Raw genomic sequence first — 72,089 nt, 5'->3', positions numbered from 1 at the left:
CTGTTTTTTTTTTTTTTTTTAATTCTAGAATTTCTAGAAAGCTATGGGGCTACAATTAACAAACTTTTTTTAAAAAGGACATGATTTTTAAGTTGACAGTGTCCCCATAATACTGGAGAGAACCAGACAAATATATTAGGACTGAAAACAAGCCTCAACATCTATCACATTTTATTCCATGATTCCTTTTTACTCAGATTCTTTTTAATTATTTTTAATTAATTATTCTCTTTAATTAATTAAAAATTATTTTTAATTATGATTTCTTTTTACTCTGTTTGCCAGAAGCTGGGAATGAGCAACAGGGGATGGATCACTTGATGATTACCTATTCTGTTAATTCCCTCTGGGGCACCTGGCCCTGGCCACTGTCAGAAGACAGGATACTGGGCTAGATGGACCTGTGGAACTCCTTGCCAGAGGATATGGTGAAGGCCAAGACCATAGCAGGGTTAAAAAAAGAACTAGATAAATTCATGGAGGATAGGTCCAATTCCAATGGCTATTAGCCAGGATGGGCAGGAATGGTGTCCCTAGTCTGTTTGCCAGAAGCTGGGAATGAGCGACAGGGGATGGATCACTTGATGGATTACCTGTTCTGTTCATTCCCTCTGGGGCACCTGGCACTGGCCACTATTGGGAAAAAAGGATACTGGGCTTGATGGACCTTTGGTCTGACCCAGTAGGGCCATTCTTATGTTATGTTCTTTTATTTGCTAATCACTGAAGCTGTCCTTTAAACAAGATTTTGTCTTTATTTCCTGTACCAGTTCCAATGCTGATAGCACTCTCACCCAACTGTTTTCAGACCTGGCCAGGATAAGAGGAAGCTGCCTGAAACGAAACCTGAACAAAACAGAGGTGATGCTGATATATTTTGAAGGACTAGCCACCACCAAAGTCTCTCCCAATATTGAGGGAGGCTACCTTCAAATAGTCAGTTTGGTCCTTAGCCTGAAGTTCTTTGGACTCTCTGGTTTCTTGACACTCAGATATGGCTGAAATGCCAGTGAAATGACAATTTCCTTCTGCAACTGTTAAGACAGCTTGGACACACTGCCAGACAATGACCTAGCCAAAGTGATCCAGGCCTTCAAAGACTGGATTACTACAAGTGGTAATGAATACAGCCACCCCTAAAAATCTCAACACACAACTATTTGCCTCTTGAATGACACTAAAATATTATATCCTTCCAATGCTTTGCTCTCTACATTGGCTCCTCACAGAAAGTTCAGTGGATCTATAAAATCCAGAGAACTGAGCAGGGTGAGATCTTTCAGTAGTCTGTGACCTACTAAATCTTCTCTTATTCATAGGTGTACACAGAGACCGTAAATTGGCCCTGGAATCTTTTAGTGCATGCAGGGACTCATCTATTGTCTCAGAGAACAACTTTCAAACATCAAAGCGTCGTCAACAGTGTTCTGGATCCTTTCTTGGGAACCCCAAGAATGAAGCCATGATGCCCTGCACATAACCGCCACAGAGATGGGCCTGGAAGTGGTGTCCATGGCATCCAAGGACACTTGAAGAGAGGTTTGGGCATGATTGACTCCCCAGCGTGATGGATGGAAATTATTCCCTATGTTCCTGTGGAAAACGTTCAATAAAAGCTGTAAATCTATTATAGATTGAAAATTATATCTAGCCATGATCACCTGATCATTTGCAGTCGAAAATTGTAGCGTCACAGACGAGCAAAACTTCCATTCTTTTAATCCTTGTTCTAGGCGGTTGCTTATCCTGCTCATTTATGGCATCCACCACCATGGAATTAGGTGGAGGTGGGAGAACAAAAATTTTGAATAGTTGGGGAGAACAAATTGGTGCAATGGTAGCAGGTGTTTGCCACACAGCCACAGCTGGGTCCAAGAGTGCCTCATTAATGGGTAACACAACCCTGGTGGGTGTTGCTGACAGTTGGATGTCTAGTATTTGAGTTGCAAGTCCTTGACCAATTTGAATGGGTATCTGAAGATCGTCAGCTACCCTCTTTATAAGGTTCTGGAATTGCTAGACATCACTGGCCATGGAAGGCAGTGGAGGCATAACTGCCCCATCTGGAGATGAGTATTAAATAGAGGTGTGAGGGGTGGCCTCTTTATCCACCATAGCCTCCTGCTCCTCAAATGTCTCCTCTTGTTGCGGGGCTGGTTGGGAAGAAGAGAACTGGACAATTCCAGGCTCCCAATATGACAGAGCTGGAGGGGGTCTGGCACACTGCTGCTGATATGCAGCCCATGGATCCCAGCATGGCCAACGGGGAGGGGGAGCATATATGAAAGCAGGTGACATGCAAGGTTGATTCCATCACTCTTGTTGTCGAACATGAGGATCTTCCATGTGAATGTCAAAGAATGGATTCCTATAAAGATACATAGCGTAGCTCTGTACAGAGATAAATGAGACTGACTGGAACTCTCCTTTGTCCTCCTCTTCCAGCAGAAGGGCATCTGCAGAAAAAAATACCAGAAGGTGATGGTAATCTGGAGATTGGGATCTTGGTACGTAGAGATGCTTGGTACCTGTGAGCAGTAGGGACTCTGGTTGATCCATCACAGACAAGTTCTTAGCATACCTGAATTCTGGTGGTACTGAGTAGGGGACTGGTACTGACATGGTAGCTGAAGTAGATCGCCCTGTTGATGGGTAGTGTACTGATGCAGATACTGATGGTGTCTGGCACCGTGGTTTTCCTGGTACCAATGGCAGGGCTGTGCCAGACAATACCAGTCTGGAGTGCTTAGTCTTGCCTCCTTGTCCCTCGTAGACAGTACTGGGGACCTGTTGGAACCATATTTTGCTTTAGAGCTCTGGGACTTGCGGCCATGCCAGTACCTGAGAAGCACTCTTTCATCTCTAGGGTGCTGAGCCGAGAGGTCAAGGCCTCGAAGACGTTGGATCTAGTAGGGGCCTTGAGCCTTTTTGGCTCCTTCTTTTGCTCCTTCTGATGCAAGTCCAAGCTCCAATTCTTCGAATCCTTCCCTGAGGCCTCTGTACCTTTTCCTTTCTTAGAGGAAACCTGTGCCAAGGCTGAAGGGTCACCAGATCGGTCTGGAGACAGAGGTACAGGGGAGGGGAATAGGGGGTCTCCTGGCCTGACTCAGAAGCAGGTAGAAGGGAGATTTTCCATCAGCAGTTTCTGTTTAATCATCCTGTTCTTCCTCAGACTGGATTTGAGGGTCAGGCAGAAGTTGCACTTGGGGTCACATGTGACTCCCCCAAGCAACGGACACACTTGGAGTGGCCATCGCTAACCAGGATAGCTTCTCATCAAGAGAGGCAACGTTTGAAACCTGCCAAGCCAGGCAGGCCCTGCTAGGAGAATAAGGCTCCCCAGAGGAAGGGGAGGGAGAGGAAACAAGTCAATCCTCTCACTACTTATATCTAACAACATGAAACTAATCCTAAACTAAATCTATAGGTAAGCTGCACAAAAAAATAACTAAGGCATACTTAAAATGGACTTGCTAATGCTCTGTCTCTGGCCAAGATGGCAGAGAGGGTGGTTCCCATGCACAGCCCTCCATAGCCTTGGTGTGGGGCACAAGGATACATAGAAAGTATGTCCAGACTTAATGGACATTAATGGAAAAAATCTCAGATCAAGGGCTCAAGAGAGACATGCACACCTAAAGTGGACCACGCATAGGGATACTGCTTGAAGAACACAGGGCCCACATGGGATTGTTTCTGCCTCAGCACGTTTAGACCACATTTTATATGTCATAGTTGGACTGGGATCAAAGGATAGTAGTTATTCCATTGTCACTGATTGCACCTTATCCCAGAAGGCCAGGCACACTGTTTCCACTAGGAGAAGGACCTGTTTTTATGTGCCCCAAGGGCTCTCTCCTGAGGAATTCCATCCTATTACCCTGCTTGGTCAATGTGCATATGGAGCTGCGAGAAAAATCAGTGAGGTTGTAGTACCTTCAGTGCAAATGACACCCATCTCCATCTCATGTGACACAGTCAATGCAGCTGCCTTACCCTGTGCTTTACACAGATGGGGGCACAGATGAAGGCCAGTTGACAGACTGAACTCAGATAAGAATGAGGAGTAACACTTGTAGGTTGGGAGAAACAAGCAAATGAAACAGTGCAAAGTATAGGGCTTGAAACATCAGATGCTTGTTGGATCAACAGCCATTGGGGGATATCTAGGTAACAGCAATTTCAAGAATATTTACCATCTGCGCTTGGCAAGCTGATTGTAACCTTTTCTCTGAACTGTGGAACTTGCCACAGTTCTTCCTCCATTTGCACCATGATACGGGGATTTCTACAATATGCAGAAACCTGCGGCCCACTTCATAAGTACCGTTTCATACAGCGGGCAAGTTACACTAGTGTTTCAGCATCTGCACTGGCTTCCAATAGAGTCTAGGTGAAATATAAGGGATTGGTTTGACCAGGTACCGCTATTTATTATTAAACCCCAGTTTTAAACATGTTTTTTATCTGCAGTGTTGTCACAGCCTACTGGTAGTGCTGAAGGCCCAATTCTGTGGTGCCTACTGTGGGAAAGCTCCCACTAATTTCAATAGGGTTACAGGATCAAACCTGACACCTGCTCCATGGCCATATAAGGAAATTAAATATTCCCCCTCCCCCTCACATTTGAATAAAGAATACCGTAAGCTAACCTCTCCTCACACACAGACACAAGCAATACCACATTTTACTACTCTGGAGGCAGTTGTGCTAATGCACGCATTCCCTGCAGCAGTGGAATACTTCAGCACAGGCTACGCTACAAGCCAGTCTTTGTTAAAGAAATTCGTTTTAAAAATTGATTTCAGTTCATGTGGTTGTGCAGCTGGCAGGTCTGGGGCACAATGCTGCTATAAGCCTTTTCAGTCACATATACTTGTGCATAACAACAAAGAGCTGAATTTTTTCTTAAGTGTTCACGTGGGAGGTAAGTTGCCAGCTGGCATTCATAGCTCTTACAAGAGAAATTTAACAGAGTTCAGTGAGTTTCAGCTTCTCCTCTTATTGTGATTTTACAGTTTTGTTAATAATGACATTACAGGCCTTTTCCTTGGCAACAGATTGGAGCTTGTGAAGTCAGCTTTCTCTGAACAGAAGCTCCTAATGTACTGCTTGAAATTCTGCACAATCAAGCACAACACAAAGATGATTAGTTTTTGCCACTGTAAGCAAGCCCTTTTCAAAGCTATCACAAAACATTGTCAGCGTTAATAAGGTTTGCTGTTTACATTGGAACATTTGTCAGTATAGTTTATATTCTGGATCTGGCTCCACCTACATCTTGCTTTAATATCATCATGGGTCATAGTTCACAAATGACACCAGCTTTGTAAAATTTACTTCAAGAAATTTCTTATCTAACCCAAATCACATAGCTCCATATGCAAATAATTTTTTTAAAAGATATTTTAGCGTCAGTAAGCTTTACATCTAAAGTTCTCATTTTGAAATCTAGATCCATTTACATTGCTATACTATATCAAAAGCATGCCTAAACGCATGACACTGTAGCATATATGGGAAGACTTAAGAAAACACTTCCAAAATTTTAAAATATTGGTGGTTTTTTTCGTCTCTCTGAGTTTCTCTCTGGGCTGAAGAGACTGGGGCAGCTGAAATACTGTGTAAAGTTTGGACCAGATATGAAAATTCGTCGTCCACACCTAGAAGAATTCACTGGGACAGGGAATGTTTAGATAGACGCGGTGAGGTTTATTTATTTTATTTTCTGTAAGGCTCGTGGACTCCTCTGTGCTAACTCCAGATGCTTTTGTTTGCTTGTTACCTTTAAGCTGAACCCCCAAGAAAGCTATTTTGAGTGCTTCATTTTTGGAATTGCTCTTTTAAAATCTAGCAAAAGCCTAAGTTCCAGATGTATTTTCTTTCTTTTTGTTTTTAATAAAATTTACTCTTTTTTAAGAACCTGATTGGTTTTGTGTCTTAAAAAGTCTGTGCATATGTTTTTCAATTAGTTGGTGGCAACAGCTGGGTTTCCATTCTTTGTTTTCTTTCCCAGCTTCCCCGAGGGATGGGTGGAAAAGCCAAGGGGCCTCAGGGAAAACTTCCCAAGTGAGTTTTTCCAGGATTTGCAAGAGGCAGTTTTTCACTTGGGTGGTGATAGCGTTTACCAAGCCAAGGTCAGAGAAAAGCTGTAACCTTGGGAGTTTAATACAAGCCTGGAGTGGCAAGTATTATTTTTTTGAAATTCTTGCGGGGCCCCTCCTTCTGCACTTGGAGTGCCAGAGTGGGGAATCAGCCTTGATAGTTAAACTTGGTAAATTTATCCAATACTTCAAGGCAAAACTTGCCTTCTTCATAGCATAATCAATAGTCTACTCCAGGGGTTCTCAAGCTGGGGGTCAGGACTCCCCCCCGGGGGGGGGGTCGTGAGGTTATTACACGGGATGTTGCAAGCTGTCAGCCTTTACTCCCAAACCCTACTTTGCCTCCAGCATTTATAATAGTATTAAATATAAAAAACAATAAAAAAATTAATTTATAAGGGGGTTTCACTCATAGGCTTGCTGTGTGAAAGGCGTCACCAATACAAAAGTCTGAAACTCACTGGTCTACTCCATTGCCTTAAGGAAGATTAAAAGAGACAGTACTTTCAATTGGAGCAGGAACACAACAGCAGCACTGTGTTCAAGAGAACTACCAAGTAACTTCAGAGTCCAATAGAAACAGAAATGACTCTAGTTTTGCTGCATCAGAACGTTGGACCACAACTGACTTACTTGTTTTGTTCTAGAATAGAGGCAAGTCCAGTCCTAAGTACTATAGGTATCCAAAGCTGTTGAAATATAAGACACTTACTGACAGGTTTCAGAGTAGCAGCCGTGTTAGTCTGTATCCGCAAAAAGAAAAAAAGGACTTGTGACACCTTAGAGACTAACAAATTTGTTTGAGCATAAGCTTTCGTGAGCTACAGATGAAGTGAGCTGTAGCATCTGATGAAGTGAGCTGAAGCTCATGAAAGTTTATGCTCAAATAAATTTTTTAGTCTCTAAGGTGCCACAAGTCCTCCTTTTCTTTTTGAAGACACTTATTGGTTTTCCTTTTTCGTTAAAGTATTGTAGCATTGTTTGGAATTGTAATATTAAATTGAAAATATTCTCTGGAGTTAAAACTTTGTTTATTTTTAAAGTTTTATTTAAAATATGTTTATTAGAATTAACAAAGTGACCACTTTGTTATTTTAGAAGCTATACTTCCAATAGAGACTTCAGTGTAAAAGACAGGATAGTATAATGGTATGTTATAAATGGTATACAGACATAATTTTAAAATAAAATCCCTTTAGAAAAATTAGCCTTTGACGTAGTTAAAAATTCAGCACAGTCAGTCTTTGGATTACAAGAGTCTTGTTTAACATGCACTTACCCAACAAACACAAACAGTTGTGAAAATTTCTTCAGGCTCCATCCCTTTTCTATTTCATAACAAAAATTAAGCTCAAACTACAAATGCAATGAGTTCATTGTTTTTACCTTAATATTCATACAGGAGAAAAGACAAGTCATCGTACAGTCATGGTTCATTAAGATCCAGGATCAAGCAAATCTGAACAGGTTGCCTTTTCTGACCAGATACAAAATTACTGTAGCAATATTATAAAGTTAAGGATTTATAGATTGCCTCATTGCAGGGTATGATGACAATTCTGTATAATCAAAAAGCTATACTTGTTCACAAAATTTACTTTAAAAAATTTGAACTACAATGCCTGTAAACCACTGAGCAAGTGTGCAACAAATACAGCCAGGATTTTCAAAAAGATGACAAATGGAGCTAAGCGTCCAAATATCATTCAACTTCAACAGGAGTTGGGCACCTAATTCCTTGATGCTCTTTTGACCACCACCACTTTTATGGACAACTATCAATTCAGAGAAGGTCTTATTGTACATGAAGAGAGAATTGCCAGTTAGGGGCCCCCTCCAGGGTTTTTCCACTTGCTCAAAGTTCCATACGCCACGGAGCCAAGAGTAATCGGGTGCGAAAGGCCATGTCCCAACCACTTTTAATCATTGGTCCCATGCTAAATCAGTACAGCTGCTGCTGCAGGTCTGGAGCACTTCTAAGATCAGGCATTTTATCCAATCAAAACAAGGGGGTATTCTAATCTATTCAAGTTCTCATACTGCCCTCATCACCATATTATCAGCGGCTTCCAGAAGTGCTGTAAGTGACATGACTTGCACCCGTCACATGTGTGTCCCCTTCTTCCTCCTTTACCCCATTTGCTAAAGCCAGCACATTTTGCAAGTGGATGTAAGAGCTATGTTATAGTACTAGATGGAAGTTTCCACTTTTCCAAATGGCTTAGTACAAGTAAAATATGAAGCAGGATTTCTTTTAAAAAAGAAATAACAAATTGACTCCTTTTTACTTGAAGAGACGTTCCCAGTGAAATTACAAATAAAGTAGAAAAAAAGGAAGTGACTATTTACTATACATTATTTAAAGGTAACAAAAAGCAAAGCAAGAATGAAAGAGGCTGTTAAGAATAAATGATAGATTGCGTGATCTCACAATGACCAGAGCACATACCTAAGCCTCACAGCACTGAGGCAGTGGAGAGCAAGAGACCAGCAAGATTTCAGCAATAAATAAATAAATAAAAATATGTTTAGGGTTCCAAACACCTGACTTTACCAAATATCCCAAAAAATAGACTGTCTGTATAGTGCAGGACTGAAGACATGTAGGAAGGGTTCTGTAAGGCAAGGAGTGAGACCTATAGCTGGTTCATTAGCTTTCGTTTCTTTGTATCATAAAGCAGGATGTCCATGCATTCAGTAGCAGATCCAAGATTTTAAAGAGAGTCCTATGGCATAATGGAAAAGCAAGTGAAGCAAATTGAACAGGACTGACAATGTTATTGCCTACAACTGCTATTGAAAGGAAGAAGACCACTTCTAGGAGCCAATTCCTACCCTGACTGAAAACTTATGGGAGTCCTCTAAAGTCAACAGGGTTGCATGGGGGTGTAAATCAAGTCAGACGTTAGCCCTTTGTATATCAGGATTTGCCACTGCGTGCACTTTAAAAAAAAAAAAAAAGACAGAAAAGGGTGTAAAAGTCTGATTATTCACAGACCAAGATTTGATCAGATGATTGGATTCTGAAGACACTACTGAGACATATGATTCTAGACTAGGTTCCAAGGGTTACCTGCAATGTTCTTTTTCTGTGAATACACTTATATCTGATCTCAAACTTTGTTTTAATTTATTACAGTTTAATCTATTCTTCAATTTACTCAATTTAACACACCTGAGTAAATATCCACAAAACCATAGGCCGTAGGCATCTTGCTCTTGTTTCTCCTGTTACCAATAATCATGTCCAAGATCAGTTAAAGGTTTTGTTATGGCAGATTTATAATTTCAAAATATGGTAAAATGAAATTTTATCAACTGCAAATCTTTGTGGCACAGTTGAAACAGTGAGTGTGGCAGAAGTTTTATGTCATTAGCTATATAAACCAAGCCATACTTTATTTCTTCCATCAAAAGATAACAATATACAAAAGAATAAACCTTTACACACATGCAGAAAATAGGTCCAACAAAAAGGGGATTCACATTGCCTTGATAGGAGAGGTAATAATGCTTTGCACTTTTTGAACATCTTACAATGGATCTCATAACTTCACAGACATTAACCCCACATTGATCACCAGAGCATGTTGGTAATTTAAAAATATCGAATAGGAAAAGGCATCCTACAGAGAGTAGTCGTCCTATTCTTTGATGCTGCTTGGTATGATAGTTATGAGAGAAGGTGGGGAGGGGAGGGGATATTCTGATTTAGTCACCCTCTGCTCAAGTTGCAGGTAATGGAAAAGATTCATTTTCTATTGAAACTATGCAAAAGTACCAAGATAGATCCTCTGATTTTCTCTGACAAGACTATTTGTTCAAAGCATCAATGCACATGTTGAAACCACAGGACATTAGGGAGGAGCCATGGAAAGTTAGACTTATAGTTCTTAGGTGACTATCTGCTTTTTAACTAATCCTGCAGCTACCTTACTCAGTCTGTTAGTCAAATGCACTGACATGCAAAGTCAACAGATAAAGTATGCCAAAGGAGAGAACTCCTCAGGCATAGGTGAGGATATTTAAAAGAGCCTGCACTTCAATTTCAACTTCCAGTACTCTAAATATAGCATTAGATCGTTGAAGCTTCATATGGCTAAACACCTGGAAGAACTGGCAAATCTTAATTATGTCCCACTTATTGCTGCAACAAAAAGAGGACTTACGCAGGGGGAGAACCACCCATCTTTGATGGACGGGCGATATTAGTTGAAGGTATTAGTTGAAGTTGAGCATCCACTCCGGAGCAGCTGGCCAATTTCGTACATAATATGCTATATTACATAAAATGTAACCATCTGTAGTATGGCTGTCACTGCACAGCTAGGATCAGGATCCAGAAATATTATTTAGATGGTTGTTCATGAGACCAAATTTTTGTTGACAAAGGGGCCCATTCCTGAGATGGGTGGGTGCAGAGAGAAGCGGGTTTCTAACAGACATAGATGCTGCATCTGGACAGGGACTTTTCTATTCAACCTATTTTTGCTACTTTGCCAACTCTGGTCTGAGAAATCTTGATTTAAAAGTTCCCTTTATCTGTCCAGACAGAATACACTTTACTGTAGTGTTTCCTCAAACTGTGGTCTGAAGAGCTCTTGCCTGGTGTGAGGAGAGCTAGCTGGTCTCATCATGCTGACTCGCCTATGGTAGTGTCTAGTAGCTTCTACCGATGTCTTTCACTGAGAAGAAAGCATGGATGCCTTTTAAAGCACCTCAAAATGAGGAGCCACCAACCTAACTGCTTCTACTGGGCACACTGCTCATACAGGATGATGAAGTGAGGGAAACAAGATCTGGAGCTGCCAGAGACCAGTAAAATTAATATTTTGGGGAGAAGAGAATGAACTAACTGGGAATTAAATCCAAGTGAGATGTAACCAAGCAGCAGGGAAACATGCAGGAGAATGGGAGGATGGCACAGTTTAGGCAGGAGAGAGAGCAATAAAACAAAGGTTTCAGAGTAACAGCCGTGTTAGTCTGTATTCGCAAAAAGAAAAGGAGTACTTGTGGCACCTTAGAGACTAACCAATTTATTTGAGCATAAGCTTTCGTGAGCTACAGCTCACTTCATCGGATGCAAACTGTATCACGAAAGCTTATGCTCAAATAAATTGGTTAGTCTCTAAGGTGCCACAAAGTACTCCTTTTCTTTTTTCAATAAAACAAAGTTACAGATGTAATGAAAATTTGAAGTACAGAAAGTCACTAACATTGTAGAAGGGCAAATACACCTTATTACACTGAAGACAGTTACCAGTACATGTTCTCCTAAAACTAGCTTTCCACGCCATGATTGCTAGTTATTTTAGTGAATTATAGCTGTAAACTGCAAGGGGTCATTTCTAACGATTGCTGGGAACTTCAAAAGCAACAAAAATATCTGAAATACATAGAAAAATTAAATGTAAAACTTTAACTGTACAAAAGAGAGGAGCTCAGAATGTGTGCTGCACTTGCCTATGATTCATTCATGGCTTTCTGCCAAAAAGCTAAATACATCCAAGACCAATGGCTCAAGGGGAAAGGTAGGACACTTTTAAAAGCACAAAGATAAATGATTTACAGAGCAGAACCCATTGAAAGAAAAGCTTTCTGCCTACACCAACCAAAAGAGAAGTTTTTCAAGTCTCTCTTACAAGATTTACTACACAGACTGGAATATTTGTAATGTATCAACAGATGGAGTAAACTAGGCATGCTCAAACTGGGATTTTTAATCCTCTCCTTGGAGAATAAGAAATGGCCCATTCTGTTGCTGTGCACAAAGAAAGTTCACCACTATGCAGTGCATATCTTAGCTTAGCTTACTTCAGTTATGTAAGACAAATAAAACCAACTCAAGTTACAGGCAAGCTCTATAATAAAGTAACACCTGTAATGTGAAAGAGACTGAGTCACTGGAAGGAGCCTACATTTTAAAGCTTTGGAGGGTTTGGCTCTATACAAAACATCTGTTGCACATAAAAATGTTTACTTAGCTGTTGAGCAGAGAGCAATACATCCCCCCCAGAGAACATTACTTATTAAACATATGCCCTTGCTCAGCTAAGTAGGCTCACAATGAAGACAGCTCTGCTCTATAGCAGAAACCGGGGTCAAACCTCACTCTCACAGATCAGATCAAGTTATTTCTAAAGTTCTGAACCATTTTTCATGAGTGGGCACCTCTCAAAACAGCAATCCCACATTAAAACATTATTAGATTTCTGGTTTGTTTAGAAACTGTACTCTCACCCTCTCCTCCACAGCTCAAACTCATCTCTAATGCATTTCCTCACTCACTTTAAACATAACCAGTTGCTTATCCCAAGATCTTGTGTCAGTGAGGACTCTGACGAAAAGAATATGTGAAATATGAGCATGTTACAATATAAAACATCCTAATGGGATTCTTTTAGTGAAGGGTCTATTCATACTTCCCTATTTGCCTTATTAAAAAACAAAACAAACAAACCAAAAAAACAAAGAAACAACTGAAAGTAACCAAAGGATGGAAATTTAGTTAGAATCAAATCTTCAATGTCCAGTTATATTGAAACATAAAGCCCTTACGTGAATAGGGCTTGAGTTAAGCATGTGCCTAAGAGCTTTGCTAATCGTGCTCTCAGCCAGGTATTAGCTCAGGGGTATCAAAATATTTTAACTGCCTCAGCACCAGCACATAGGAAATCTCTGAGACAGTCGTTGAAGCAACGGGAGCCAAAGCATTTAAGATTTTACTGATCAAAATCTGATATTGCTGACAAGGCACTGGATTGGGAATTAGGAGAGTTGGATTCAGTTCTCAGCTCTTCAACAGACATCTTTTTTTACCTTGGACATGTCACTTAATCCTTCTTCACTTCATAATGAATTAGGGGATACAGATATTCCTTTTGTCCACCCTTTGTTTTGTCTGTTTAGAATGTACGCTCTTCATATTTGTAAAACGTTTGCGTGTTTGTATGACACCTAGCACAGTGGAACCCTGATCTTTGTTGAGGCCTCTAGATGTAATAGAATTATAAACACACTCAGGTAAGAAAAACTGGTACATTCTATATGAAATATGAAGAGCATTCAACAAATGGGTTAATTTGCTGGAGCAATTTTTTAGTTCTCTACTTGAATTATCTGGTAATATACATTTGGTTTGTACATTCTTGTGACTGTGATTCTTCCAGTCTTCACTCCCATGTTCAGTGAAAGGCACCTTATGAACCTAAATTATTTTTTCACACGAAACAACTGTGGATATTTTCCTGATATAAAATATTTTTATTTTTTCAAAGTTTGATTACAAAAACAGAAGACACATACATACAGGAAAATACAATTCTACAGAGAAATACATTCCTCTCAATTATTTTATCATGGACTAAATCGTGCAGGCTGGTGCATTTCCCCCACTTTAATGGGAATGCAGGATGGCTCATCAGCACACTGTCAAATTGGGACATAACTTTCCAGTGGGGTGATTACACCCATCTGGCCCTCCAACATCACACTTCAGGATATTTGAACAGCACAGGAAGTAGGCTTGTGTTTGTCTTGTCATTATCTCCTATTCCTGCCTTTGTCATTCTGAATGGTGTCCAACATTCTTAAGAATTTGCTGCTGAATAATTTCATTTTTAAATCAGCAACTGATTTTAGAGAATTTTTACTCATTTTACTACAAAATACATCATTTGTGGGATTATTCAAGTATTTGTTCCATATCTATTTTTGGTTAAGATAAGTGGTATTTTGTACACAAGACTAGCAGGCAATCAAGCAGACCCTTTATTTTTATTCTCTCCCCTTTCCCCCCCCCCCCACCAAAAAAAAATCCAACCAAAACCTGAGGAACTAACTAGTTATGTGCCCCAGCTCCACTAGTCTGTCTTTTTTTACTCTCAACCCCCATCCTCCTTGTGTATGCCACTTAGATTATGAACTCTTCAGAGCGGGGACTTTGTCCTCTTACTACCTGACACACAATGCTAGAGCTACATATACAACTGTTTCCTAACCTGAATAACTTTTGTTGCAGAATATGCCACAGTTAAAAGTAGTGCCAATTATTTTCTATTTAAAGGTGATGCAAGGATGACACTACCTTTCACCTGTTACGTGGGGATGATATTCTTTTTCTTTGTGCTTGGAGACTAACCTGTTTTCCCAGTTTCACTTTTCTCTTGCATTTCTGAATATCCTAGGCTTACTGATTCATGGTCTCTTTCCACAGGGTATAGAAACAGCTGCAAACCAACTTTCTGAGCCTCTCTAACATACCTAATAGTATGAGGCAGAGACTTACTATTATAATTATTGGCAACTCATGGAAGGAATGGGTTTTCAGCCATTCTCCAATATAAATTCCCTTGCCGTCTTTTTACTTTTTTTTCTCTGAAACAATCAATATGGAAATTTTAGCCTAACATATTGTATTCCTGGAAGTTTGGAAACGTAAAGCCTACCACCACCAGAAAGTACACACTATACAGAAATGTTTGTCCGGCTTCTTTGACCCTATTCCAAGATTTGTAACCAACTACTGATGGGTGACAAAATGATAGGAATATACATATAGGAAAGACCGTTAATAGGAACAATGGCTTTAGGAGGATATTCAATGTTCCGTATTATCAGTCTTATTCCAATAAAGTTTTAAATGGAACAATCTAGTTTTATCTACTGACTCTAGATTTAAATTTAATCACTTTAAGCTCTTCAGGATTTTAAAGTCATAGATTGTTACATCTGTTCAATGGTGATGAAAGCAGAACTGAATTAATGAGCCATGTTACACTATGTTATTTCCTCAACTTCCCACTCAAATTTCCAAGCTGCATGATATGCTTAAATTACTCCTTGGAAATAGGTAACAGCTGGTTTTACACCCTCAATTCCTTTTGTAATTTAAGATTTTCCTAAAACTTCCAATTAAATGAAATCAAAATGATAAAGTTGAGTAATTAAGGTTATGCAACAAAAAATGTAGTCTGTGGGAAAGTTGCTTTTAAATTCCTAACCTCTTTATATTATTGTTTTTGCCTTATTGCGACTGCCACTGGCTTTAAAACCAGATCAAATAGTGAGAAAAAGGATGCCCCGTCAAGTCCCTTCATATGGAGAACACCTGTTAAGAAAAGCCATTTCTGAATAAACAAGGAAGTAAAGCCACTTGATCCAAAGAGAAAAAGGAATTCTGAAACATTCCCATTATTTTCAGCAGCTACTCCTAATACACCATATCAAAGATTCTCGTTACATTAAAAAGTCAATGCCTCCACTGACCGCATCTTTAATAACTTATTGAAAAGTAATAGGAATATGGTAGTTGAATCTCTTTTGTAAAGCTGATCTGATTAATTGGAGGAGAATAGGTTCTATCCTTATGGCCAGTATTTTCACACACATTTTACAATTTACATTCATCAAGTAGTTTATACTGTAACTAACAACAATGTCCATGATTTTAACCAGGCTGATTTTAAAGCACTTTGTGAGTTGGTAGTGCAGAACACTTAAAATATATTGCGTAACTTACACATTACTAGACCCAGAAGCTTAATGAAAATTGACCTTGTTTTGAAATATAACCTCCCAGCTACTATTTAGTTGTGAGTTATGTTGCTGTCAACTAAAAGGATTGCCAAGAATGGCTGACCTTTACGATACCTTACCGGCTCGTAACTCTTCAGTTACCTATACTCCCAGACATGGCACAGACAGTGAAATATATCCTCCAAAATGCTTCTATCTCATTAAGTATTTTCTGGGTTGTTTCAGAGTAACAGCCGTGTTAGTCTGTATTCGCAAAAAGAAAAGGAGTACTTCTGGCACTTGTGGTCAGTTTGGATGAGCTATTGCCAGCAGGAGAGTGAGTTTGTGTGTGTGTGTGTGCTGGAAATGGCCCAACTTGATGATCACTTTAGATAAGCTATTACCACCAGGACAGTGGGGTGGGAGGAGGTATTGTTTCATGATCTCTGTGTGTATATAAAGTCTGCTGCAGTTTCCACGGTACGCATCCGATGAAGTGAGCTGTAGCTCACGAAAGCTCATGCTCAAATAAATTGGTTAGTCTCTAAGGTGCCACAAGTACTCCTTTCTGGGTTGTGTGTGAGAAAAATGTATTCTTGATGGATTCCACTCTGCAGAAGGGTTATAGAGTAATATTGCACTTTTAAAATACATGTGCTCAAATGGATTTAATGTAAAAAATAAATAAATAAAGAATTGTATGGGGAAAGTTTTAATATCTAGTTAAAACTCAACTGGACCCCACAATTCTATAAACTCCTCAGAAGAGACTGGAGATGAGAACAGGAGAAAGCTTGAGAAGAAAGAATCTGGACTATTTTGGAGAGGAAAGCTATCAAACATATAGGAATTTTATTTTTTTGCTTTCAGATGTGCAAACAAGCATTTCTGGCAAATGTATTTGAGAGTCAAATCATTAATATATGCAGGAAAACCTTAAGTATAATTGCAAAATAATTCCCTCAGCCGTCAGCAAATTATCTGCACCAAATGAGATCCGTACCCCATGTAAGCAAGTATTTGTATATACATAGTATAATTGTTGCTACCGATCCACAGTTTACATAGGCAGATAAGCAACAGGTACCAATTGCACAATATTTGCAGAGAAAAAGAAGTCTGTTTATTTACCTATACATAGTATGTACACAACTTGGACATCAGGAAGCCTTCCTTAGGCATCCTTTTGTCATTTTATACATTTTCTTCATACTGTAAGTCACTGATTTCTTCAACCCTAAGAAAAAAACAAGACAGGCAGAACTTAGAAAGAGAAACAACTATTTAGTTCTTGAGAAAGCGTTAAACAAATCTTCAAATAAAATACTTCCCTGGAAAGGTGACCAAAGGCTATTTGTATAGCAACAGCAGATAGCTAACTTTTCCTTTTCTTGTAAGATTCATGATATAGTAGCTAATAGAGGCTGATGGCACGTGAGAGATAGACAAAACTGACAAATTCCATGGATAGCAACCGCTAAGAATGATAATGCATGATTCAAAACAGGGTAGGCACTGTTCACCCTGAAGTGCTTCTGGTGACAATAAGAGTCAAAATGAGTAAAGGACTGTGAAGTTATAATTGTATACATGTATGCAGACATATCTGCCTGTTACTCTTAACACTGCTGAAGATATCTGCAGTGATAACTCAGGAGGCATTTGCATTGCACATCCTTGTGGAACAGCTTGTGAAGCATTGCTGTGTCCCTGCTCTCCACCACCCACTGGGTGTGTTCTGCTAAGTGGGAGAGCATGATGACATGGGAGTGAATGCCAAAAAGTTGATAGAGACCATAATTAATGCAGCAGAAGCAGAGCCGAATACTAGAAGGACTGTCTGGGGAAGTCAGGAAGCCGAGGGGCCGGGCCATCACTAGATGACATCTGTGAGGGGATCCTGAGTCCAACCAGCAAGGATTATCAGCTGTTGGAGCAGAGGTCAAGAAGATGATTAGGACCTGAATGAAAAAATTACGCTTCTCCCATTATAAAAAAATTCTTGAACATTTCTCTTAAAACAGTCCTGCAATTGAAAGAGCCATAAAGTGAAAGATGAAATTTGGCAAGGTAAAAGCTCTCAGAGGAAAAGTGCCTGAGTATTGTGGTGAAAATTTGTTCTGATTTGAGCTTTTTGGAATAGAATGCTGCATATCACTTCTTCATTAAGTGTGTGAGGAAGGACATTGCACATGCATGCATGGCTAGTTTTCATGAAGGTATGCAAGGGCTGAGCCTGAGATCTAAAGCAGCCATTGCCTCAGTACTTGTGCACATTCTAGGTGTGAAGGGCTGAAGGTCTATTTCTGTGTACTTTGCAAGATGCACCTTTAGTGACTCAGTTCCTAAAGTTTGCAGGAGAGGGATCCTCCCTTGTGGGTCTAATGTGAAAGGGACATGATGTTCTGCTGTGTTTAACCATAGTGTACCAAATTATGAAATTTAAAACGAAGTATTGCTCATTTTTGGCAAGCCAGCAAAGCTTTGAGGCCCTGGAGAGTGACGCTTTTTATGTATTTCTTACTTCCTCCCCCCAGTTTTTAATTTAAAAAAATACTATGAAATTCCCTACATTATGATAAGAACATTGAAGTTACAGGGTTAAGCACTCAGAAGTCTGAAAATCAAGATTTTAAGGCTGCACAGTTATAGTTCTGCCCCCTTGTACGTATGCATCAAAATGTACTCTAAACTATATACTACCTTTTCTACAACCTTATGTATGCATATCAGCTTGCAGAACTATGCATTACTCTGTATGCCAGACTAAGAAAGTACATTGAAGTAATTTAACCATATTTGCTAAACATACTTCAGTATAACGGAACAGTGACAGCTTGCTGACACAGACAGGCAACTTAGATTCAGAGTTAAGTGTAACATCCACTGAATAGCATCTTTGGAAAGGTGGAAAGAAGATGATGTACATCTCATTCAATTATTAAAATATACCTTAAGCAGTAATCAATTTCATATAAAAGTATTTTAAATAATATTTTAAGTCAAAGAAATACTGAACAATTAACATAATGAAAGAAGTGCAAGTGTATATACAAGGTTACAAGATATTACTTGAGTACTGAACACTGTAGAAAAAAGTATTATAAATTGCAGAAACAATGGGATTATGTCATTAAAAAGAAATAATGGACATGCAGGAAAAGGTTGAGTTAAGGATGTGCATGCAATCTTAATTTTTGCATTTATTCACTTGAGTACCTAACTGTTCAACCCAAACATTAACAGAGAACTTTGTTTGGAATATGTATCATATGTACCATACACAATACTTGTCAAATTAAAATTTATATAGTTGCATGCATATGGACTCTAGAGTACTGCAGTCAAGAAAAGTAAATGACAAATAATCTGTTATTTGCATTACAGTACCATCTAGGAGCCTTGGTCATGGACTAGGACTCCATTGCACTACGCACAGTAAAACAGAAAAAAGGATAGTTCCTGTCCCAAATAAAATTGCCTAAAAAAATATGACCCTGTTGACTACTGCCCAAGCTACTAGGGTACTGTACACCAAGAAAACACAAACCTGTAATACTGAAGTTGCTGTATGTAAAAATTATGTTCTGCCATTCCAATGAAATCAATGTACTCTCACTATAACAACAGTATGGCAGATGGAATATCAGCAGTAAAGCAGTTAATATATCCCTGCAGGGCTCCTTTGCTGCATTGGCACTGCAGTCAGAAAAGCCAGCCAGTTTTATCTGCTTGCCAACCAGTACAGTCTCTTGCAGCTGTTGAACATTAAGAGATTTTCTTAATATCCTCCCTGCAGTGAGCACTCTACTGAACCCCACCCACTTCAGCCCTGAGACTGGAATCTTATGTAATAAGAGGCTTTATCTATTCCTATCCCAACCCATCATGCTACAAAAAAAATGCAGGTTCTTGCATATAGCAAATTGCTTATAACAGCCCTCTGGGTGATGAGTCACATCTGTAGTAAAAGTTAATGGTCACAATTCTACACCCGTTTCAGAATCTGTTTGAAGACATACTCGTGAGCACTTGGACAACAACTATCTTTCAGCTTTTACTATGAATCCATGATTACTTGGAGCGTGGGTCTCCTCCTCTCCCTCCTTCCCTCCAGTTAAATTTTTCCACCAGACGATGCAGAACAAAGACTTAAAATAATGCACAACTACAAACATTTTTGGGGATTGAGCCATAAGAGGTTGTAAGTGCTTCTGGCCATTAAGGGTCCCAAATCAATTTTTTTGTAAGAGCAAGGGGTTAGCCCAAATACCCTGGAATGTTGAAATTGAGCCATTTTCCCAAACTTCCCCTGTAGCTACAGTAGAGGGGGTATTCTTCACTTCATGTCATGTACTCATGTTCAGGATTAACATATGCACTATCACAGTGGCTCTCAACCTTTCTGGACTACTGTACCCCTTTCAGGAGTCTGATTTGTCTTGCGTATGCCCAAGTTTCACCTCACTTAAAAACTACTTGCTTACAAAATCAAACATACAAATACAAAAACATGTAACAACAGCACACTTACTGAAAAAATTTTTACTTTCTATTTTTACTATATAATTATAAAATAAATAAATTAGAATATAAATACCGTACTTACATTTCAGTGTATAGTGCATAGAGCAGTATAAGCAAGTCATCGTCTGTATGACATTTTAGCTTATACAGACTTTGCTAGTGCTTTTTACGTGGCCTGTTATAAAACTATGTAAATATCTATATGAGTTGATGTATCCCCGTAAGACTAATGTGTACCCCCAAGGGTACACACACCCCTGGATGAGAACCACTGCACTATTAAACAGCTGCATTTACAGTGAAGTGGAGCAGTGGTTAATATTTGCTGTTGGCTGGTTAACAGCCACTGCACCAAAAAATGGATGTCAATATATAAAGGCTGCTTGCACATAATTACAGCAAAGTGTCCATAAAACATAAGGCAAATTTAGTTTCCAATTCTCAAAAAAACATCTCTTATTTAGGACAACACTCAAGCATGTGTGTGGACTTCAATGGAACTTCAGCAACAGAAATTATTTAGTTTGCAATATTTTACCCATTAACTCAGTCCCTTAGATAAATAAATAAATAAATAAAATGAAGAGTAGAAGCAGAAAAGTCCCTTGGTATATCTGACACATGTATTTGTCAACATTCAATGGAATTGAATTTGTCTCACAGAAACCTGTAGCTCAATGGTTCATTCCTGTCAATATAATGAAGTATGATTTTATTTCAGATAAAGTTTCCAAACTCAAAAATATCAACATACAATCACTCCTTAAGAGTAACTAAACATAAAATGTCAAAGTTTTCAGTTCCACAAGACTATACAGACTCCAGCTAGGAGGAAAAATAAATCAAACGATGGTGCCATCTCTAATAGAAAACAGACCAGAAATCTCCCCACAGACTTCAGAAATTATACAGGCACATTTTCAAAAGCTAAATAGGGCATTTAACAACAAACAAAAATACAGAGCTCAAGCTCTATTTGAAAACCACACTGGCAGAGAAAGATGAAGGATAGTCCTGTTAGGTGGGTTGAAATTCTTTGTTATGTCTGTGTACTCTGCCAAATAATGTTAGCAAACAAACAGTGTGCCAGCTAAGTAATGACCACCACCCTGGATATGAATTACTGTACTCTCACTTTAACAGCATGGTATAGATTAGCTTGTTAAAGGCTGGATTGTAGGTGTTTTAGGATCCACAGTTTCTTTTTTAAAGCAGCAAGGCTATTACAAAAAGCAACAAATATCCTTTACTAATTGTACTAATTAAACATCATTTAGTGATTATCTGGAAGCTTCTGGAGTATTGATACATTATCTCCTTTTATAAAGTCAGAACTACCAATCACTGGCTTTCAGCTAGAATGATGGTAGGGAAAATTAACATCAACATTGCACAAATGTACTAGGGGTGAGATTCCAGACATCAGGCCTTGCCAACACAGTTGCCAGGAATAGAAGGAAAATGGACAAAGAGCTTCAAACCACTGATTCAATGGCTGGCATTGCCACTTATCTATATGCTTGCCAGTATCACTTGAATAGGACTGTGTGAGAAAGAAGGGTGTAAGGGACAGTTGGATACATAAGTGAAGATCCATAACACTTTTTCACATCTTTACTAGTTCAAAGTCATCTTAGGAGAATTAGAGTTAAAAAGAGAGGTATCTTTGTTAAGGAAAAGAGTAACAAAATCAGTATCTTTAGGTGTAACTGAATTAAAATGAACTCAGCTCTTTAAGGCCTGTTCCTAGAACAGATTTGTTGTATTGTACTATTAAAACAACAGCACCACTATGGATCTGCCACAAATTTGTGTACTGTATCTCAATAAATAAGAAAATGAACTGGTTGGAGCTAAAAACAAACAGAAGTTACTACTCTTTAAATATTAATTAAGCAGTACAGATTAGACATTTTGAAGTACATGTATTAGTGACAGTCCCCTAGCAGCAAATATCTAAAGTACTGATGAAACTTCAATCGAAATTGGTTCAAGGTCTCCTTTAAAACATACTACAAGCCTTTAAATTGATGGAACAATCACAAAGATTTTATGAGCCTCACACTTGGAGGAAAATATAAAGCAGTAGTAATAAGCAAAATAATTCTATTAATAATTAATTTCTAAGCAAATGAAAAAACATTCTTTCCTGAACTCCAGGAGAGATCTAGCATGATACAAATGTAAACTAAATATTTATTACATCTACAAACTTATGTTGCGAAGCCAAGCACTCTGAAGTTATGAAATATTCAGTGGCAACCTTAATCAGGTCCCCTTGTAAACCTTTAATTCCATGCTTATGTATGACTTTTTCCTCTACAGAACCCCTGCCTCAGTTCAGCGCACAAGATGGATGGGTTTCTGGGGATGAATCTGGACTTTGTAGTGAAAGAAACTTGTCTGTAGGACCCCTGCCCTTTACTGCAGAATTTGGAAGGGATGGAATGAGTTAGATAGAGGACTGCAGGAAGATACAGGAGTCTCAAGGTTTAGGCAGTTGAATACCATCCTTGAGAATTGAATTCTACTTCTGCGCTGCCACAGAGTTCCTGTGTGAAGGCACTTAAGCTAGCATTTTCATAAGTGACCTCGAATTGGACATTCCAGACAGTGGGGAGGAACACAATGTGAGACACCCAGTGTCAGATCTGCAGAAGTGCTTAGTGCTCACAACTGCAACTGAAGCTGACTGAAGCTTTGCTCAAACATATGAAGTGCTATAAAAATGCTAAGAAATTCAGGCTCTTGAGTTGGGCATCCAAAATTAGGAAACAATTTTGGCCTTCCTCTCTTCCTGCCTCCATTCTGAAGCTGTAAAAGGAGAATACCCCCCACCTCATTTCTGAGGGATGTTATAAAGATAAAGTAATTGTGAAGCACAAAGACACTATGGTGAGAACACCACAGAAACAAATGCCTAGGAGGAATTAATAATTATGTATGCAGTGCAGGTTTTGGCCTGGAGCTACACATTGCATGAAGATACAAACAAAAATTGAGTAACTACACACTCACTGAATGATGCAGGGGTCCTGTGGGAAAAAACCAAGCAGCAACCTTAACTGGAATTTCCTGACTTTTGACGCTTATCTTTGCAACCTTAGCATTCTTTTAACCTTTTTTTTTTTAAATTTAATTTCCTAAATGCTTCTAATAAACAAACAATGACAAAAAAATCATTATGTGGAACCACACTGGCCCCAGCTTGGGTCGGCAGCAGGGCTCAGTCCTTTACATCCATACCACTTGAGCTCACGGAGTGACTGAGAGGATAACAGCCTACTCCTGCTACGTGGACCAGCTCGAGAAGAGGATGAGACACTTTGCCACTGGGTTTGACAACTATGTGCAGACAGGAGAGGAATGTAGAGACTCACGATTCCTGGGTTCATTTTGAGGTTCTGGAAGGGAGTAGCTGTAATGGTCACTTATCCTTTTGTTCCTATGTCTCCCAGCTTCTGCCCTCCTCCCCCTGTGCTTCTATCCAACCCTACCTCCTTCACACACCACAGGCTCCTGCCTCCCTCCCATTCTGCTTCTATATACCTACCCACCCTTCTCCCTCTCTGGTACCTCCCAACCTCTGGTTCCAGCAACCCCCTGCTCTTATTCTTCCCATGCCTCCCCACCCCTCTGCACTTAAATCAGGTAGCTTCCTCACTGCCTGGGCAAAGGCAGGAGGAGCTCTGAAAGCACAAGAGAGTCTCCCTACTCAGCCTCTGCAGCCCCAAGATGGAGCAGGCTCAGTGCAGACAATCTTCCAAGCATTTAGCAGTCACCATTAAGCATGCGCAAATGCACATTTTACAGAGGTTCATAACCAGGCAAATTTGGTGGAATCTTCCTGGGGAGGGCAAAAGGCAAATCCCTGACCCTATTGCAACCCCCTCTGATAAATTTCAAGTATCTGGATCAATGCATGGCAGCACTAGAGCCCCCGAAACTCAGTGGGTGAAAGAATTTTTGTAAAAGGGGCAAAAACAACCTTTTTTCCTCAGAAATGGCTGAAACCACTGACGCTGAAACCTTTCAAATACTGTTACCTGAGACAGACACTCAGCCTGGGAGATTTCAGCTCCAACCGTTAAACTTTGGCAGTCATAAGCCAGTGCAAACAGGGTCTTCCATTGGGAAGTGTCACACAACCATAGCTATACAGGCAGCTCTTCCAGCTCTGACTATAAGAAGAAAAAAAGGATTCTGTGCTTCTTTCATATTGCAACACAGTTTAGAAAAGCTTCTCAGAAGCAGACTTCGCAGAGATATGGCAGTTTTTCTGATGCATGCTTTTTATAGAAGGGCAGGTTTGAGACTTCAAATTGTTCCATTCACTCCAATGTTAAAATTAGCAATAACCACACCTCAAAAGGTGTGGCTTTGGTAGTCATCCAGAAGTTCAGACCCTTATCCAAACTTCCTTGGTCTGGAGGGCTCATCTCTGCGCACTTTAAGGCAGGCCAGTAATCCTAAAAGATCTATCCTGTCTATTTTGGTGCTTCTGCTTTTGGCAAGAAGTAGGTAAGAGGTGTATGAAAAAGGGGAGGGAGGAAAGAAAAGAGAAGCAAACCTTTCAAGACTCACTGGGGTTTGGGTTTGCCTCAAGTTTGAGGCAAAGTTTCGTGCTCATTTTTATTTGGCCTGAACCAGCACACCCAACCCTTCGTTTCCAAAAGTAACATGGAAATGTGGAGAGGGTTACCAACTTTTTCAGGGATAAAATGTAAAAGATTGGCTACTTAAAAGGCAAAAATGTTGTTTATGGTAAGATACAAAGTTAATGATACTGTGTATCTAGGCACAAAACCAACATTAGAGAAGAAGATGAGAAAACAGATCTCAGGATGGCTCTGTTTCAAGCGCACAAAACAGAAAGCGTTGTAGAGATAAGTCGTCATAATGTGTTTTTAGTGTCCCAAAACACAGGTAGCCACATCTTAGAAATCTCTGTAAGCAGCCTGAATAGGCATTGAGAAGGAGCCACCAATGGACTGTCCGAGGTGGGTCCTTCCAGGTGAGAGTTCAGATACTCATGTGGAGCAACGTGGGGAAGCTTGCACTGCTGTGGCTAATACTGTAGCAGTTTGTATACGAACAGTCTCATTCTCCCAGGCAGTCAGCTAACTTTCATAAGCACTGAATTCATAGACATTTTTGAAGATTTAAAAACCAATATTTTGTTTTAACCAATATTTTGCACTTCTATAGCACCTGCTATCTATGGATCTCAAAGTACTTTATGAAGATGAATGGATCAAATGCTACATGAGGTAGTTAAATGTTATCCTTACTTTTACAGAAAGGCAAACTGAAGTACAGAAGGGTTTAAGTGACTTACTCTAAAATCACACAGGAAGCCTATGTCAGAGGCAGGAATTAGACTCCAGATCTTTCAACTTCTATTCCTGTGCTACAACATCAAGCCCATCTTTCCTCAGCTTCAGATGCATTTCCTTCTTTTGACATATTTGAACTTCACAAGCCAGTTTTGTATGTCTAAAAATACCACCATATTAATCAGTAGTGAGAGCAAGAGAGATTCAGCCACTACCAAGCTCCCGTGATACCAAACCATGAAGCAACAACAGCTTCACTAATTGCAATAAAGACCCTATACACACAGGTAACATGTCCAACTCCTTACAAAGGACACCTCTCCTTCAATCCGGAGTTGCTTCATTTTCTCAGTCTCCTCAAAGTACTGAGAAAGATTAGGCAACAGGTTGGCTATTTTCTTTCTATGTAATACAACTGGACTGTAAAACATCATGATTTAAAAAAAACAAAAACAAAACACATCAACCCACAAAGTACAATCATCCCTATTATATAATTATTTTAGCCAAAATAAGCTAGTAATGGTCCTGAACATTTGGAATAGCCACAAGATTGAATATGAAATGTAAATTCAAGATAGGAGTGGCAGAAGCTCCCTAAAAGTGGGGGGCCACCAGTCCCCAAACCATGCCCCCACCCTGTCCCTTCTTCACGAGGCCCTGCTCCACCTCTTCCTCTTTTACGACTGGTAAAAAGCGATGGGGGTATGACTCCCCTGTTACAGAGCTCCTGATTCAAGATGGATAACAGCTCTGGAAAGTCAATCCTTCACTGTTTGGTATGGAGAATAACTTCTTAAACCATAATTTTTATCTAACCTACATTTGGGAGGTAGGGAACATGTACATGAGCTACAACCTACATCTAGTCATTGCTTTATGCAATTTAAGGAATTTTCTTGAAGTGAAAGTTAGAGCAAACTCCAGTGTGCCTACCAGTGACCCTGGCTTAATGAGGGCCCAACTCACCCGACTATTTTGATGGCTCAGTAACAGCTCAGGCTCTAATATATTTCACTCTAAATTAGCTGTGAGGTAAATATTTTTTAAACTAGAAGGCTCAGGACATCTTCATATTAGATCCACTGTAGGAGGCAGACAGGTAGCACACCAGGATGGGGTATCAACTATGGAGAAGGTGATGAGGTTTTTTTGATGAAGGAGGAAAAGTCACCCAATCTTCACCTGTTTCCCCACAGCCAACCAATTATTTTCCCTCCATCAGCTGGCCTTTCCCAGTCCAATGTATATCTTTTTAATTTGAATATTAAACAAAGTTAAGCCTTTTCTCAGGTGGCTTTTATCACTGAACTCTTTTTCTAAGACAGTTCACTTTTTTTTCTCCTTTAAGAACATGAAAGTATTGGTCTCTTAACTGAGGCTCACCAGCTACAGAGCAGTTTTGACTACTGGGTGGATCTAATATTTGTTTCTGTCAGAGGGATTGGTCAGAAGCATAAGATATGGCAAAATATTTATTTTACATGTAGTCTGAAACTTCTGTCAGTAAGTGCTTAGCTTAGTATAATTTTTAGGGCAAAAATTCTAGTCTCTGGTCTACATTGCAAATCTCTACACTCATTCTGCTCTCCCTGCATGTGTAGAAATCCTGAGGGAATTCTAAAGTTTCATGAACACAAGAAGAGCAAAATATCAGTACAAATTAGCCAAGTGCTCGACAGAGCAGAACTCTAAAGTAATATATATACCACATCCCCATCACACCCCGTTTCAGATTTCCTTTGCCTTTTGATGATTTCCCAATAATTATAGAAAATAGAGAGGCGATTACTAGTGAAAGTTTCCAGTGGCTTCTCTCTGTTTCCCAAGACCAAAAGTCTATAATTTGAAGTTCTGTAACAAAGAGAGCTTGAGGTTTTAAGATTTGTACTTTCTGAAACCGAAAGGCCTATTTGTATATAATGGCATTTGTTCTTACCAGCTGTTAGTATGGTTTTAGAACTCTGTATTAGACTGGAAGTTCTCACAATTCCTGAAATGCCTGTGTAAAGGGAAAGGATATAAACACACAGATGTTATCCATCTTAGTCTTAAAAAAAAGTTTAAAAAAATTGCAAGTTAAATATTTTTCCAGTTATACAGTAAAGCAGCCTGTAAGTAAAACTTATAATTATTTTAACAAAAACTTTCTATTTTGCTTTGTCATGCTCATTCAAGAATTTGTTCCAAATGCTCTTCTAACATTTTTTTTTTATACAACATGGCATTGTTTATATGAAAAAAGAATACTGAAGACTTGGTAGTAATTAATAGAGTTTGATTCCATTAATTCAATCTTCCCCATTATATTTCTGCACCCAGTTGCCCAGTCATGGGTGGTTCAAATCAATCACGTTTCCTCAGCATGCACAGTTTCAGCAGGGCTTTGTCATTTCATATTTCCCTGCCTGGGCTTGTTAAAGAATTGAACAAACTATTTCAATATGAAATTGTGTTTTCACATTCTATTTTACACTCTTTTAGATTATAAACTCTTTGGGGAAAGGCCTGTCTACTTCTCTCTGTTGACACAGTGCCAAGCACAATGGATCTTCATTCTTGGCTAGTCCTTAGACACCGCTGTAAAAAATACAATTAAGAATAATAGTGGCTGTAAAAATACTTTCAAAATTGTTTAGTCTATTTTAAAACAACATTTAAGTTGTATTATGCAAGTATACTGTCTAAATTTTAACGCACACTTATTTGCGTGAACTTTTGTGTGCAACACAGCCTTTGTACACTATCACACACTGAAGAATAGAAGAGTATTGGTCTCAATTATAATGTTTCCATCTTCATGTGCATTACTTTGCTGCATTACAAAGTAAGAAGTGAGATTTTTCAGAAACAGTTTTTATTAAAACTGTATAATTAAAGTTTATTCTCCTTGACTGGAGAAATATGTGGGGAAATACCTGCGCATAAAAAAGAAAAATGATCACTGCTCTGACAGACTCACTATGGGGTCCTGGACAAATCACAACTGTGCTTTTTTCATTATTTTCTATGTCACAGTGTTGCAGCAAGGATTAGCTAGAGCTTGTCAAGTACTCTGAAGATATAAAGAACTGCACAAATGCTAAATATTTTCATTTATCTACAGAACAAGAACAGCATTGGCGGCAGCAGCACAAGCGTCTATACATTAACCTGCTAACATGACTCAACAGTTTTTTTTGCCCAAAGTTTGATGTCTCTTCCAAGACATCCCACCCGTGTGCTAGTTATAATGTGAGGATTTTGCAGTTTGTTGGAGTTATTCTTCCAAATTCAAATGAACTGAGTAGCACAATACACATTTGCATACCACTGAAGCTCAATATTTGATTGAAACTATGCCTTTGTTCTGACAGGCAAGACAGACCTGTCAGGCAACCAGAAAATTAAATGTTCTAATTAAATCCAGTTCTTGTTTAAAATGATTTCTTTTAGAATTTGAAACAGGAACTTTATATTTTTCCATGTTAATTTGGACAAGTGAAAGTTGATATACAAACATGAAGATTTTTGAGAACGTTTGCATCTATTGTATCCTAAAATTAAGCATTTGGGTACAATGCAACATCTCCGAATTATAATTTCTCTCTTCTGCCTCTACCCCTCTAAATTGATGGGCTGAATTCTCTTAAACTGCTTCCGTGTAGAACACTAATTCTTAAATATATCACTTCCAATCAGAGACTGCCTCTCATGCACCTACAGACCTACCCTGATGTACCACTAATCCACAGTCAGGGTCATGGGCCACTTTCAGTAAAACCTCTTCCACATCTCTGTTCTTCCCAGGAGGGTCCACAAAAGAAGTTATCTTTTGTTGAAGAGTCCTCGGCAAAGCCATTAACTGCATGAATTGACCTTCTGGACTTTTATCGATCTGAACATTACAAACACAAAAACCAAGGAAAATTGTGAACTCAATCACACGTAGTAAAGATGGTTAACACAAAATCCACGTTTCCAAAGTGAGCACAGAAGGGTTTTGGCTATCTTTGATCCCTGCTAAAGCTATGTTGATCATAAAGCTACAAAGTTGCATATATATGCAGAAAGATAATGCAGTCTATTACATGTGCACACACACAGAGCCATGGGCAACAGAAGTGAGAGCTCCCACTGCTTTTCCAGAGCATAATCTCAACCATGACCTTGAAAGGCAACCTAAGTGCAAGATTCAATTTTTAGGTAGCCATCCAATTTGCACATGCTATCTTGCTGATGGTGCAAGCAAGTCAGGAACACAATTGCTTATATGCATTTTTAATTTACTCAAATTACTCTTAAATAAAATAAATGCAGAAAACAAGGAAAACAAATATAATCTCAAAGACCATGGAACTGTGTTGAATATTCCATGTGCTGAATATGTTCCAAGTGCTGAATAAGTTCAAGCATTGAGCAAAATTATTAACGTCATATATAGGGATTCGCACTATTTTACGATTAGTTTTCATCAAAACTGTTTGAGAAATCTCTCTCTCATCTGCATTAAACTTTGCATCATGTCAGGTTTATGTAATTTGCAGGAAATGTTTTGGTCAACACCCTTTGCTCCACATTTTTAATTTTTTTAATTTCTGAACTTACTACTAAGTCTTTTTTTTAAAAAAACCTCTCATCCAAATAAGAGATTCCATTCTTCAAAGCAACAGTTCACTTAAAATATTTATTCTATTGCAAAGTTCCTCCATGCATTGAATTAAGAGGAGGTAACTGTTATTGGGCTGCAACTTATGGTTTTGATCACTATATTTCAACAATCTTTAGAATGTACACAAGAACGTGCACAGTAGGGCTGACTGAACAGATTGGACAGGACAACACACTCCAGTGTTGTGATGCAAGTCCACAATCACCTGCAACATGGGATGAGGGGTAATTCAAAAGGGCCGGCATTTTCATCTGGTACTTTCTGCTCTGATGATGCACTTTCAAACCAAAGTGTTATTCTTGGTCATCCACTTCCTCCACGACATTCTCGGGCTACCTGAATTCCAGGGATGGACTTCTGAAGTAGGGGCTATGGTGGGATGATGCCAGCACTCAGTTTGCGTTTGGTTCATTGAATTGTGTCGCTAGAACTCAAACTTCTTTGGGTTCACTGAAACCTAGGCTAATTTGGTTGCAGATAGTAATACTTAGAATTGGACAATAAATCACTTACTTGTTGCAAACCACCTGTTTTTGGCCATCATACTCCATAATCTGCTTCTTCTGAATGGCAGTCATCAAGCCACCTGTTTTAAACCAGCCTCCTCCCCCTTGACAAGACTCCCTCATTCAGCAGCCACACCCAATGAGAGGTTGAATGGCAGTTTACTGTGCATGAGAGCTAAACCTCATTCTTATAGATTGGTATTTGTGCCAAGTTTGCTAATTGCTGGAAGTAGTTGAGTAACAGAAGCATAATAAATGTAAACGAGAAAAACTAGAGAAATTCACACTGGTGCATTGTGCGATTCTTGCTCTCTGTCTAAGTAATAAAGCAATTCCACTTGTGGGTTTAAAACATACAATGTAAACCATTTACCTCTAGCCTGCCCAGCTGGTGCTTATACACCACTTGAGGGCACTCCTGTAATATGTTACTGTAGAGCTTCTGAAAATGGGGCACATTTTCTTTCACTATGTTTAGCACCTTTGATCTGTCTTCTCCAATTATCATTCTGAAATCACCTAAACCAAGGAAACAAAAATAGTTAACTGACAAAAAATCAGAAACAGAGAACATGAAGCCATGGAACACACAGGGGATTATCATAGCATAGAATTAGATACCAATCATCTGAAGCTGTTTATGCTCTGATTATTCCAAAACCACATGCACTCCTCAATGAGGATTGTCTTCTAATAATGAAGTACTTTTCATACACCTGCCAGCTCAAGGAGAATAGCCTAGAGATTGTATCTGGTTCACACCATACTGTGCTTCCACTAGCCCACTGTGCTGATATTTTTACTGAATTAAAAAAAAAACCAAAAACCACACAACACCATTAAGTCAATCCCATCTCTCTAAAATGGTTGAAAAGCCCAAATCCTTAACAAATGAAGTTCTTAGCACTCACATCACAATTTTAACAGACAGCCAAGTGTAAAGTTATACTGAGTAGTGCTGGTGCTTTAGATCCTAAAATAAGCACTTTAGAAATACCATAGGAAGAGATCAAATGCTTTGCACAGAAGTCAGTGGCAAGTGCATGCATGTATCTGAGGGCTGAATTTAGACCATAGTCAGCAGCGTTAGATCACATGACTAGGGTCACATTTCTCTAGGAATGAAATGCTTTGTAACGTATCTTAACACAACACAGGACTGAATATCTGTATTTTAGTATCTGTAATTTACACTTTTACTCATTTCCATCACCCCCCCCCATTTCCTTTTTCAATACATACTGGATAGTCAGTCCACGTAGTTCCTAATCCAATCAGTGGGTTTCAATGCATAGCAGACCCACTTGGCTAGCTCTGCAGCTCCTTCCCCCGCTTGCTGATGCTTCTAATCATCACATCTGTCCTGTCTCTTGTCCTCCCCCTCCTCCATTTATAGGAGGATAAAATTTTCTCCTGCTACATCCCTGAGGTGCAAAGTTCTGGGCTTCTCTCTTGGAAGGCCCTGCTGCGCCACATGCCCTCTGGCCGCGTGCGCCCTCTGACCCTCACACCCCACCCCTCTTGCTCCCACTCCCAACCCTGCACACTGCTTCATCTTTCAGCTACCATTTTTCTCTTCTATCCTCCTCTCAGAAATGAAGACACTAGTAAGTATATCTTAGACATGGTAATTTTTCTTCCCTTAAGCAACATTTTATGCCTTTGTGATCATAACCACTAATATATATGCTCACCTGCTCTGATCAAACATTTGCCCTGCCCCCTAACCCCACTGCTCTTTTTCACTGGTAAGATTCTTCTGCTAAGCACTACACACCACTTCTTAGTTTTTCCTACTTGCAAGACTGACATTACTTGTAATCTGGAAGTGCCTAGAGCAGTGGCTCTCAACCTTTCCGGACTACTTTTCTGTATCCTTTCAGGAGTCTGATTTACCTTGTGCATCTCCAAGTTTCACCTCACTTAAAAACTACTTGCTTATAAAATCAGACATAAAAATACAAAAAAAGTGTCACAGCACACCATTACTGAATAATTGCTTTCTTTCTTATTTTTACTATATAATAGAATATCAATATTATACTTAAATTTCAGTGTATAGTATAATAAGCAGCATAAACAAGTCATTGTCTGTATGAAGTTTTAGTTTGTAATGACTTTGCTAGTGCTTTTTATGTAGCCTGTTGTAAAATTAGGCAGATATCTAGATGAGTTCATGTACCCCCTGGAAGACCTCTGTGTACCCTCAGGGGTACACGTACCCTGGTTAAGAACCTCTGGCCTAGAGGGTCCAAACAGAAACAGCCTCATCATGCTAGATACTGCACTCAGTCTCCAAAACCACCATCCAGGAGACAGAGCTCACTCTAATTTGAATTACTGCACAGCTAATAGTATTATGTGAACAGCAACAAAATCTTGAATAAATTTTTGTTTCCCCACACTCAAGAGCTGAATATCTCAAGGCAGCAATTTAGTTTTATTATTTAGTTTATTGGATACTATGCACTCCTTAGCCTGTTCTCCCACAGCCTCCAAAGAAATAGTCCAAACAAACAGCTCTAGCTGAGAGCAAAACAAAGCTCCATCATGCCAAGCACAGCAAAACTTATAATCACTGTCTGCCCAAGATGCAGTGTGTCTCAGTGGTTTAAAAAGTAACTCCATAAAGCTCATGAACAACTTTATTAGGTAAAGAAATACAAAGAATCAGTGTCAAATGTACCATGTAAGATACTGGTTGTCTCAAAGGGATTGAGCAGGCAATATATAAAACAAGTTTCATCTACTTAGATTGTGAAAATAGTCAAGGTTTAATACAACAGCAACAAAGCAAATAATAGAATCATAGAATACCAGGGTTGGAAGGGACCTCAGGAGGTCATCTAGTCCAACCCCCTACTCAAAGCAGGACCAATCCCCAATTTTTGCCCCAGATCCCAAATGGCCCCCTCAAGGATTGAACTCACAACCCTGGGTTTAGCAGGCCAATGCTCAATCCACTGAGCTATCCCTCCCCACCTCATCAACATTCACCTAATTTCTCAAACATCCCAAAATTGAAATTTTACCACTTCAATTTTATTCAGGCAGTAAAGCCAGTTCCAACATTTTTTAGCCAAATAAATGATCTCCTACTTTTGTATTAACTGTATCATTACTTACAATAGTCAAGAATTATCCTGACCGCCTGTGGTCATTGCAAATCCCACAGCACTTTTCAAAGAAGACTCAATCAGATTCCAACTGGGGTGACTATGTAACCCACTAGTAAGTGTGCCTAGCTAAAACACCCTTTACCACTTCACTTAGATACAGTATCCTTTTTTCACTTCGTGATGGTTCAATGCGTAATACTTTTCACCCCAGAGGGTGCTGCATTTCAGTGGTGGGTGAAGTGATTCATATATAACTTGTGGAGTACTTTGAAGTCTTTTAAATGAAAACTTCTCTTATGAATAAACTCTTTTCTAATATTTTGGAAGAATGGTATAGAGGATTGCAAGAGGGAATATAAAATTACATGAGGATGGATTGTTTTAAAAACCGATAACTGCAAACTTGAATAGGAGCTCCATAATTAAAATGGCAACTACATCTTTAGAAAAAGCTGTTGATAAAAAATAAGATGCTGAAGAATTTGATCACAAAACATAATATTTGACGAACAATAAATCTCTTTAGCATCTGTCAGAATACTGACTAGATAGACCTTACACAGCGGAGAAGGAAATACACGTGTATTTTCAGGCCTTTGAAATATTAAAATCTAAAGTTTGCTGAGGTATCACATAGTAACATAAGAACAAGCTCATCCCCTTATTATCTTCAGGCACAAACTAAATTCTCAAGTGTGTTTTCAAGGTCTCCTGAAACACAGCAACTATCACTCAGCCTTACCTGAAGGGCATCTCAATATCTCCTTTGGAACCAAACTCTCATGAAGTTACTGGAGCATGAAATATTGTAGGCACAATGCAGTATGGTGGAACCTTGTTCCAGTTGAAATTGATAGAAAAACTCACACTGCATTAAAATGCAGGATCATTACACATCCTTACACATCCTTCCTTAGCTCAACAAATGTATGAATAGTCACAGACTCACTGAGCCACTTCTATACTAGAGCTAACCATATATTAGACTTCCTATTATTTGTGGTATTATTTATGCAGTATTACAGCTCAAACTACAAAGTATGACATCTTACCAAACAAAGACTTTTTTCTCAAGAGAAACTTTAAATACATATACTAACCAGAGTAGGAGAGTCCTGCAATCTGCATATAGAGGTCTTCTTCAGAGAAACTTTCTGGCAACATGAGAAAGGCTGCTGTGACTGCACTCTTCAGATTGCTAAGTAGGGCAGCCTGCAGCTTGCCATTTTCATTCTGTGTCAGTATTTTCACCTGAAAAAAATCAAAATATTTGGGAGCAAGATTTCATCAGGAAAATACCATTGAAGATAGACCAATAATTATTACTCAATCCAGTGTGTAAAAATAAACTACATTTATTTAAAACCATTCACATCATTATGATGCAATTGATGCACCCACATCAATATGATGCAATTAATTAACCTTAGAGCAGGGGTAGGCAAACTTTTTGGCCCAAGGGCCACATCGGGGTTGCAAAACGGTATTGAGGGCTGGGTAGGGAAGGCTGTGCCCCCGCAAACAGCCTGGCCCCCGTCTGACCCCTCACACTTCCCACCCCCAGTGCCCCACTCAGCACCCCCGATCCATCCAATCCCCCCCCATCCCCTGACCACCCGCTCCCTGGACCCCCGTCCCTAACTGCCCCCCAGGACCCCACCCCCTATCCAACCCCCCCAGCCCCGTCTCCAGACCGCCTCCCCACTGAACCTCTGCCCCATCCAACCACCCCGTCTGCCCCCTGGGACCTCCTGCCCCTTACCCAACCCCTCCCTCCCCCTGCCCCCTTACCTTGCCACTCAGAGCGGCAGGACAGGCTTATTTGAAAGCCTGGGAGGTAGGCGGGCACAAGTCGTGCTGCCCACACAGGGGTATAGCTGCAGGAGAGGGGAGACAGCGAGGGAGTGAGGGGGGCAGTGGAGACTAGCCTACCTGGCCGGGAGCTCAGGGCCCAGGCAGGATTGTCCGGTAAGCCGGACGTGGCCCGCAGGCCCTAGTTTGCCCACCTCTGACCTAGAGTGTGTCCATTTTCTATGTAAATGAGTGAAAGCTATTCGCTCTTCTCTTGTATCTACAGAGCTCTTTGCCTTCCCCTCTTTTAGAATCCTGGGATTAATCAAAATAACAATTCTGAGTGAGTGTTAAAAAGACACATCTGGTGAGGAAACAAGAAGTGACAGAAAACCTACTACACTAGTGTGAGAGAGAAGGAAGGAGTGAATAACGTGATAAGAGTGGAGCTCTCTCCCTGGTAACCAGGAAACTCATTCTCCCTTTATCCTTAACAGGCACCCTTGTGGTTTCTTTGGTCATCTACCATATGACAGGTTAGGAAATCCATGAAGTAGACCCTTACACAAATTAGTTCTCCTCTTAGGGCTGGTCTTCACTACTGGGGTAAGTTGACCAAAGTTACGCTACTCCAGCTACGGGAATAACTTCGGTCGACTTACCCTGGTGTCTTCACTGCGCTGAGTCGACAGGAGACGCTCTCCAATCGACTTCCCTTACTCTTCTTAGAGAGCTGGAGTACCAGGGGAGACCAGAGAGCGCTCTGCCATCGATCTAGCGGGTCTTCACTAGATAGTGATCATCAGATAGAGATTAATGGAGAGTCACACATGCAAGCAGAGTGGAACACAGAAGTCGAGTACGTCTATACACCTCTGAGAGAAGTTTGCTCTTCCAAGGCAAAGCAGTGTTATTTCAACTGATTTGACTTAACTGTAGACCCTAACACCCTGAATAGAAAATGCATGTATTGGGACATAGGAGGCTGGTTGTAACCAGGATAAAACAAATCTTAATACAGAACCTTATGTCGACAAAGCTACTTTGGGCTACAGAATAAACTTTCTTACTGTGGTTTCTAAATGCTCCTGTTGTTTCTGTTAGGCAACGCTGAATTGCTTTGCTTACAAGAAACAGATTTTCTAACAAGTGTGAGTGCTCCTGCAAAGCTACATGCATATTTGCAAGGGGTGACTATGGGTACAAGTCCCACTGAAAGTTAATGGGCTTGTGTGCCCAAGTTACTTAGGCGCTTTTGTAAATCACACCTTGTGTCCACAAAAACCTGTCATTGGAGTGTACAATTTAGCAGCTAAGCATCTGTGTGATTATTTGCCATAACTCTGGTTTGTTTAAAGAAAAGTGGAGTTAGGAGGTGTGACTGGTGCATTGTGCATTTTTGCAAACACAGGCATTGCGCTATCCTTTGAACATCTTGCCCCAAATACGGTACAAAGAAATCCAAGGCCTCCTCCGCCTTAATCACCTGTTTCTAATGGAACTTCCATATGATTTAAGAATGGAAAAGAAAGAATGAAAAAACAGCCAAAATCAGATTCTGTAAATGAAACTAACAAAGGAATCATCTAGTTAAAATATTTAATGCCTTATGTAGTTAGGATGTGGACAAAGAAAGGCCTGACAAACAGATTACGGCTGAAACTCCACTTTAAAACAGGGCTGAAATCAGAACGAAGTCCCAATACTCTATGGCAAATGTGACAACATATGCTTTTTTTTTTAAATTTTCCCCTGCATTTGAAGTGTGATGTAAAATCTAGACAATTGTTTTGAGAGTAAACTGGTTCACAGACGTTTAAGACAAATGTTTTTTATTTACCGTGCTTAATACTTTGGAGATGTTGGCTTTATAAGCAAATATTTTAGGGTATTATTCTTCTCCCACAAACTACTGTATTTTTTCCTAGCATTAAAATTGATCTGAGAAGACAATGATGAAGTGTTAGACTACACTGGAAGAGTTACTGGTGCGCCTAAAATGAAGCTGAAAACATTTAAAACCATAGAACAAATTTTCTGAACACCTGCAGACTTATTCAAATGTGATCCACCAAACAACAACATGGGCTAGTCAAGGTGACAAACTGACTTATTGGCAATGCCTTAATGTTAGGGATTTTTGATCAAGCACTTTGGAAACTCACACTGACCAACTCAGAAATATATACTTTGCTCATCAATGCATGGAACTTCAAAATCTTTAAAAATGGATTGGAATATTGGTCTGGGCTGTGCAAAGAAACTACTCACAAAAAAATAAGTCACCAGAACTTTAACTAATGGGCAGAGAATGAGACTGATTCACTTGAGCATCTCATATATAAGTTTAGAGACAAAGTTAAAGAATTTTAGGTGACCTAGTCTGAATCTTTCAAGTGAAGAAAACAGATTCATTGAGAGGTTAATTGAGGGATAGTCTAGGGCAGTGGTGGGCAACCTGCGGCTCCCAATAGCTGCAGTTCACCGTTCCTGGTCAATGGGACCCGTGGGAAGTGGCGTGGGCCGCGGCGTGGGCCGCAGGGACATGCTGATCGCCACTCCCCACAGCTCCCATTGGCCAAGAACAGTGAACTGCAGCCACTGGGATCTGCATGCGGCTATGCCTGTGGACAGTCAACGTAAACAAACTGTCTCACGGTCCGCCAGCAGATTACCCGGATAGGCCGCGTGTGGCCCACGAGCCACAGGTTGCCCTCCACTGGTTTAGGGCTCCTAGGTTCCACAGTATACAAATACACGTTAGGTTATCCTTTTACCTTCCAGGATTCTAGGGGCCTGAAAATTAGGTCTATTGCACACAAAAGACCATGTTAACAAACCAACAAGGTTGTAAAGTCAAGTGCTCGAAAGTGAGGAAATGCAAAATTAAGGTTGATAGTGCAACCTGAAATTTGGCTTCCTTCCATGTATGCCATGATGTGCATATTTTTCCCACAGGACCCCTGCCTCATTCATTGCACAGAATGGACAGTGCTCACTTAATGAGTAGCTATTCAATGTTTTGTTTTCTCCTCGTTCAGTGGATGGCCCTAGACATTATTTATTCTTCTTATGTAATGTCTCCATCACTGGAGTTGTGCAACCATGGCAGCCCATTCTGTATGATCCTCTGCCAATTTCTTTGTGGATTGATATACCCCACCCAGGATATCATATTGTACATCCAAGGTCTTTTTCTGCCTTGGGTTCTGCCATCAACCTGCCTTTCCAGTGCCTATAGACATAAATCTCCCACTAAACCCCTTAAAATGTGCCCTACAAATCATATCTTTGTCACAAGATCCAGTGTTTGTTGAGTTCCAGTCATCCCAATACTTTTTCGTTGGTTTCACAGTCTATCCATAATATTTTTAGAAACCTTCTACACCACCATAATTTGAAGAATGATACTTCCTGTATTATCTATTGTTTCAGTGTTTGTGTTTCACAATCATGATTTACCATACACCAAATATAAGTTTTTAGGATCAGAATTTAGTCTTCAGATTTATGTCCCTTTTGCTCTCGCTATTCTGGTGCTGACTTCGATATCTGAACTTCCATCTTCTGTAATGACGCATCCTAAGCAGCAATAATTTCTCACCTGCTGTGCATGGTTCACTGGAATCTTACATGTTTTCCCAGGATCGTTGCACTTTGCCACAGCTTTTGTCTTGTCCACGTTCAACTCTACACCATATTCTTTGCCTCATCAGACCTTCTTCTGAATCAGCCAACAGCACATAGTGAATTTATTCACTCATTTTCCATACACCTTAATACCTTCTTCTGTTTCTTCAATTAATTGAACACTCAGTATAAATGTTGAATAAAGCTGGTGACATTACACAATCTTGTCTCATTCCTCTTTTGAGGTCTAATAAAGATCCTCAAACACAGATTAATCAAGTAAACCAGCTAATAATAGATGAAGACGTCATGGCAGCAATAAAGAGACTTCCAAATAGAAAAGGACCAGGTTGCGATGGAATAACGGCTGAATTGTTAAACAGCATAGAGAATGAAGGCTTGAAAGCCCTGTCAGAGGTAATGAAGAGTATGTTTGAGACAGGTGAATTGCCAGACGACTTTACAACCTCACTGTGTAGCCTAATACTCAAAAAGAACAATGCTAAGGATTATAAAGAATACAGAACTATCAGCCTAATATCACTTGCCTCTAAGTTGCTTTTGCAAGCTGTTCAAGACCTAATGCAAGGGAAGACTAATAAGGAAATAAACAAAAAGAAAAAAAAAAAACGGCTTCAAACGGAAAAGGCATGATAAACACCATTATGAACATGAAGCTAATATTAGAAAGATCAACCGTTTCTGTAGAAATGCATGCTGCTTTGATTGTTACATGTATGAGTTGTGCTTGGTTGTTACTGTAAGTTCTCTCTATATATACACAATGACACTGCAATATATATACACACACATGTAACATGAAAATGACCAATGTCAGAATGATACTTAATGAAGCTTTTATTCATCTCAGAAAATTCACTGAAAAGCCACTTGTTCTAAGTAACATTATCTGGTTAGGTAGTACTGGAATTTTTTTTTTACATCTAGCATAATTACTTGAAGAAAACAAGCCAGTTATGAAGTAGCTAGTATTGTGTTTATCTGTTTCTTCAACATACGGCTAAATAGGAAGTTGGCTAAACAACACTATATGTTGTGTTCAGAGTGAAAAGTCAATAGACTCTTGAGACACAGCCAAAGAGGCCTGGGAAAGAGTCTAAATAGCCATTTGTACCCTATTAGAGATGTCCTTATTTGAACTTAATGGATATCATTAACACTACAGTAAGAATATTCAGTTGAGGCAACTTATTTTTAAGAAAAAAATACTTGTAGCAAGAGTCAAGCCAAAAAAGGTTCAAGCCACAGCAAATGCTTCTGAGCACAGAGGTGTACTTGTGAAAAGGTTGGGTAGTTCTGAATTAGTACAGGCAACCTCCTTACAGCACAACACTAGAAACATGTTATTCTTTTGTAAGATTTGCCCCTCTACAAGAGAGGGGATGGGGAAGTCCATTTAAATATTTTAAGTCAAGATTAATACGCCACCAGCCTTGTATCCAGAGAACTTGCTTTTGACACACTACTTTGCAACCAATGCTGTCTTGTAATATAAACAATCCAGGTTACTGTATCACCAACAAATTTAGAAATAAAAATAGCATCCTTATTATCCATGTTTACAGACAAAACAAAATTTCACTACAGTTGTTTTAAAAAGTTTGTATGAGAAGTTCAACAGCAGAAGTGAAACTGTGACCAACAAGAACAACCTAAAATGTGAAGCCTACAAAGAATCGGAACAAAGGTTTTTGCTCAGAAATTCTCTAAGTAACATTGTATAAAACTCCTCATTCCTATTAAGTAGCAAAGTCTTGCAGATTTTAGTTCTAGACATGGATGGGTTTGAAAAGGAAAGATGGTTTGAGGCTTCAATGAACATAGCTCAAACTTGAGCAAAAGAGCAAACCCTGCAGTCCTTACTCAGCCAGAACTCCCATTAGCTTAATGGGAAGGACTCAAACCAATCATTTCTTCCGCCTATCAAGCACATATGCTTGAAAGGCTATTTCTCATGGACAGTCCTAAACATCAAGTGTCTAACTCCATTGTGATGATGGGTGTGTGTGTGGAATTTATCCTAATTGCAAGTTCAACCGTAAAAAAGTGAAAGTTCTAAAATGCCACAATAGCCTATAACAACAAATGGTGATGGGAAAAGGTACGAAAGGGAGACAAGAATACTGAATTAGTTCAAAAGGGCCTACTGATATAACTCAAGGACTGTGTTATCATGATGCCTGGGAAACCAGAGAAGTGTGGGACTGGAAATCAGTGAATCAAAATTCATGTGTCAGAAATTAGACCTAACTGGTGGACAAAATAATGAGGGGATGGACTATTCCGCCCATCATTCCCATTTGGGGTCCTCAAAAAGAGACCTGGGGGGGAAAACTGGCTACTGCAACGATGGCTGACTGAAAGAAGGGGAAAGAATGACCTTCATTATCATTACTGCCACCCCCACCATCTCATAGAATCCCAGGATTCAGTGTGACAATATTGTGCCTTCGTCATCCTGATCCTAACACGTGTCCTGAGTCGACCAGGCCAAGAGAGGACCCAGCTGACCAGCTCCAGCTTTACTGGCTCCAGCTGAACCCCAACCACCACCCAGGATGTGAGGCTGTCACAATCCCTACACCCCCATGTGTGTTTTCCTTCCCCACTTTAAGTTTAGCTCTTTCCCATTTCTCTTCATTTGCCCTCTGTTTAATAAGAGTCTGGCTAAGACAGTCAAGACTGCATATTTTGCAACACTGCTATACACCTGTGACCAGAAGGAGGCAGCTAAAAGCAATGCCCTAAACAGTACAATGTTGGTGCAAGTTTGCCAAGTCACCAAGTGGCTGATAAGACCATGTACTGTGCCAGTGTTTTTCCAGCAGTGACGCAGGAAATGAGAATCAACACCAGAGACAGAGGCAGAGGCTGCATTTTTCATCTTTGCTGTTCTTTTCTCTCCCCTCTTGTGTGCATGTTTTATTTTGTCTTCCAGAAAATACTATAATGGCAGCAGCTCTAGCCCATCTCAACTACCTTCTTCTCTTTTCCCCAAAAATAACAGTTAACGCTATTTTTAATATTACCTAAAGGACTGTCAAAAAATGGGGGTTTCTTTCCAAAAACTCTTCTGCTAAAGGAAAAGGGAACAAGAGATGATGTTAAAATAAAAGCCTTACTTCAAATTTTATATTTCAAATATTTGAACAGTTTTTTTCATTATCTTCAATAAAAAAATGTTTAAAAGGATGTTTAATGTTGTGTTTGCCATGATACTTAGCAGGCTGAGGTCACTGTATATTAAACCCCAAACCTTATTTTAAACTGTTTAATGTTGGACAGTGACAGGGTCATGCTAACACCTTTGACTCTTCGGTATCTACATTCCATCTAAATTAATACAACTCTGCCTTCCATTATGAGCGTACAACTCCCACTGAAGTCAAGAAGGGATGCAGAAAGTGAGGCTTGCACATGATAGAAAGGCGGAATATCTCAAAAGCTGTAGCAAAAATAAGTAAAAATGAAAATAATTTTTTTTAATCGTTGAAGTTATTTGGAAATTCAGAGATCTTTCAGATTTTTTTCAATGTACTATGTGTCTGGAGATTCAGACTATATTTATCTATATATTCCAGCATATTACATGGAAGACTCCTTACCTCACTCCAGTAATTTAAGCAAAACGGAGAGGAAGAATTCAGCAACTGAGCTGAAATACTTCCCTTTTAATTGCTTGCTTAAAACTGATTTTTGTATTATTATAATCAGCTCCCTATATTTTATTACAAGTTTTCTCCAAGTTAACTTATATCTGCTGCCATCTAGAGGTCTGAAAGAACATTTGACACATACAGTCATTTAAAAGTGTGTATCAAACTTTTCATGACACTGACCTGAAGACAGACTATCCAAGCATCTCTTATGCATCAGTTTGTACCATTAAACGAAGGTATTATAAAAAGACAATTAACTAGAGCCTGACCAACTGAAATCATCAACACTACTTTCTGCAGCATTTGATCATCTTCCACCTCAGTAGTTTCCTGTGTTTCAAAAACACAAGCCAGCTGAACAGAATAAGATAGTTACCGGCTTTTGCAGACGTCCAGCAACATAGAGAGTTTTCCAGTGAAGCAGATCGTCAATCAGCGCATCAGTGCCAATTACGCCATATTTTATCATCTGAAAAAACAAAATAGAGGGTCTCACACAATTGTTTGTTACACACTGGCTGCAGCAGGTAAAAAAGTCTGGTAAAAAAAAGTCATTAATTCACAGAAATGTAAATCTCTTAAGTAAAATATAAAAACACAAATATTAACGGTTTACTGGTTAGAGAACTAAATGAAAATATCACACTAACAGTTGCCAACCCCACAGGACTGTCCTGGAGTCTCCAGGAATTAAAGATTAACCTTTAATTAACTACTGTCATGTGATGAAACCTTCAGGAACACATTCAACCAGCATTGGCAACCGTTGTAGAACTCTACCTTGCAAGGCATCTAAAATGTATGAAGTTTTCTTTCCAGTGGATCCTAACCAAAACACAAAGAGATCTTTATTGACCCTCCAGACAATGCACTGAATGGGCATGGACATCACACTACACTCTCTCACTCAGACGGTCACTTCAAATCATGGTTGAGATATATTGCTCAATCATACTTAAAAACAGGCCATTTATTCTGTGATTCTGCAAATAACTCACTTGATTCTTTCATTACATGTATGTAGAGTACCTAGCACAATGAGGCCCTAGTCCCTGAAGGAGCTCTCTAGTTGCTACTGCAATGCAAATAAATGGATTATTACAAAGTGCCTTTTATTTCAGCAGTAATTCCTCTGATAATTATCAAAATCCTCTAATAAGAATTTGATCCAACTGATTTATTTTAAGTCTTGCATTTATGCTTTCACTTTTAGCCAGCTGCTTTTTCCTTAGGACAGTACTTAGAGAAGGAAAGACAGCCATGTGGTTACAACATAAGACAGGGAGTCAGGAAATGTGAGCTCCATGCCCACCTTCGTAATATGAGAATGATGTTCACTTCAAAGAAGGGGTCATAATTTACTAGTGTTTCTAAAGAACTCCGAGATTCTTCAATGGAAGCTGCTATTCAAGTAATAGCAGCAAGAAATAAAACCAATCAAGTCCTATTTATTGCTGTATGCACCTGTGTCAAGGTTCCTTCCCCACTCTGAACTCTAGGGCACAGATGTGGGGACCTGCATGAAAACCTCCTAAGCTTACTTTTACCAGCTTAGGTTAAAACTTCCCCAAGGTACAAAATATTTTACCCTTTGCCCTTAGACTTCCACTGCCACCACCAAACTTTATCTGGGTTCCTGAGAAAACGTTGTTTGGAAACGTCTTTCCCCCCAAAATCCTCCCAACCCTTGCACCCCACTTCCTGGGGAAGGTTTGGTAAAAATCCTCACCAATTTGCATAGGTGACCACAGACCCAAACCCTTGGATCTGAGAACAATGAAAAAGCATTCAGTTTTCTTACAAGAAGACTCTTAATAGAAGTAAAAAAGAATCACCTCTGTAAAATCAGGATGGTAAATATCTTACAGGGTATTTAGATTCAAAACATAGAGAATCCCTCTAGGCAAAACCTTAAGTTACAAAAAAGTCACACAGACAGGAATATTCATTCTACTCAGCACAGCTATTTTCTCAGCCATTTAAAAAAATCATAATCTAACACATACCTAGCCAGATTACTTACTAAGTTCTAAGACTCCATTCCTGTTCTGTCCCCGGCAAAAGCATCACACAGACAGACACAGACTCTTTGTTTTTCTCCCTCCTCCCAGCTTTTGAAAGTATCTTGTCTCCTCATTGGTCATTTTGGTCAGGTGCCAGCGAGGTTACCTTTAGCTTCTTAACCCTTTACAGGTGAAAGGATTTTTCCTCTGGCCAGGAGGGATTTTAAAGGTGATTACCCTTCCCTTTATATTTATGACAACCTGCAATTTAGGGTTCCCATACACTGGTCCCGTAATTTATTTCGTTTTGAAGGATTCTACCAAATGCAAAGTATCCTCTATTGTTAAAATGGGTAACCCAGCTGAAAATGTCACTGTCACAAATCTACCAAATATTAAGTGAGGCTGTTACATATAAATACAGATATTTGTATATTCCAGAAGCAAAACACTTCATTAAAAAAAAAAAAAAACAATCATTAAGATTGCCAAGTGACAACACTGACATTTCAATACCTGCCACATTTATACAACCCAAGCAAGGAAATAAATGTTAAGATATATAGGCATTGTAAGCTTTACTATGACCAAGGTGTTCTTGACAGGCAATGGCACAACAAGGGACAGAGTCCCACTTCCCAACAAAGAGCACCTGGAAGGATGGTGATACACCAAGCCCAGGGGGATGATGCAAGCTGCACTGTTCATGCTAAACCTGCTGGATAGGAGATGTAGTGCAGGGAGGAAAACCTGCTTCCTTGCCACAAAACTGAAGAGGTGATTTTACCAGGCAGATAAAAGGATTCAAAGAAATATCAAACACCGGAAAACACGTGAAGAGAACAAATTTTGATACTGCTCTCTAAAGGCCCTTACTCATTTTAAACAAAGTTTTCAGTAAACATTTCAGTTGCAAGGACACCTAGAATGGTGAAAGCCTGATGATTTATCCTTTTCACAGTTAAAAGAGGAATTCAAAATGAGACTTCTAATGGGATTTGATGCTATCTTAACACAGCACAAACAGGCAGAACCAAGACTGGACATGCTGGTTCTTCAGATCAAGACTACAGGCCTCTGCTGCTTAAACTCATAGATTGGTTGGCTGCCAGCTAGAAATACCCCAATGTTCTTAACTACAAATAGTCAATAAAAAGCAACCCTCTCACACAGACATAAAATTTAGACTGGAAACAAAGTGCAAATTTTTAACAGTAAGGGTAAATGACCATTAGAACAATTTACCAAGGGTTGTGGTGAATTCTCCATCACTGGCCATTTTTAAATCAATAATGCATGTTTTTCTAAAAGACATGCTCTAACTCAAACAGGAATTAATTCAGGAAAGTCTTATGGCCTGATATATAGGAGGTCAGACTAGATTATGACAGTGGTCCCTTCTGGCTTTATAATCTAAGAATAAAAGCCTCTTGTTTACCCCCAGCAAATTTTATGAAGATTCACGTCAGTGCTAACCCCACTTCAATTGATCTGATGGAAGTCTCACAGTGAGACTTTGGGGGCTTCAGAGGTTTATGCCAACTTGACAGTTAAAGCGGCTTCTCCCATTGTAATATAAATAATGTTGGAATAAAAGAATAGGATGAAAAAGTTGCTATCTTCTAATATGCTGAATTACTTTGTTCAAGTTTTCAAAAGGTTTTAATCTATTTTATTTCTCAGTGCTTTGTATGTTTTCACACAGAAGCTAGATGATGCCTATCTAGCATAACCGACTACTACACATCCAAAAGTCACTATCATTCTTATTCTTCAATTCCTACACAACACGGTACTATAAGACCTCCTAAACACTTGCAGGCAGTAGAATGGCTTTTATAGAATGAGCTGCAGAAGGACCTCTGCTTAACTCTGAAAGTGCAAGAAGTGGATTCCAAGGCTCAAAGGAATTTACCATCATTCCAAGGTACCCAATACAGAAGTTCAGGGGAAGGGAAATGGATAAAAATAAGTAACATACCACTACTCAATTTTCATTAAGTTGGGCTCTGAACACTGAGCCTGGTACAATAATTTCAAAAGAAGGCTTAGGCTAAATGTCCCACAACTCATGAAGGGATGCAGTTTGATTTCTACCATCATCCATCAACATTAAACCTCTTCAGCAAATTAGCGATGACATATACACTGAGAAGGGAGGGAGCGGAAGGCCCCTTCATGAAAGCAGATAATCCCACTGAAAAAGAACACATTAGTGGATAGCACAAAGAGTGAGCAATATACAGGAAGACAGAAGAGATAACATGGAGCCCCTTACTTTTTCAAAGCATTGTCGAATATTAACCAATTAATTGGCACAACATCCTTGTGACTGTCCCCATTTTACAGATAGGGAAACTGAGGTACAGGGATCAGTGACTTACTGAAGGTTACCATCCCCTGCAGGTTGGGGGAGCAGAGGAAGCAAGCAAGAAGGTTAGATGAAAATAAGTTGTGACAGGACTGGACTGTGTACCAGAGAAACTTTATATTCAAACTATTCAATTCACACTCTCCCCAGCGAACCTACTGGTAGCAGCATTACCTAGAATGGGAAAATCCATTAGAACTCTAAAGGCAAACAGAAATTGGCTGAAGTCCTTTTCTCCAGAAATCAGCAATCCTTTCTAGACCAAGTGGATTGAGAAGATAGACAATATGCTGTTAACATGTCCTTTCTAGAATCAAAATTAAAACAAATTAACTCTAGGATCAATAACACTGAAGCAAAACTAAATTATATATATATTCAAAATAAACCTCGTCCAGATGGACTTGATCCTTAAGAAAACTGAGTGATAAATTACAGAATAGTCAACTATAAAAATTAGTGCCAATAAAATTGTGATTCAAATGGCCGCACAACAATTATGTCAATACTTAATTCTCTTGTAGCTATATTGTTTTGTTGATGACGGCTATATTCTTGTGACATGGCAATATTCTGATCCCAATAGGTTTTCAAGTTTTTTAAGTAACTAGAACAGTTTCAAATTTCAATGTATTCTCAGTTCAAAAGCTATGTTCATAAAAGTTCTATCAACAGATAAAACAGTACTGATCTTAGTACTAAGTGATTAGAAGAGTTATACACTTAATTGGTAACATTTTGTACAAAGTGGCAAATCATTATGAAAACCTCTTGATATTTGACAGTGACATTAATGATGATGAACTCTTTCAGTACTAATGTAAATGTAATGGGCAGTTACAATGGAATTTCATAGTAGTCAGTGTTAATCAATGACTACTTACCGTGAAGTAACATCACAAAATAAAGCCTTCACAGTAAAAAAGATTATACACCAAGATTTAAAGTATTTAATTAAAAACTCTACCACCCAATTCTGCATGAATTGAGTTCATGCAATCCTAATCTACCAGAGAAGGTAATTCCAGCTGCTTCTCATAACAGTTTTTTCAAATTCAATTATTGCTTGAGTATTGTAATTCTACTGTACGTGGTCTGTGTTTTATGTAAGGGTATCTTGCATGTATGTTTTAAAGAGCTAACTCAATACAATGCAGATTAATTTTATAATTCTCCTGCATTGCCCCATTAATCCTAGAAAACCATGATGAAGAATTAAGCTGACATTTTGGTCAGTGTCTTTTTTTAATTATATGGCATTATTTAATGGAAAAGCTCTATAGAGGTTAATAGAGAAAGGGTGAAATCCATAGGGTTCCAAAGAAACTACACTACAAACCTAAAGAATTTAACAGGAAATTGTGACAGGATCCCTACCTCTGCATGATTTATTTAAGGATTTAATAGAATGGTTATTATTTTCTACTAAGTGCCATAAGTTTTGAAAAAAATTGACCAGTGCATACGCTCGATGGTATGATAGTTGGGATAGATCAGAGTGCATGGTAGGATGTCACAGCAGAACAGGAGCTATGTTCTGCAACTTTGGGAGGCTTAAAACAGAACAATAAAAAGTTAAATTTAGGACCAAGTTATGTGCAGAATAATCCCTACCAATTTTTGCTATTTGGGGTAGTCAGTATATAATTCTATCAGAGTTGCAGGTCAATTTCAATAGTTAGAAGGATTCACTCCGAAGAGTTTGTTTCCTGTCAATCATAAGTTAAAGTAAAGCAGCCTAAATAATGTAACATAGACAGCATATTTCTGTACATCCCAGGATTCCAATGATTACTAATAGGGTCAAAGTAACTCCAGAACCATTCTTAACAGACCATGCATGAACATAATGGAGACCGTCCAAAAGCTGTCATCACCACACAAGGGTGTAGGTGTGAAGGGAAAAGCAAGAGTGATGGGTAGGAGTAACAACAGAAGTCTTTATAGCAAAGATGCTGCTCCTGCTCCCCTCAAAGTCAAGTTAAAAAAGCTTTACTTCAAGAGGACCAGGATTGGACCCACAATTCATACCTCCTCCAAGTGCCTTACACACATGAAATACATTAGAGGGCCTCTCTCTCTACCTCCAAATCAGTGAGATGGGTTTTTTGGTGAATGTCTAGTCCAGGGGTGGCCAGCCTGTGGCTCCAGAGCTCTTCAGAAGTTAATATGCAGCACCTTGTATAGGCACCGACTCTGGGGCTGGAGCTACAGATGCCAGCTTTCCAATGTGCCAGGAGGTGCTCACTGCTCAACCCCTGGCTCTGTCATAGGCCCTGCCACCACTCCACCCCTTCCCACCCTTTCCCCTCAGCCTGCAGTGCCCTCGCTCCTCTCTGCACCCACGAGCCTCCTGCACACCACAAAACAGCTTTTCAGGGAGGGAGGGGGAGGTGCTGATCTGCAGGGCTGCGGGTAGGTGGGAGACACTGGGAGCGGGGATGGAGCTGATGGGGGGCTGCTGATGTATTACTGTGGCTCTTTGGCAATGTACACTGAAATTCTGGCTCCTTCTCAGGCTCAGGTTGGCCACCCCTGGTCTAGTCACTTATCCCATGCTCCCCCTGGTACCGCAAGCCTGAAATTCCTTAGCAAAGTCACAGTTGGCTGCAAATGTAGTTTTTCCTATGTCCTTCATTCCACTTCCTGCTTTTGGTGAAGAGATGGAATTTGATTTTCTTGTCGTTACCACAGGTTGAGAACAATTTGAAACAGAACTGAGGAGGTGGAAAGTCACAAACACACACACATCAACACTACTTGTTTGGACACAGATGTTGGAGTATGACTAGATAGAATAAATATTACTCCCTGTGTTAAAATGACAGGGAATCAGAGGTTAAATAAGACAGATGTCAATTATGTTATGTTATATTTGAGTGGACATCAAAATACAAACAATCCACTCTGCTCTGTGAATTGGCCAATCTCTGAATCTAGATCTCAGTTTTCCCATTTGTAAAATGGTGACAATACTTGCCTCCTTCCCACATTGAAGGCTGTAATGTGTTTAGAATTATCGCTGAAAAAAAGAATACAAGTTCAGCTATTATTGTGAACGTGCTTTACTTTAACTGCTGAGTCTAATTGTTGCTTTTATTGAGCACAATGTTGTCTCCTGTTTTCTTTCCAGGATTTAACACATTACTCTGTAAAACAGCTTGAGACACTGAATATTAAAGATGCTATGTAGAACTGAAGCTTTTATTTAAGTGCTTAAGTATCAGTCAAGGATCAGCTAGTATCTGTAACATAAATGCAAACTGCAATTTTTATTTCCTGAACAGAGGCTACCCTAGGCTAGTCATTCCAATATTCTAAATGTAAACATTTGATCTATAGAAATTAGTCACAACCTATTGTACTTACCCTACCATTACATCGCACTAAAGTATTGTAGTAAATCCCTGCTCCACAACTCTGTATATTACTGATTTGCTTTGGCCCAAAAAGTTTTAGGAAAGAATAATGACTCCTATTCTTTAGCAGGTTCATCATATGCCAAGTGACAGAATCATCCACAGCAAAAACGAAGTCCAGCATATTGTGCTACAAGGTAAATAGAAAAAAAGATACTGTTACATATAGTTTAGGAAACAAGCTATATCCACTCTAAGATTCTACTGATCTTCACATAATGCCCAGCGATGATAATAGCAGACAGCAACACACAGCCAGAACATAACCAACCCATAACTTGCTTAAAGAAAAAAAAAGCAGTTAAGTCATGTCCAACACATTTCTATATAAGACAAATCTTTGCATGAGAATCTAACCTAATTTTTTTTCATTTGGAGTTCTCAATGCTTGGAAAATTACACACAAACCCCAACTCTCAGTAGACTTTTTTTTTTTTTTAAATCAGTTGTTTTTGCAATCAGTTGTTTCTGACAACAAAAGATTTGTGATGAAATAACAGTTTGAAAGGAACTCTAAACCCAGGAGACTTGTTACCTAAACACAACATAGACTAGCTAGTTAAGAACAGTTTTAGTTATTATTTAACTAGTTATTATATGTAACATTTTGAGATATGCTGAAAGTTCTTGAGGAATGACTCTCTACATGCCTTGCCATTTCTGGACCGGTCTGAGTTGCTCAGTGAATCAGTGATCGAACAGAAGTGGTACAAAGTTGAACAGACTTGTTAAATCTTCCAAGTTATTCGCTCTTCCTCCCTTCTTCATGTTTGTGGGGAACAATATTAAAAATGTAAAATTCTTATTTTTCTTCCTTTGCATCTTGTGGGGAGGAGCAAGAAGAAGGAGACTTGATTTAGTTTGCTTGGAAAATAAAACCCAGTGAAAAGGCAAACTATGCCCATGCACAAAATCATGGAGTTTGGCCAATTTAAAAGAAAATAAAAGCTTCTGGCAGTCAGAGATTTAAGGTCGCCCCGAGCATGGGACTGTGTGCCTGACCATGTTCACTAACGCACTGAAGGTCTTATCTTCTATGAATTTATCTATTTTTTTAAAACAGAGTTATACTTTTGGCCATCACAACATCCCCATGGCAATGAGTTCCACAGGTTAGTTGCTCACTATGTAAAAAAGTACTTCCGTTTGTTTGTATTAAACCTGCGGCCTATTAATTTCATTGTGTGACCCGTGATTTTTGTATTGTAGGGAAAGGGTAAATAACACTTCTCGATTCACTTTTTCCACACTTTTCAGCTCGGAAAAAGAGAGGACTAAGGGAACTGCCTCTCTGGGTGCATTCCAGGGATATTAATCTGTTAAGGGCAATGCCCCTGCCTGGTCCCCCAGAATGCACTGGGGGGGAGGTGATAACAACCCGTGGCCGGGAATGCCGCCCCCCTCCCGGTGCACTGGGGGGTGATAACCCGTAACCGGGCAATGCCTCCCCCCCCCCAGTGCACGGCGGGGCGGGAGGGGGTGATAACCAGTAACCAGGGAAATGCTCTGCCCGGCCCCCAGCTGCACAGTCCCGCTTACCACGCTCTGGCTGGGGGCGGTCCCCGCCTGCCGGAAGACCCCGGACCCATAGGCGAAAGCCAGGCTGAGCTCCTGGGGGAAGTGAGCCAGGATCCTCCAGAACTGCACCCCCGAGCCGGGCAGCGCTGGGAGCGCCATGAGCGCGGGGCCCGGCAGCAACTGGCGCCTGCGCCCTGCGTGCGGCGGCGGCGGCTGGGCGGAGCGCGGCGCGAGCCCGGCCCGTGGCCCGGCTTCGCCGCCAGCAGCTGACAGGAGACGACGGCGCAAAGGAGCGAGAGGGGCCGGCGCCCCTTGGGGAGGCCAGCCAGGCCCACAGCGCCCCAGCTACGGCCTGGGTCGCAGGAGCCGGTGGCGCCCGGACCGCTGTGGTGCGTTTTTCCCTTCGGCCCATAACCCAGTGTCCCTGCTCTCCCAAACCGAGGGGCCCTGCGCCCGCCAAATCCCCACTCGCCGTCCCTGCACTCCCCGCCCCGACCCCTGCGCATGCACACCTAGTATCCCGGTCCCGGCTGCACCCCCTATCCACGTCCTCTGCGGTTCCCATGCCCCTGCACGCCCAATTCCCCACCCACAGGCCCTACACCTTTCCTACAGCCAGGGCTCCTGCACATCCAGATTTCCTGAGGTTCCCCTTTACCCACCCCTGGGCTCCTTAACTCCGCATTTCTACTGGTTTTTATACTGTGCAAAGAAAGTAACAGAACACCACTAGCCATCACCTTCAACCCCCAACTAAAACCTCTCCAGCGCATCATCAAGGATCTACAACCTATCCTGAAGGACGACCCATCACTCTCACAGATCTTGGGAGATAGGCCAGTCCTTGCCTACAGACAGCCCCCGAGCCTGAAGCAAATACTCACCAGCAACCACACAACAAAAACACTAACCCAGGAACCTATCCTTGCAACAAAGCCGGTTGCCAACTTTGTCCACATATCTATTCAAGGGACACCGTCATAGGGCTTGATCACATCAGCCACACCATAAGAGGTTCGTTCATCTGCACATCTACCAATGTGATATATGCCATCATGTGCCAGCAATGCCCTTCTGCCATGTACATTGGCCAAACTGGACAATCTCTATGCAAGAGAATAAATGGACACAAATCAGATGTCAAGAGTTATAACATTCAAAAACCACTCGGAGAACACTTCAACCTCCCTGGTCACTCAATTTCAGAACTAAAAGTCGCAATTCTTCAACAAAAAAAACTTCAAAAACAGACTCCAACGAGAGACTGCTGAATTGGAATTAATTTGCAAACTGGACATCATTAAATTAGGCTTGAATAAAGATTGGGAGTGGATGGGTCATTACAGAAAGTAAAAACTATTTCCCCATGCTAATTTTCCCCCCTTCTGTTACTCACACCTGCTTGTCAACTGTTGGAAATGGGCCATCCTGATTATCACTACAAAATTTTTTTTCTCCCGCTGATAATAGCCCACCTTAATTGATCAGTCTCATTACAGTTGGTATGGCAACACCCATTTTTTCATGTTCTCTGTGTATATATATCTTCCTACTGTATTTTCCACTGCATGCATCTGATGAAGTGGGTTTTAGCCCATGAAAGTTTATGCCCAAATAAATGTGTTCGTCTGTAAGGTGCCACAAGTACTCCTCGTTTTTTATACTGTGCAAGTTCTTATTGCATAATCACCCATCACCGTGGTCCAGTGTCCCATCCCATCCAAGCGGTCCAAAGGCAGGGTGGTGAGTTATATGAGCATGTGGTGCCCGTGCTCCAGGAATATTCCGGGCACAGGGGCCCAGCTCCACCAATGTTCGGGGCCTGGTCTCTCCCCTGCCCCTGCGTGCCTCCCCTGGAGTGTCTCCTGCCCCGGCCTGCCACCCCTGGGTGATGTAAAAGGACCCTGGGGCCCCCAGCCGCCGCCACCAGCAGCACAGCAGGGCTAAGTCGGCTTCCTGCCTGCCCTTGCTCCGCATCACTCCTGGAAGTGACCGGCACATCCCTGCAGCCCCAGGGTGGTAGTCTCCGTGTGGTGCTCCTGCCCTGAGCACTGACTCTCCAGCTCTCATTGGCCGGGAACTTCGGCCAATGGGAGCTGTGGGGACGGTGCCTGCAGGCAGCAGTGCGTGGAGATGTCCCAGTCCCCCCGCCTAGGAGCCGCTGCCAGAGGGGGTGCGGGTCGCTTCTGGGAGCCACCCAAGGAAAGCACTGCACCCCTCACCCTCTCCTGCAGCCCAACCCTCTGCCCCAGCCCAGAGCCCACATTCCTCACCCCTCCCGCATTCCAAACTCCCTTGCAGAGCCTGCACCCTGCACCCTCTCCTACACCCCAACCCCCTGCCCCAGCCCTGAGCCAGCACCCAAACTCCCTCCCAATGGCCGCACCGCTCCCACACCCAAACTCCCTCCCAGAGCCTTAGGCAGGTGTGCGTGGTGGGGAGGCAGGACTTGGACCCATTCTGGACACCACCAAAAATTATACAAACCTGCCGCCCCTGGTCAAGGCTGGTGCGTGCTCCCTATGGTCTTGTGTCTGCTCTAGGCAAGCGAAAGACAGCAGTGTTAATGCCAAATGAGTCAACATGAGTCTGGTCCACAGCTGCTTCCTCTCCACCAGCCACAGGACCAGAACTGATAAAGAAGGCTTGTGGGTCAATATCTTCCCACCCATAGGTCCAGCATCCCACTCCCAGTAAGCTCTGAAAGGTATCCCTGGGTCAATATTTCTCACCCCACCAGACCAAAGCAGACTAAATGACACTCCCTTGCAGAATCCTGTTTCAGTGGCCAATGCAAAATCCTCCAGACAGAGATACAAACCCTTGTAATTACCTACAAGTTCCCTATGGACGTGATCAGTTAGTTTACAACATTTCTAATTTTTCAGTCCACAGAGCATTCATTTTTTCCTTATGTCACTTATTCAGCTTTAGTTTCATCTTTTGCTGTGGTTTCTTCTCTCTCTTTTCTTCTTCAGTCTCTTTCCTTCTCTCCTGTTTTCATAGTACATCTTGTTTGCTTTTAGAGGCTTCTCAAGAACTTTGGCAGTCCTATTCCTTTTCCCATATTGAAAAGAAAAAAGTGTAATTGTCACTTCACTTTCCTTCACTCAGTTGTTTTGTCTCACACTTTCTTAGGTGATATCATCTTTTACCGAAACTTTCTTAGTTTTAATTATTAAGGCCCTGATCCTGCAAATACCAATTTGAATTCTGAACAACTATTCCCATGTGTAAAATTAAGCATATGCTTAAGTACTTGCAGGATTGTGACCTAATTTGTTTTTTGTCAATGTTATGCTTTCCCGTTTCTGACTTTTTAACTTTTAATTTTATCTTTTCTGTCTATCAGAATATTCTCTTTACATATTGTAATTGGGACTATTGAGAAAACTATGACATATGACATCTGATCACGGAAGCCTCATCTTGCACTTAACTGGAAACAAGAGATTAAATCTCATTGATTTCAAAGGGACCATATGCATGTTTAAAAGGTAAACATATGCATAAGTATTTGCAGGATCAAGGCCTTTATAATTTATTGCAGCAAATAAGTTTCTGATATACACAGTGAAGTCAGGGCCTATGCAATTACGTTAATCTGCAATATTAGATGTACAAAATGCTGTGTGATTAATTAGTCCACATTTCATGTGAAACTCTGGCCACACAGACCATGTCAACAAACAGGCTGATCCAACGCCCATTAAAGTCTTTCCATTTATTTAATGGGCTGTGAATCAGACGCTGTGGACGTAATCTTTTTACTCACTAAAAATTTCCCATGTATTATTTGTTAAGCACTCATGATGTACTCAGTGCTATACAGGACATAAATAAAAATAGCCTCCACTTGAGTTTATAAACAGTGGGTTTTAATCCTGCTTCCATTGAAGGTATTGAGAGATATGCCATTAATTAGAGAGCAGAATCAGGGCCTAAAACACATGAGTAAGGTCTTACCAAATTCACGGCCATGAAAAACGTGTCACGGACCATGAAATCTGATCTTTTGTGTGCTTTTACCCTATACTATACAGATTTAATGGGGGAGACGTTTCTCAAATTGAGGGTCCTGACCCAAAACCAAGTCACAGGGGAGTCACAAGCTTATTTTAGGGGGGTTGCAGTATTGCCACCCTTATTTCTGCGTTGACTTAAGAACTGGGTGGCCAGAGAGTGGTATAAGTATGATGCTCGGGGGCCCTGCAGGGGATCTAGAGTCAACCTAGGTTTAGGAAGGACTGGGGAAGATGCTTTCCTTACCAGCTAGGGAGAAGACCTGGCCGGAGTTACCTGAAGCGAGGGACATAAACAAAACTCTTAAGAAGGGGTGTCATGGGACTGCTGAGCTAATGAGGATGCAGTGAATTGGTGATCATGTAGAAGAACATAATTTCTAGCTTTGAAATAGATAAGGTGTGTGAAGTAATATATTTTATTGGTAATGTCTTTTATTCTGTTGTCGGAAGAGACAAGTCTTTGAGATTCACAGAGCTCCCTTTCTGGTCTGGGAAAAGTAACCATAGTGTTACTTTTACTGCAAGGTGGAATGGATTGTTAAGCATAAGGGGTTAACACATTTTGCAAGAGACCACATAAAGTGTAGTAGGCTATTAACACCTCTGCTGTCATAGGACAAAGGACAGTTAGTAAGTTATGAATTGTTGTAATGAGCCATTAAACCACTGTCTCTGTGGAGACCATGATTTTTGGTGTCTAACAGAGTTATGAATTTAAGCTCCCAAGCTCATTTTTGAAGGTGTTGTTTAGGTTTCCTTTGAGGATAAGAACTGATAGGTCAGATATAGAGTAATTGCTTTGTAAAGTGTTTGTCCATGGGTGATAGGGTGTTTTTGTTTTTTATCCTTTTTCTGTGTGAGTTCATTCAAGAACACAGTGATTGTCTAGTTTCACCCACATAGTTCTTGTTGGGGTATTTGATTCACTGGATGAGATACATCACAGGTTGTGATAGGCATGTGTAGGACACAGGGATCCTGAAACGCGTGTTGTGGGGGGTGTTTGTTCATCGTAGTAGCAGTGGAAAGATGTCTAGGTTTTGCATTTGTTGTTTCGGCCAGGTCTGGTGCTGCTTTGAGCTGGTGTGGCGTTGACTGTGGGTAGTTTGCTTCTGATGATGAGCTTGGTGAGACTGGGGCGTTGTTTGAAGGCCAGAAGAGAGGATTCCGGAAATATTTCTTTCAGGGTGGGGTTCCCATCAAGTACCGGTTGTAATTGTTTGATAATCCTCCATGTGGGTTCCAGTGGAATTGTAGTGACAACTAGGGATTTTCTCAGTGGGGTTCTTTTTCTATGTTGAAGTAGGTTCTCTTTGGGTAGCTTGTTCTTTGATGCGATCTAGTTTTCTGATGGACTGTCCTTTGGTGAAGGCGGTTTTAATTGTGGTAAAATGTGTATCCCAGACTTTCTCCTCAGAGCATATTCTGTGGTATCCGAGTGCCTGGCTGGGAATTTCTTGGTGTATCTAGAGTGATTACTGGATCTGTGGAGATAAGTGTGGTGATCCATGAGTTTCTTGTATATAGTTGTCAGTCGGGTTCCATTGCTGAAGTGGACTATGGTGTCCAGGAAGTTGATACAGGTGTGGGAGTGTTCTAGACAGACTTTGATGGATGGGTGGTGGTTGTTGAAGTTATGGTGGAAATCTGAGAGTGAGTTTAGGTCTTCTGTCCAGAAGATGAAAATACCTTTGATATATATCAGGTATATCATTGGATTTGTGGTGCATGTTTCCAGAAATTATTCCTCAAGGGAGCCCATGAAAAGGTTGGCATATTGGAGAGCCATTCTGGTACCCCTGGTTGTTCCCATGATTTGGACAACATGTTTCTTGCTTTGAAATAAACTATTATATTCTATTAAACAGAAAGAGAGAGTGATTCAAAAGCACCAGTTGTGGTGGTTTATTTGGCTGTGGAAGTGAGGAAACTGAGGCAATGGCAGAGGCTGATAGTGGATGAGACAAAATACTGCCCCTCTTGCCTTCCCAGATGCATAAACTAATATGCTGGGGATTTATGTAAGGCTCCTAAATGGGTTGGAGACGTTCATGTAACTTGATGGGTGAGTCTTCAGCTCTCTCACTACTGTGGCCTAGAATTCTGTTTTCATGATGGGATCGTATGCATTGCTGATTTCAGTGTGAGAAGCCTGTGTTACACCTAGTAGTGACTTCCATGTTTCTAATGGCATGCTTAATTTTGTAAATGACAATGTCTCATGTGTTGATGTGAGTGCAGAATTATTCAGCATTTGAATCTAAAGCTGACTATCTCATTCTTTCTGCCAACATCAGCTGCACTTTGCAGTCTCAGACCTGCCTAGTTTAAGTCTCACTTGTCACTTTTTGCTTTGCTGACTGCTCTATTATGAGCTAAGAAATTGTGCAATTTCCCAAAAGTACTTGCTTTGAAAGTCTGTTTGTACCGGAAGCCTGGCTGTGCTTGATTCCCTGTGTTAGAGGCAAATATAGAGAAAGATACAGGGTGGGTTTTTGTTTGATTGCATAATCTTATAAAAATTACTCAGAAAATGTATCTTTTTCTTTTCAATCAAATGGATGCTAAATATCTACTACACTATGTCATGCCCTACCACATGGAATAAAAATCAGCTTAGATGCAGCTGGGTTTTTCAATTGTGCCACTGGGAACTAAATATATGTACTTCAAATAACAGCTTGAATAGCTCCCACTTCACTGGAAAAGTTTTTCTCAGGCAAGTTTAGGTTATGTATTTTATCTCTCCATTGCCAGTCACTCTCTCTCTAATTCATTCTAGGTCTGACTTTGGCATCATGCTAAACAATCTTCTACATAATTGACACACCTTTTAACTACAGTTTGTGGAAAATTAGTGCAAATATGTTTGAGTATAAAATTGCTTATTTATAAATGACATTTACTTATATTTAAATACTATATAAGAGCATAATAATCCTCAGTCAGTAGTTTGTTTCATAGCTACAAGCTTGCTTTGAAGGAGTTTGAGTAATCTAAACTGGTCAACCCCAACTTTTCCTTTATTTTATGAGTTTCCTATACTAATCATGTTTATAAACTGTAGGCTTGAGTTGTTGTCCCTCACTGTCAATCTCTGAGGGTGGCCATGCCTCTTCACTGTCACACACCTAGAATGGGAATCTGTACAGGGGGAAATTAGCTGTCTCTAGGGCTCAAACAGTCAGGCAGGGTAGAACAGTGAACAGTTCAGGGGCCCAAGCCCTGGATCAGGGCGGGGCACCAAGCAGGCTAGAGCTCCAACCCTCAGGCAGGGTAGAGCAGTGAACAGTTCAGGGGCCCAGATCCTGGGGCAGGGCAGGGCACCAAACACAGTCTAGGGGACCCCAGCAAAGGGGGAGCACCCAACAAGCACAGGTCTCCTGACCTAAAGGGGGAGGTGGGGGAAGAGTACTGCCACTCCAGGAGAGAGGTAGCAGGGGAGATGCAGACCCTCCTAACTCCACTGTGTCCCAGCCCAGAGCCCTAGCAGTGGCAGAGTCATCTCCCATTGGGTCAGCGGGGAATCCACCTGCAACACGCTGATTGTATTTCTGGTGGCACCACTGCCAGATGGTAGTCTGGTTCCCCTGGGCTACTTCCTATTCTCCCTCTCGGGTATACTGCAAGCGGCAGTCCCAGCAACTCCTCAGCATCTGGCGGGTCTGGCCGTACAGGTAGCTTGGGGCCCTCCTCGGGGCAACAGAAGGCGTCTGCATCCACAGCAAAGAGAACACATCCATCTCCTTTAGCAACTGCCTCACAACTATGCTACAGGGCCTGTCTTTTATACTTCCTGTTCCTGTCCCGCCCCTCTGCTCCCAGCATGGAGAGTGTGGCCTTCCTGGTTCCGCCCACCAGGGAGCGGCTGGCCACCCCTCACTGTCAATCTCTGAGAGTGGCCACGCCTCTTCACTACATAAGCTTATAATAATTAACTTTACTATTGGCTTCCTAAACAGATAGAAATATTCCATTGACATCAATGGAGCTGCAGTGGTTGATGTCAGTGGTGAATTTGGCCCTATAACTGCAATGCAATCAAAATATCCCTACTACACAGTACTTAGCATGTGTCTTGGTGGGGGCAGAAATCAAAATTGATTTTTTTCAACAATTTTTACTTTACTTAATATGGATCATAACTACAGACCATCCAATAATCCTTTGGAAATCACTTAAGAAGAAAGTTTGTAGGGTAACACAATGAGCCAAATTAATACTTGCTGTAACTTCATTGAAGTCTGTGGAGACACATTAAATGGTGAATTTGGCCTACTTTCTATGTAAACATATATAGCTACAACCAAACACCACTAGGTGTCCTCTATTATTAGTTATACTACTCTCTGCCATGCTAATAGCAATACCAGAACAACTGGTGTTCATTAACACATGTTAAATCTTTTCATGTGGGTGAAAAAAGCATTTTATACTTTATCATAGTTAATTAAGTGTTGGTCACAAGAACACATGACCATCCAGTTAAAAATAAACACTTTTAAAAGAACAGACATCTGTGTGCTCTATTTGGTTATGTCCTCAAATAGAGGGGTTGGTCACAATAGAAGATTCATGAGCAGTTTTGAACTTTAGAATGCCACTGCTGTATTACATGACTTCCATCAGTACAAAATTAAAATTAAATAATTGGTTGGCCATTGACTTTTCTTGCACTAATAGATAAGAAAATGCTAATGTTCTAATAATAATAATATATTGGCCTGAGGAGATTGCTGCCTCTGAATATGCAAGAGCCAAATTCAGCACTAGTGTATGCAGGTACAGCTTCCTTCATCCTGTTGCATCTTTGCTGAATTTGGCTGTTCATAAAAATAATGGATCTATGGATGATTAAACTCGTTATAGGCACTTTGTTATAATAAAATAACTGCAGATATATATGCAAGAGGTATTCTGAAATCTTGGTGGCACAAGCAGGGGTAGGGGTGGGAGACTAGGCTCTGTTGATGTTACTTCGCCTTGGTTCTATTTATGGCTGTTGTATATTGAGTAAATGTATTTTAAATGACAGGTTTCAGAGTAACAGCCGTGTTAGTCTGTATTCGCAGAAAGAAAAGGAGTACTTGTGGCACCTTAGAGACTAACCAATTTATTTGAGCATGAGCTTTCGTGAGCTACAGCTCACTTCTTTTCTTTTTGTATTTTAAATGGTTGGGTTACGAATCAACCAGTAGTAAAAGTATTCCTACTCTTTTATTTTTCCCCCCTCAGGAATAAATTGCAACTCTTTCCCCTGATTACCACAGACCTGCATCTTCACCCTTTCATAGGAGTTCTTCCCTCCTCTGACCGCTGGCCTTTTAAATCTGGGAGAGACAAGCAGCTGCAGCTCTAAAATGCACAATTTGTATTTGACTGCTACAGGCTGCACCTTTCTCCTTTTCCTCTACTCACTGTAAGTACCTATTATGTTTCCTACTGGTTTGCCCTCTCTCTTATTCCCTTTGTAAAATCTCAACAGGATAAGTCACGAAGAGTGACCAGGCATGTGCCACCAATATTTTAATATGGGACTTGGACAAGAAACCATCCCCCACCTCCTCTCAGCTTCTGTTAAAGCTTATGTACCTAGGGTTCCTATAGCTTGAAGAGATAAGGAACTGGGGAATCTCTTTCCGTTTAAGCAAATCTCCTTTTTATAACCAAAGTATGAGGTAACATCACTTGGTAAACAATTCTATTAATACCTCTTGCTGTAAGCATTTATATTTTGTTCTTGAGAACGATGCTGTAGACATTGGTAACTGTAGATACTGATAATTAAACATATCATTTGAAGAGGGAGGAGATGTGAAAATCCTGTTGAGCGGTTTGGGGGTATCTTCCACAGAGAAATATCTGCTTTTGATGCAATTTGGTCCATTCCATAGCCAACAAAAGGTTCTTCTGAATCATACTTATAAGCATCATCTTTCAGGGGAGGTTTAGCAGTACCCAGAGAGGAAGTGACTCTCCAACTGGGGTAAGGAAATTATTTAGGTGGAATTCTCACAGGAAGTTCCTGGAAGCTTCCAAGAGGCTCCTCCAGCCCCAACACAGAGGATGACACAGACTTCACCACCTCAGTCAACACAATTACTTCCTCTCTCTCTTGCTGTTATTAAGGGTTACCAGGCAACAACAGAATTAGTTTCCAGGAGCCAAGATAATTTTTTTTAAAGTTGTAGAAAGATATAGCTCTCCCTCTACCCCAAGTTCTGTCTGCCTGATTATGCTAGTCAGGAAGGGATTCTGTACTGTGTGTGTGGAGAGGTCTAGGCTGGATATTAGAAAACACTATTTCACTAGAAGGGTGGTGAAGCACTGGAATGGGTTACCTAGGGAGGTGGTGGAATCTCTATCCTTAGAGGTTTTTGAGGCCTGATTTGACAAAGCCTTGGCTGGGATGATTTAGTTGGTGTTGGTCCTGCTTTGAGCAGGGGGTTGGACTAGATGCCTTCTGAGGTCTCTTCCAACCCTGATATTCTATGATTCTATGTGTGCGCATGTGTGTATGTATGCACCCACAATGATATCCTCTAGTGACTCCCACACGGAGGTTATGGTACCTAATATTGCCTGATAACGGATATCTCTGCCTGCAGTTAAGGAGGATAAAGGACCTGGGTTCTAGTGTCTGTGACTTGAATAGAAATTTTCTAAATCACATACCTTTTGCGCTATCCCTTCCTTGCTCATTTCTGATCACTGGAAGTCTGCCCACATGTATTAGTGGTATGTGTGGTGGGTGTGGGAGCATTGTCGCTTTTCTCTGAATTTTGTAGGCACCCTATCTTGAAGTGGCTTGGCTAGAAATGTTTTCATGGACTGAAGGTCTGTAAACAGCACAATATAAAATTTTGGGGCATGAAGACACTGTTGGGTCTGGTGTTATCCATTTAGCTGAGGGAGCAAGCAGCACTTAAAATGCTACTAAAATGGGATGGCTAAACCTGAAGAAGAGCTTTGTGTGGCGCAAAAGCTTGTTTTTCTCACCAACAGACAGGCGCCGGCTTCCTTTCCCTGGGGGTCTCAACCCCCACTCAGCCCCAGGCATAGTTCAAAATGGATTCTATGTGGATGAAGAAAATTTAGATCCCTCCTTAGCAAATAGTTTTTAGTAGTAAATGTAGGTAGGTCTCTATGGGGCAGAAACATTGCTGCTATATTAACAATCAGTACTAAATTACTTTTTTACACTTATAATCCTCTGCTTATACTCATTAACTTTACTAAGTGTTACATTAAGAAATTCATGATTGTCTAGGACATCATGGTTTTCACTATTGCACACCAAAGCCATTTGGCACAGTATTGACAAAACAAAGATCCTTGTGCCCCAAAAAGCACAAACTAAAGGAGGATTTGTAAGCAATATAGGACCTATGACACAAAGCTGAGCAGTTCTGACTTCAGAGGTTTACAAATACACACTATTATACACACAACACATTATAATACTTAGAAGGGTGAGAGTACAAAGAAGTAGGCAACCGACTAAAATTCAAGAGCAATACAGTATTATACAAGTATCAAGCTTGACCCAGAATAACACAATATCCCTTAGAGGGACTTCCAGGTATATCCAGAGAGAATAAATTAAGTCTATATAAAGAGTAAAATGTTTAGTTCTGACATTTTGGGTGTTTTCCTTGTTAAACCAATAGGTCTCATCTATCTCTTATTCAGAAAAAGGGAAAGGAAGAATGGTCTGCTTAAAACACTGTCCTGAGATTCAAGAGATCAGGATTATATTCCTGGCTCTGTCACAGATTTTTTGTTACCTTGGGTAAATCACTGAACTCTGCCTCAGCTCCATCAAACAGAGAATACCTGTCATGGAAGTTGTGAGGACAACTTCATTAGTGTTAGTGAGGATCTCGTACCACTGTGACAGCCCCATATAACAGGCATAGTCAGAAGATTATGCATGTTTATATGACTCATCTGCACTTGTGGGCTGAGCCAGTGGCAATACCTTTAAAACAGCTCTAAATACATAGCCTTTTTTTTCCACCCCTTCCCAGGCATGCGGATTATAATAACATTTGTGCCCAGGAGGAAATTTCCCTGGAGCTGTTTGGCTTATAAAGCAGCAAGAGTTTGAAAATAATGGTGAAGAGTAGTTATGTAACCAGAATTGCATCGATATTCCCTTGACTAGCAAGAATGATACCAGCTGTAGTGAAGGTGTACAGTTTGCATGATACTGAGCTGCCACAAAATGATCATATAGTATTGTCAGTTTTGTTGGACAGTGTGGTACACTGATATCCTTCATAGGGGCTTTTAGAGAAAGGATGCAATACCATGCCTCCCTCTGAACTTTGCTTATACATGCAAGACCTTCAGTTACAATCAGCTGTTTCCTAAAGCTGTGCATTAACTGCAGACTTTGCTTGGCTTTCAATCTTGGGAGCCAATATTGTACATTTTTTTGCACAGAAAACATCTGTCCTTTAAGAAAGCACTATTCTGTCAAAATAAAACTTCTGTGTTGAAACATAGCACTGAAAATGGGCCATTTTTCAAATCTAAAATGTTCAGTGGAATGTTGATTTCTTAGAGAAATTGTGGGGATGCAGCTGAGTCACTATGACAGTTCAGTTACCACCTATTTAAAAAGGAAGTTTAAGAACTTCCCAGGCAGCTGTTTAATCCTGGTACAACTTTTACATATGATGAAGTGTTACAGAAGAGGCCAAATACAATTTTTTACCTGAATGCCAGCATTTGTTTCCCCCGTGGAAACTTCAAGCAACAAGTCATGGTATCCCCTCATATGTTATTAAATGACGCGAGTGGTCATCTAAAATATCTCCCGCCAACAAAATAGGAAGGAAGGAATGAAAGGATAAGCTATGGTATGTGGCTCCTACTTGTTGCTTGGGAATGTGAGAAGATAACAGAATGATGGGGTACTGACCCCAGCCCTGAGTGATCTGAACTTTGAATGACTGGCTAGTGCCAGTGTTCACACTTCATGTAGATATCTCAGAGAATGAATGGAGAAAAATCTCCTGGAGAAGATTTTGGAAGCAATGAGGAATTGCAAAAGGAATAAGACTTTCAGAGACATTACTTATAAGTGTGTTTATTGGCTTCCCTTACATTTTTGATCTATTTAGTGAGAACTACTAGAAGAAAATGCGGCATGCTTTTTATAAAAGGCTTATTAAAAATTAGAGGTAAAAAGAGCCCTAGTCTAATAGCAATAAGTAATGCCAAGGTGTTAGACTAAGAGTGCATTCTATGGGTGGCTAATTACATTCACCCTTTAATCCCCTTGCCTCAGAAAGTATATAAGATGCACATCAGTAACCAACTAATGCCCACCCTGGCAGGGTTTATTGCTATATTGAAATACATTTTTAAGTGGTCAAATATTGAATGTAGTTTAGTTTAAAATTCAGACCTTATTACAGAAATTCAGTCTAGCGATTCCCACTGCTTTGATTTTACTAGCTTTACAGCTCCACAGTGGTTCATGAATACAATGGTCTTTTTTAATACATTCATATATTACAAGGTCAGAAGGTTTCAGAGTAACAGCCGTGTTAGTCTGTATTCGCAGAAAGAAAAGGAGTACTTGTGGCACCTTAGAGACTAACGAATTTATTTGAGCATGAGCTTTCGTGAGCTACAGCTCACTTCATCAGATGCATACCGTGGAAACTGCAGCAGACTCTATATATACACAGAGAATATGAAACAATACCTCCTCCCACCCCACTGTCCTGCTGGTAATAGCTTATCTAAAAGCCATTTCCAGCACAAATCCAGGTTTTCTCACCCTCCACCCCCCCACACAAATTCACTCTCCTGCTGGTGATAGCCCATCCAAAGTGACAACTCTTTACACAATGTGCATGATAATGAAGTTAGGCCATTTCCTGCACAAATCCAGGTTCTCTCACTCCCTCACTCCCCTCCAAAAACCCACCCCCATACACACACAAACTCACTCTCCTGCTGGTAATAGCTCATCCAAACTGGCCACTCTCCAAGTTTAAATCCAAGTTAAACCAGAACATCGGGGGGGGGGGGGGTAGGAAAAAACAAGAGGAAATAGGCTACCTTGCATAATGACTTAGCCACTCCCAGTCTCTATTTAAGCCTAAATTAATAGTATCCAATTTGCAAATGAATTCCAATTCAGCAGTTTCTCGCTGGAGTCTGGATTTGAAGCTTTTTTGTTTTAAGATAGCGACCTTCATGTCTGTGATTGCGTGACCAGAGAGATTGAAGTGTTCTCCGACTGGTTTATGAATGTTATAATTCTTGACATCTGATTTGTGTCCATTTATTCTTTTACGTAGAGACTGTCCAGTTTGACCAATGTACATGGCAGAGGGGCATTGCTGGCACATGATGGCATAAATCACATTGGTGGATGTGCAGGTGAACGAGCCTCTGATAGTGTGGCTGATGTTATTAGGCCCTGTGATGGTGTCCCCTGAATAGATATGTGGGCACAATTGGCAACGGGCTTTGTTGCAAGGATAAGTTCCTGGGTTAGTGGTTCTGTTGTGTGGTATGTGGTTGTTGGTGAGTATTTGCTTCAGGTTGCGGGGCTGTCTGTAGGCAAGGACTGGCCTGTCTCCCAAGATTTGTGAGAGTGTTGGGTCATCCTTTAGGATAGGTTGTAGATCCTTAATAATGCGTTGGAGGGGTTTTAGTTGGGGGCTGAAGGTGACGGCTAGTGGCGTTCTGTTATTTTCTTTGTTAGGCCTGTCCTGTAGTAGGTAACTTCTGGGAACTCTTCTGGCTCTATCAATCTGTTTCTTTACTTCCGCAGGTGGGTATTGTAGTTGTAAGAAAGCTTGACAGAGATCTTGTAGGTGTTTGTCTCTGTCTGAGGGGTTGGAGCAAATGCGGTTGTATCGCAGAGCTTGGCTGTAGACGATGGATCGTGTGGTGTGGTCAGGGTGAAAGCTGGAGGCGTGCAGGTAGGAATAGCGGTCAGTAGGTTTCCGGTATAGGGTGGTGTTTATGTGACCATTGTTTATTAGCACTGTAGTGTCCAGGAAGTGTATCTCTTGTGTGGACTGGACCAGGCTGAGGTTGGTGGTGGGATGGAAATTGTTGAAATCATGGTGGAATTCCTCAAGGGCTTCTTTTCCATGGGTCCAGATGATGAAGATGTCATCAATATAGCGCAAGTAGAGTAGGGGCTTTAGGGGACGAGAGCTGAGGAAGCGTTGTTCTAAATCAGCCATAAAAATGTTGGCATACTGTGGGGCCATGCGGGTACCCATAGCAGTGCCGCTGATCTGAAGGTATACATTGTCCCCAAATGTGAAATAGTTATGGGTAAGGACAAAGTCACAAAGTTCAGCCACCAGGTTAGCCGTGACATTATCGGGGATAGTGTTCCTGACGGCTTGTAGTCCATCTTTGTGTGGAATGTTGGTGTAGAGGGCTTCTACATCCATAGTGGCCAGGATGGTGTTATCAGGAAGATCACCGATGGATTGAAGTTTCCTCAGGAAGTCAGTGGTGTCTCGAAGGTAGCTGGGAGTGCTGGTAGCGTAGGGCCTGAGGAGGGAGTCTACATAGCCAGACAATCCTGCTGTCAGGGTGCCAATGCCTGAGATGATGGGGCGCCCAGGAGTTCCAGGTTTATGGATCTTGGGTAGTAGATAGAATATCCCAGGTCGGGGTTCCAGGGGTGTGTCTGTGCGGATTTGATCCTGTGCTTTTTCAGGAAGTTTCTTGAGCAAATGCTGTAGTTGCTTGTGGTAACTCTCAGTGGGATCAGAGGGTAATGGCTTGTAGAAACTCGTGTTGGAGAGCTGCCGAGCAGCCTCTTGTTCATATTCCGACCTATTCATGATGACAACAGCACCTCCTTTGTCAGCCTTTTTGATTATGATGTCAGAGTTGTTTCTGAGGCTGTGGATGGCATTGCGTTCCGCATGGCTGAGATTATGGGGCAAGTGATGCTGCTTTTCCACAATTTCAGCCCGTGCACGTCGGCGGAAGCACTCTATGTAGAAGTCCAGTCTGCTGTTTCGACCTTCAGGAGGAGTCCACCTAGAATCCTTCTTTCTGTAGTGTTGGTAGGGAGACCTCTGTGGATTAGTATGTTGTTCAGAGGTATTTTGGAAATATTCCTTGAGTCGGAGACGTCGAAAATAGGATTCTAGGTCACCACAGAACTGTATCATGTTCGTAGGGGTGGAGGGGCAGAAGGAGAGGCCCCGGGATAGAACAGCTGCTTCTGCTGGGCTGAGAGTATAGTTGGATAGGTTAACAATATTGCTAGGTGGGTTGAGGGAACCATTGCTGTGGCCCCTTGTAGCATGTAGTAGTTTAGAAAGTTTAGTGTCCTTTTTCTTTTGTAGAGAAGCAAAGTGTGCGTTGTAAATGGCTTGTCTAGTTTTAGTAAAATCCAGCCACGAGGAAGTTTGTGTGGAAGGTTGGTTTTTTATGAGAGTATCCATTTTTGAGAGCTCATTCTTAATCTGTCCCTGTTTGCTGTAGAGGATGTTGATCAGGTGATTCCGCAGTTTCTTTGAGAGCGTGTGGCACAAGCTATCAGCATAGTCTGTGTGGTATGTAGATTGTAATGGATTTTTTACCTTCAGTCCTTTTGGTACGATGTCCATCTGTTTGCATTTGGAAAGGAAGATGATGTCTGTCTGTATCTGTGCAAGTTTTTTCATGCAGTTGATAGATTTCCACTCCATACGGCTAAATGCAGTGCCTTGCATAATGACAGGTTTCAGAGTAACAGCCGTGTTAGTCTGTATTCGCAGAAAGAAAAGGAGTACTTGTGGCACCTTAGAGACTAACGAATTTATTTGAGCATGAGCTTTCGTGAGCTACAGCTCACTTCATCAGATGCATACCGTGGAAACTGCAGCAGACTCTATATATACACAGAGAATATGAAACAATACCTCCTCCCACCCCACTGTCCTGCTGGTAATAGCTTATCTAAAAGCCATTTCCAGCACAAATCCAGGTTTTCTCACCCTCCACCCCCCCACACAAATTCACTCTCCTGCTGGTGATAGCCCATCCAAAGTGACAACTCTTTACACAATGTGCATGATAATGAAGTTAGGCCATTTCCTGCACAAATCCAGGTTCTCTCACTCCCTCACCCCCCTCCAAAAACCCACCCCCATACACACACAAACTCACTCTCCTGCTGGTAATAGCTCATCCAAACTGGCCACTCTCCAAGTTTAAATCCAAGTTAAACCAGAACATCGGGGGGGGGGGGGTAGGAAAAAACAAGAGGAAATAGGCTACCTTGCATAATGACTTAGCCACTCCCAGTCTCTATTTAAGCCTAAATTAATAGTATCCAATTTGCAAATGAATTCCAATTCAGCAGTTTCTCGCTGGAGTCTGGATTTGAAGCTTTTTTGTTTTAAGATAGCGACCTTCATGTCTGTGATTGCGTGACCAGAGAGATTGAAGTGTTCTCCGACTGGTTTATGAATGTTATAATTCTTGACATCTGATTTGTGTCCATTTATTCTTTTACGTAGAGACTGTCCAGTTTGACCAATGTACATGGCAGAGGGGCATTGCTGGCACATGATGGCATAAATCACATTGGTGGATGTGCAGGTGAACGAGCCTCTGATAGTGTGGCTGATGTTATTAGGCCCTGTGATGGTGTCCCCTGAATAGATATGTGGGCACAATTGGCAACGGGCTTTGTTGCAAGGATAAGTTCCTGGGTTAGTGGTTCTGTTGTGTGGTATGTGGTTGTTGGTGAGTATTTGCTTCAGGTTGCGGGGCTGTCTGTAGGCAAGGACTGGCCTGTCTCCCAAGATTTGTGAGAGTGTTGGGTCATCCTTTAGGATAGGTTGTAGATCCTTAATAATGCGTTGGAGGGGTTTTAGTTGGGGGCTGAAGGTGACGGCTAGTGGCGTTCTGTTATTTTCTTTGTTAGGCCTGTCCTGTAGTAGGTAACTTCTGGGAACTCTTCTGGCTCTATCAATCTGTTTCTTTACTTCCGCAGGTGGGTATTGTAGTTGTAAGAAAGCTTGACAGAGATCTTGTAGGTGTTTGTCTCTGTCTGAGGGGTTGGAGCAAATGCGGTTGTATCGCAGAGCTTGGCTGTAGACGATGGATCGTGTGGTGTGGTCAGGGTGATAATTCTAGTGAGACCCCCTGCATAACACAGGCCATAGAACTTCCCTGAATTAGTTTAAACTGGAGCATATCTTTCAGAAAAACATCCAGTCTTACTTTAAAAATTACCAGTGATGGAGAGTCCACCACAACCCTTGGTAAATTGTTCTAATGGTTAATTACCCTCACTGTTTAAAAATTTGCACCTTATTTCCAATCTGAATTTGTCTAGCTTCAACTTCCAGCCACTGGATCTTGTTAGACCTTTGTCTGCTAGACTGAAGAGTCCTTTAATGAAATTTCTGTTTCCCATATAGGTACTTAGAGACTGATCAAGTCACCCCTTGAATTTCTCTTAAGCTAAATAGATTGAGCCACTTGAGTCTGTCACTATAAGGCATGTTTTCCAATCCTTTAATCATTCTTTGAACCCTCTCCAATTTTTCAACATCCTTCTTGAATTGTTGACACCAGAACTGAATACAGTATTGTGGAAGCAGTCATGCCAGTGCCAAATACAGAGGTAGTATAACTGCTCTACTTTACCGGATATTCTTTTGTTAATACATCCAAGGATTGCATTAGCCCTTTGGCCACAGCATCACACTGGAAGCTCATGTTCAGCTGATTATCCACTCTGACCCCCAGTCTTTTTAGACAGGTTTCAGAGTAGCAGCCATGTTAGTCACTGCTTCCCAGGACAGAGTCCCTCATTCTGTAAGTATGGCCTGCATTCTTTGTTCCTTTGTTGACTTTACATTTGGACATACTAAACACACATTTTGTAAGCTGAGCAGAAGCAATCAGTGAGCCAGATTGCTCTGCATCAGTGACTGTCTTGTGGCTCTTATTTGGACAATTTAGGAAGACTCACTCAGTTATGGAACACTTAAAAACCACCTTATGTGTGGCACCTTTTAGCCATTTATTGAACAGATTTTTAGATCTGTTCATAAACAAGACAGCTCCAGTATCTCACATTAATTATTTATGACCCCAGTTACCTTAACTCCTTCAAGCTGAATCTTTGTGTATATCTAAACCAGGATTGAAATTCACTGCACAGAAAAATAAATGAGAATGAAAAGGATCATTATGCAGAATAAATAGCAGGTGACAGTTTGAAAAATCAACTGCAATTTGACATTTCAAACTAACTTCCCTTCATTGGATGCATAAGGGCACATACAAGAGTTTAGTTGTTACAATCCCGTTGCAATGATTGGTACCACTGAACAGTATTTGTATTATCTCTCCCTTAACCTTACTATGACCACTACAGCCTTTGGGGAGCCTTCACACATCCTAATGCAACAGATGGAATATTTAAAATATTTACTATTCTAAACCACACTATTTTATTCCTATGCCCAGTAGAAGCCACTACAAACAGTGGTCAGCTGCTATCAAAGACATTTCCTACTTTAATTATAAGGGGAAGCTGTAAGGTAGTCTCATATACCATTGTGTTCTCAGCAAGGGAACTTTGTTAGAAAATAGTGCTTAAATGGCTGTTTCCTGATGTGGCATCAGTGAATTTGTGGCCTGGAATTGGAGGACACATAGCAAATCAATTTTTAATGTTGACCACTGTAATTGATGGTAACAACATGTAAACTCTAAAGGATTCTTTATAACATTTAAAAACCAGGTGGGGGTGGGGAGTAACCATATAGTGAAGGTCAGTGCAAGGGCTAGGATTAGAGTGCAGGACCTCCTGACTCCTAGCTACATGCTTACAGCCCCAGACCACACTACCTTACTGGCAGAAGTGCTGAGCATCCACAGCCCCT

General features: G+C 40.7%; 1 protein-coding gene across 4 annotated transcripts; it reads right to left on the bottom strand.

Moving 5' to 3' along the window:
- Positions 1 to 13,342: 13,342 nt before the first annotated feature.
- On the bottom strand, positions 13,343 to 52,346 carry TAMM41 (TAM41 mitochondrial translocator assembly and maintenance homolog). 4 transcript variants are annotated; one of them, XM_077821657.1, is made up of 8 exons: positions 52,193 to 52,346; positions 50,604 to 50,783; positions 43,237 to 43,329; positions 34,860 to 35,010; positions 31,014 to 31,159; positions 29,195 to 29,360; positions 27,423 to 27,485; positions 13,343 to 16,857 (listed from the first exon to the last, which is right to left on the bottom strand). In XM_077821657.1, the coding sequence occupies exons 1-8, from the start codon at positions 52,328 to 52,330 to the stop codon at positions 16,781 to 16,783; spliced, it is 1,014 nt and encodes a 337-aa protein (XP_077677783.1). In that variant the 5' UTR covers positions 52,331 to 52,346; the 3' UTR covers positions 13,343 to 16,780. The 4 variants fall into 4 exon arrangements, with proteins under 4 accessions (XP_077677783.1, XP_077677785.1, XP_077677787.1 ...); XM_077821659.1 differs by lacking the exon at positions 52,193 to 52,346 and adding an exon at positions 51,304 to 51,453; XM_077821661.1 differs by lacking the exon at positions 13,343 to 16,857 and adding an exon at positions 16,872 to 17,547.
- Positions 52,347 to 72,089: the final 19,743 nt, after the last annotated feature.

The sequence above is a fragment of the Eretmochelys imbricata genome, chromosome 7 (genome assembly GCF_965152235.1).
Source record: "Eretmochelys imbricata isolate rEreImb1 chromosome 7, rEreImb1.hap1, whole genome shotgun sequence".
Lineage (NCBI taxonomy): Eukaryota > Metazoa > Chordata > Testudines > Cheloniidae > Eretmochelys > Eretmochelys imbricata.
The sequence above is the reverse complement of the archived record's forward strand: the minus strand, read 5'-3'. Positions and strand labels throughout refer to the sequence as shown.

What these genes read in the sequence shown, in the direction of transcription:
- TAMM41 (XM_077821661.1), bottom strand. Translation starts at nt 52,330, where the DNA reads ATGGCGCTCCCAGCGCTGCCCGGCTCGGGGGTGCAGTTCTGGAGGATC. An exon ending in ACCAGCTGGGCAGGCTAGAG is followed by an intron (nt 29,361 to 31,013) that starts GTAAATGGTTTA and finishes TGTAATGTTCAG; the next exon opens with ATCGATAAAAGTCCAGAAGG. An exon ending in TAAAACCATACTAACAGCTG is followed by an intron (nt 17,548 to 27,422) that starts GTAAGAACAAAT and finishes CTGCTCCAACAG; the next exon opens with CTGATAATCCTTGCTGGTTG.